At 33.8% G+C, this 72,089-nt stretch overlaps 5 protein-coding genes and 2 pseudogenes across 9 annotated transcripts; 4 read left to right on the top strand and 3 right to left on the bottom strand.

The window, feature by feature from the left end:
• Positions 1-4,156, top strand: part of LOC124820193 (uncharacterized protein At4g06744-like) — a 7,825-nt pseudogene extending 3,669 nt beyond the window's left edge.
• A 19,050-nt stretch (positions 4,157-23,206) lies between these two features.
• Positions 23,207-27,775, top strand: LOC124832884 (proton pump-interactor 1-like). 2 transcript variants are annotated; one of them, XM_047307209.2, is made up of 8 exons: positions 23,207-23,360; positions 24,004-24,411; positions 25,060-25,245; positions 25,354-25,533; positions 25,644-25,838; positions 26,352-26,450; positions 26,575-27,081; positions 27,156-27,775. In XM_047307209.2, exons 2-8 carry the CDS (start codon positions 24,043-24,045, stop codon positions 27,477-27,479), a joined length of 1,860 nt encoding a protein of 619 aa, XP_047163165.1. In that variant the 5' UTR covers positions 23,207-23,360; positions 24,004-24,042; the 3' UTR covers positions 27,480-27,775. The 2 variants fall into 2 exon arrangements, with proteins under 2 accessions (XP_047163165.1, XP_047163164.1); XM_047307208.2 differs by having other exon boundaries at positions 23,228-23,385.
• A 6,806-nt stretch (positions 27,776-34,581) lies between these two features.
• Positions 34,582-41,903, top strand: LOC124832889 (RNA-binding S4 domain-containing protein). Its single transcript, XM_047307213.2, has 10 exons — positions 34,582-34,805; positions 38,801-38,910; positions 39,113-39,244; positions 39,332-39,405; positions 39,501-39,606; positions 40,171-40,239; positions 40,633-40,697; positions 40,775-40,873; positions 41,456-41,555; positions 41,645-41,903. Exons 1-10 carry the CDS (start codon positions 34,652-34,654, stop codon positions 41,705-41,707), a joined length of 972 nt encoding a protein of 323 aa, XP_047163169.1. The 5' UTR covers positions 34,582-34,651; the 3' UTR covers positions 41,708-41,903.
• A 1,904-nt stretch (positions 41,904-43,807) lies between these two features.
• LOC124832883 (large ribosomal subunit protein uL3m-like) lies at positions 43,808-49,706 on the bottom strand. Of its 4 annotated transcripts, none has more exons than XM_088093291.1 (6): positions 49,546-49,706; positions 46,378-46,678; positions 45,528-45,737; positions 45,159-45,263; positions 44,461-44,574; positions 43,808-44,165 (listed from the first exon to the last, which is right to left on the bottom strand). In XM_088093291.1, the coding sequence occupies exons 2-6, from the start codon at positions 46,669-46,671 to the stop codon at positions 43,992-43,994; spliced, it is 897 nt and encodes a 298-aa protein (XP_087949417.1). In that variant the 5' UTR covers positions 46,672-46,678; positions 49,546-49,706; the 3' UTR covers positions 43,808-43,991. The 4 variants fall into 4 exon arrangements, with proteins under 4 accessions (XP_087949417.1, XP_047163163.2, XP_087949418.1 ...); XM_047307207.2 differs by having other exon boundaries at positions 46,378-46,704; positions 49,546-49,704; XM_088093292.1 differs by lacking the exon at positions 49,546-49,706 and adding an exon at positions 47,762-47,891.
• On the top strand, positions 48,143-49,090 carry LOC124832885 (exocyst complex component EXO84A pseudogene; annotated as a pseudogene).
• A 3,736-nt stretch (positions 49,707-53,442) lies between the features above and the next one.
• On the bottom strand, positions 53,443-54,360 carry LOC148196607 (uncharacterized). Its single transcript, XM_088093469.1, has 3 exons — positions 53,917-54,360; positions 53,695-53,843; positions 53,443-53,575 (listed from the first exon to the last, which is right to left on the bottom strand). Exons 1-3 carry the CDS (start codon positions 54,358-54,360, stop codon positions 53,443-53,445), a joined length of 726 nt encoding a protein of 241 aa, XP_087949595.1.
• Positions 54,361-54,438: 78 nt separating this feature from the next.
• LOC148196606 (uncharacterized) lies at positions 54,439-58,373 on the bottom strand. Its single transcript, XM_088093468.1, has 4 exons — positions 57,884-58,373; positions 57,381-57,523; positions 56,937-57,037; positions 54,439-54,892 (listed from the first exon to the last, which is right to left on the bottom strand). The coding sequence occupies exons 1-4, from the start codon at positions 58,371-58,373 to the stop codon at positions 54,439-54,441; spliced, it is 1,188 nt and encodes a 395-aa protein (XP_087949594.1).
• Between the last annotated feature and the right edge of the window lie 13,716 nt (positions 58,374-72,089).

Below are 72,089 nucleotides of genomic sequence, written 5' to 3'. Positions count from 1 at the left end.
GCTTAACTTGTTGATTTAAAGTGAATTTGTGACAATTGGATTTATTGGGTTTGGGAATAAAAAGAGCTTAAAAAGTGATTTTTGATTGCATAAATTATTCTTGGATATATATTCTTATGTTTATTTGTACAGCTGAAATTACAAGTTTATTGGTCCAAAGATGCAAAAATGAGGCCCAAAACCAGATTTTGTTTGGAAAAGAATATACAAATGGGCCAAACAAATAGTTTTTACTACTACATCCCCCTAAATTTCCCTACACCCCCTTTTTCTAAACCAGACCCAACAATCAGATTTTACCCTTGCACCCCCTAAATTTCCCTACCCACACCATGTCACCTCATCCCTTTTGCCACGCAGCCTTGCCTTCTACACACAAAAACCATAATTCTCTTACCCTTGTCGCTGCCACTACTGCACCGTTAGCCGCTGCGAGATAACCCTAATTCACCATGCTGCCGCCGTCAGCCACCTTGTCGTCGTGCCGCAACCATGGCAGCCACCCAAACTGCCACCATTAATTATGATTCCCAGGTCACACAATCCAACCCTAGCCACCATCTTCCTCTTATCTCAAACCAACCACCATCAACCTAGAATCGCATCAGGCTACCGCTTAACCCTAATTTGTGTCGCTATTCATTCTCAAACACCTCAGCTAGAAGCCATCATCCACCACTCCTCTCACTTTTATTTCATCATGTGTTTCACTCCATTCATGGAGGGCTAAGCTTCTAGGGCTATTCCACTATAATTTCATTATGGATTCTGAGGTTAAATTGAATTAATGAATTTGTTTCTTTTTATTATTGATTTGAGTTATTCTTCTTCTATGTCTTTCATCTCTCAATCATATTAAAAGCAATGATTTTTGCATCATAAGGTGTTTGAATCTACATGCATATTAATCATATGAGTTCAAGGGTTTCTAGGAGTGATTGAGAATCTACTTTGATTGAATTTAGGAACTTTCATATGATTAAACGAGTTTTTGCTATCAATTGAGAATGTACTTTGATTGGTGGTAATAATTTCAACTATAACTAATTGAGAATTTACTTTGATTAATTAGCTTTTAATTTGGTTAGGAGACTTAATAATAGACATGATTAAACACAATAGAATTTGTTTGAGAATGTACTTTGGTTGAATTCATTGTAAATAATCTAGAAAGGTCTTGCATTTGATTGAGAATCTACTTTGGTTAACTACATGATTGCCCTCAAATTAATTAAGAATGTACTTTAATTAATTTGAAACTTAAACAATAATCAATTGAACAATGATTCGTGGATAACCGATGATGAATCTATCTTGGAAAAGCAGTGGAATTAACCTATTTCATCATAATTGTTTCTAAGTTTCCTTTTTGTTCTTCAAACATTCTTGAAACATTAATTCCATTAGCATAGTTTCTCACTTTCATTCTTGAGCATTGTATAGCATTCATAAGATTCAAATATTGAAAAGTAATTATTTATTCGTTCGGAGACGACTCAGGGTTACTTTAACCCTATCTACTTTCTTGACTATTGACTTGACAATACATAAGTTGTCTTGAAAAGTAGTATTAATTTGATCGCTTCAACGACAGCGTATCAATCATCATGATCATTTAAGTAAAATTGTATGTTGCACAAACTATGACTTTGGACTTCAAAGACCGGCTTCATGTTGTTGTTTCAATTGACGAGTTAAGGTCTCTGTTTGTTTCCGCATATTCCTCAGGTCAATTTGGAGTTGCCTACTAAGTTTCTCATTTTTGTCCAATAGTTGTTGAATTTGATTTTGGATAGTATTCATGGAATTCAGATCCATCTCTTGTGTTGTTTAAAACATGCCAGGTTTGCTGTTAGGATAAACAAGTAAGGTTGAGGATAACTTTACCAAGACCCCACGATGGGTGTTAGATGTTCTTACCGAGCTTTAATTTTGGGTCTAATGAGACACGTGGTGGAATCCTAAGGATGTCTTTGTCTAACAGGTAAATCTAGACTAGGAAAGATTTTCTTCAAAAGACTCTCTTATTCTTAAGTAAGAGATTTTTTTTTTGGATATATTTAAGATATGAGTGAAAGTACGAGAAATGATTCATTGAGCAGTACTTTCCTTATCAACCTCCTTATATGGAATTAGGTGAATATGGTTGTTATGATTAAGCATCTTAATAATAATTATGAATAATCATCTCATAAAGTAAAAGCTTTTTTGAGTCTGTTTAAATATAACTGAAAGTATGAAAAATAATTTAGTAAGTGATACTTTCCTGATCAAGCTTGTTATATGAAATTAGAAGAATATAATCGTTATAATTAAACATCTTGATAATAATGATGAATAATCATCTCATAAGTATAACCATAACGACTATATGTATCAGATGTCTATTTATTAATAAAAAATGTCGAGTTTTAATTAGGATGAGAAATATTTTCCCCCAATGCCTAATCTAAAATAAAAATGTTCAACACGTTAGCCTTTATATAGTAGAGAGGTTACAATAGAGTGCCTCCATTTTTTAAGGTTATATTTTCTCCCATTTACTTTATTTCTTTTCAATTAGGATCCTTTTGAAAGTGGTCCATTTTTAAAAACCATTTTTAAACGTGCGTGAATGTGCCGTGATCCCGCAACAAACTCTTCCAACGTTAAAAGACTTTGTGATGATTTTGGAAATATACATAAATTTGAATAATCTGGCCATTAAGTCTATTATTTACTTCATATACATCACCATCATGTTTTAAGAGCAAGGGTTCATAAACTAGATGCTAAGCAAGCACACAACAACGATCAGAGGTTGGTCTTTCTGCTTCCAATTTTCTTATAATCTAAATATGCTTAAATGTGCTTGTTTGACATATTTAGATTTATTGAATCTTTAGTATAAACCTGTTTCATTTGGTACTAGAGCATGTTTATCCTCTGCCTTGTCTGGTTCACTTCTCTATGTATTGTGTTTTTTAATCTTATAACAATACAATACAAATATGTGTATATGAAGTTATTACACTATTACAAATATTTTAAATAATCTTATGTTGTCTATCTTTCTTACCTACACCATCATTTACTCATATATAAAATACAAATCACAGTACGCTGGCAATCATAAACAATAAACAAAAATAAGGATAAGCTTACTTATTTTTTATAAAATTCTATTAAACATTTCATCCATAAAATATTTAAACATTTTATAAAATATGCTTTTAGTCCTGAACTATCATGCTATTTTGGGTTTCATCCCTATTCAAAGGTTTGTTCATTTTCTTCCTCATAAGAAACTCATTTTAGTCCTTAAAAAGTAACGACGTTAGATTTTTTGTGAGATAGCTAACGGTGAACCACGTGGATGTCTGCTTCCCTATGTGCCTCGTTCCTTTTTTTTTCTCAACGAAGCAGCTTCCACTGCTTCCGACACAGTCTTAAAGTCTCTACCGCCGTTCATAGCCACCACCAAAGTCAAATGCCAGTTTCCCCTAGACGCCATTAAGTCAAACCAACTAGTCTTCCTCGATCTCCGCTTCAACAAACTCACCGGCCCAATTCCCTTTCAACTCTTCTAGAAGGATCTCGACGTCATCTTCATTAACAATAACCACTTCACACAGTGCCTCCCCCAGAATTTCGGCTCCACGTCGGCCCGCTATCTCACTTTTGCCAACAACAACCTCACCGACCCGATTCCCAAGAGTGTCGGTTACGCACCCAACCTCACCGAAGTTCTCTTCCTCAGGAACCAGTTCGACGACTTCTTGCCCATTGAAATCAGAAGCCTTAAAAAAGTTGTCCTCTTTGATGTGAGTAAGAATTTTCTCACTGGCCCAATCCCTCTATCTTTCGGGTGCTTGAAGAGCATTCAATATCTGAATTTGGCAAACAACAAATTCTACGGTTGTGTTCCCAAAAACGTTTGTCAAATTCCTTTTCTCCGCAACAATGGGAATCTCTTCTTGGCCAACAATTACTTCCATGAGGTTAGCCCCTCCTGTTGGAGTTTGATCAAGTCCAAGGTTTTGGATGTTTCAAAGAATTGCACATCCATGGGCTGCCAAACCAAAGATCACCCACTGAATGCTATTATTTTTACAAGACGAAGAAGACGTGTCCGAATCCGAGTTCTTTCTATACAGTGTCGTGTAAATCCGGGTGAGAGGTTACTTTATGAGTGACGTTGGGTTCTGAAGTCACAACAGAGAAGCTGAGTTCAATTTGTTTTTTACTCCGACGACTATGGTTGCTATGGAGGCTGCCACCAACAGGATGGCGAAAAGGGTGAGGAAAAGTTTCTTTTTGTAGAAAGATTTTTTATTGAGAGAAGTGTGGTTACCGGAATCTGAGATTTCGGTGTAGGGAAGTTTTTGGTTAGTCATGGCTTAGTAGCAAGAAGGAGAAAGATGATGAAGGTTTCCAAAGACTTTAAGATGACAGTGAAGGCGATGTGGTGGTGGTGGCTGCGGACGGCAATGGAGACTTTAAAAGGGTGTCGAAGGTGGTAAACGTTAAAGAGTAGTAAAAGAGAAAAAAAGAGAAAAAAAAAGAGAAACGTGGCACACACTTATCAAGAAAGCTGGCATCTCACATGATTTACCGTTAGCCACCTCACAGAAAATCTAATGTTGTTGCTTTTTAAGCACTAAAAATACGAGTTTTCTAACTAAGAGGACAAAAATAAACAAACCTTTCGAAGAGGAACGAAACCTAAAATAGTATGATAGTTCGGAGACTAAAAGCATATTTAACCATTTGTCTTTCAATCAGATATTCATTATTAAATTCAACATTAATATCAGGCACTAATCAACCATCCAATATACAACATAATATCGTTCAATCCCAAATAACCATTCATTAGTACAGTTACAGAAATAAAAACTAGACTCAATTATGAAATACATGTATATAGTGTTGAATGCGTGCAGTCTTACACTTGTCATGAAATCTCTCTACAGTGGATTCGAGTGACATAAATGATGTGACCTCACTTTGTAAAAATAGTGAATCAAGCAAAATAATCGTTGTGACTCCATTTGGTACACATTTACCATGACAAGAATAATTCATTATAGCATCATCAAAATGGTTATCCTACTATAAGAACTTCTTTCAACTCTCACCACTTAAATTTCATTATCTATGAGTCAATGAATTTAGTAGAATTCAGATTACTTCAAAATTGAGGCTCTCACTCGATACATACCTTAAGATTAAACAATGTGGCAATTCTCATTAAAATAACCACATTCATATAATATACCATTAACCATATTTTTTTAATACAAATTTTAAACTAAAATTAAGAAATCATCTTCATCAACACTAAAAATTCATTTTTTTTAATTTCATTTATACAATTTACATAATAATGTCACTTAATCACATTTCCCAAATAGATTTTTTGCACTCAGGCCAAGCTCTATTCAACATAATATACACCATTACCAAAAGGTTCTCATCTCATCCATTCTCATCAAATCAAGAAAAACTTTCACAAATATATATCCCCATAACTCATGCAATTCACAATATTTATCATTGTTCCTTTTCATGTTTCTCAATATTCAATTATTTAAAAGCACGCTTTGTTTAATCAACACCACAAACATAAATAAAATCTTATGTTTCTATAATAACATCTCATCTAACCATCACATAGTTGCTCAAAGAATTTCTTTCTTGTCAAGCGAGCCATCGTGTAGCAGGGTTCGTCCATCAATAAAACACTTCAGAAAAAACTTTTCAAAATAAGCCTTAATCATATGTTTGGTTCAAGTCGTCAAATTATTTTTTAAATATTTTTAATATTATTTTCTATGGGGAACTATTTTATAACATTCTTCATTTTCTAAGGGGATGGCCAATAGAGAATGCATGTGTAAGAAAGGTATGATAATAAAATAATTTTTAATGGTTCGCTATGAATTAGAATAAATCTAATTCTCTAAAGCCAACAAGTTTAGTTGTTAAATTTATTATCACTATCACTTCTGACTTACAATTAGCACATAAAGTCTCTTTAGACTATTCAAGTACACAACGTCTCTTCTAGTTAAGTACACAAAGTCTAACCAAGCTTCTTGACGGTATAGGCCTCGGTTGTTTTAGAACCGATACCATATAGGGTATATGGCCTCGGTTGTCTGCAGAACCGAGGCCAAAAATCCCTGCAGGACTATAACATTCCACATCTGCACTTTGTTGCATAAAGGATGCAGTCAGACCGTCAGGGATTTGGCCTCGGTTATAAGGGGAACCAAGGTAATATAGTTGAAAAAATATTCAAAAAATTTCAAAATCGTCATTTCATATCAATTTTGAATTTGTTTTAATAGAATAGGCCTTGGTTAGGCAGGGAACCGAGGCCATATCCTTTCGTACGTTTTTTTTTTTATTTTGATTTTTTTTCTAAATGGGTTTAGGCTAAGAACCCTAATAAAAAAACTCTTCATCATTCTCTTCTCTATTCCAGTTAGCATGAGAAACAAACTTCTTCCTCTTTTTCTTCTCGCGGACCACCCAGTCTTGGGGGCGAGAAGTTATGCATCTCGAAGAGAGATAATGACCTCACGACAGCGAGAATGGGGCACTGCGGAAGTGCGACTCAAGCGTGTTCTCGCCTTTGATGGCGGTTCGCGGTGGACTTTCAGGGTCCTTCCTTGCGCTGGTAGACCTTCTCTTTTTCTCTTTCTTTTTTTGGCTCGCGATGTAAGAGTAGGTAGCGCCACTCTCTTCTTCCCCTTTTCCCTCTTTTTCTTTCGTTCTAAATCAAGCGTCACTAGGAGGGTTTTCTTTTCTGGCATCTTAGTAGGCATTCTCGTGGTGGGGGGATCGCAAAAGCTTTCCTCCTTCGAAGCAAAGCGGGTTCAGTTCTGACCGAGCCTAGATGCCAACGGTGTCGCAGATGCGAGAGAAGACAATGGCAATGTGTCGCGAGTGACCTCCGACGACAACGAGGTTGAAGGGCTGAGTATCCGGTGACGACAACGGCAAAAACGACATTATGATTTTTGTGGTGTTGATTCTACGATTTAGGGTTTAGGTTGTTCTTCAATTTTGGGGGTTTCTATTATGATGAAATGACGATCTGATTTCTTCTGTTGAGATGTAGGAATTCATTCAAATTGAATTTGGGGTCTTTCTTGTTATGGTGTTTTAATCTTGTAATTTTGGTTAAGATTGATGGCTGGGATATGGGTTTTGTCTCTTAATTTGAGGTTTCCCGTTCGTTATTTGATTTTGGGTTGTTCTTTGGTTGCGTAGGTGGTGGCGAGGGAGGTGCTAATGGTGGTGGCCATGGGTGTCAAGGTGGTCGGTGTTGACAACTCCGTTTTGGCAGACTTGGTGTGAACCTTTTGGGCCAATAGCCCAACGATGTACTTTTGGCTTGGTTTGGCAGTTTAGAGTGCACGTGATTTAAAATAAAAAAACAAAAGGCTTTGACATCGGTTCTAGCCTGAACCACTGCCATAAGCCCATGTTATTACCTCGGTTTGAACCGAGGCCTAAAGTCCCCCACCTTTTTACCTCGTCGGTATATGCCTCGGTTCGAAACCGAAGCATATTGTCAAAAACAACTGTTTTAGTTTCCCTTCGCTGCACTCCCCTTCCCTAAGCTTAAGCATGGTTACATGAGATCTTTATAAGCAAAGTACATTAAGTTTTTCCTAGTTAGGCAACAATGAAATGTTAATGTTCACACTCTTTAGAGTGAATATGAAATATTATATCTTTAAAATGGATATGAAATAATCACTTGTTGATTTAGAGAATATTACTTCACACACTAGTAAAAAATCATAATTTTAACTCGCACATTACGCTTCAGTTTTTCTGGAACCGAAGCGTATCAAACCACAGTAACAATCTCATAATTTGTAAAACATTATATGCCTCGATTGTTAAGCAACTGATGTCTAAAGAGAATACTGCCTCGATTGGCAGGGTGAACCAAGGCATAAACCTCACATGGCAAAGATACTGCCTCGGTTGGTAGATGGACCGAGGCATATAAGCCTTTCTAATAAGTCTTGGGCTTGGACCGTTGGACCTTAAAGCCAGGAAAACCTAGCCTCTGGGTAGCGAAAGAGGAAACTTTTCCCCAAAAACCTAGCACCTCTCCTCTTCTCCTTTTTCTCGATGATGTGCGATGGCGGTGAGAGCCCGCGACGGTGCGACGAGAGAGCAGCGACGGTGTTGCGATAGCGGCTGTGATGGTGGAAACTCTTTTCTCATGGAGCGGCGAGGACGCAGCGGTGGTGACGTGGTGGCGGTTAGGCGTTGGATCTGCGTTTCTCTTCCTTGGGTTTTTGGTTTTGTTTCTTTGCACGTGGATGGCGAAATGGATAGTGTTTGCGGTTTGGATTCGCCTTTTGAATTGGGGGTTATGCTTCTTTGTTTATTCTGCAGGTTCTGATTGGTCGCTGGGAAAGAAGAGAGAGAAAGAAGGGAGCATCTTGATGCAACAGTGGAGTGGTTGAAGCGTCCCCGGTAAACATTGCTCCAATCTCCGTCAAACATCAACCTCAGCCGCTCGGAGAAGTTGTCGGTGGCCAATCGGATTTCCTTCGCCGTATACTCGCAGAAGGTGTAGCGCGTGTCGGCGAGCCTAGCCATCATTCCAATTGCGTCCTTCTTCTTGTAGAACTTGATCCTTCGGTTAAGCACGTCTCTCTGGCGCCTGAGCTCCTCAATCTCCCTCACCGTCTCCATTTTCTCCCGTACCGCCCTCTCGAGCTACGTCTTCGCCCGCGCCTTGGCCAGCGTCCATATTTGAAGCCTATTGGAAAGCTCCGATTGCACCTCTGTCAGGGAACTGAGCCTCCTCCTCCTCTCTTCCACCTCCATTCTCATCTCCTCCGTTTTCTCTCTCCACTTCCCATTTCCCCCTTCTTAGATTGGAGGAATCATCTGAGTTTGTCAAAAGTAATTTAGCCCCCACTCTTGTAAAAACATGGATGAAATAAAATTGTAGGATAAGCTTGAGATTAAAAAAGAGAGAGAGAAGTTTAAGGCACAAAGAGAAGGAAAAGAGAAAGCAAAAGACCATAGAAAAACAAAACAGAGTGAGGAACCAACAAGTGATCTCGGTTGAGATTAAAAAAATTAAAAACACTTTATTGCCTCGATTGTCTGTGAACCAAGGTAGAATCCGAACTCTTTTGACTCGGTTCAGAACTAAGACAAAAGTCTACCACTTTTTACCTCGCTTATATATGTCTCGGTTGCGGAACCGGTGCCTATAAACAAAAATAACCGTTGTTGTTTTCCTTAACTGCACTAGTAACAACTGTAAATAGTATACAATTAAGACCTGTATGTATATTTTAGTCGTGTAGAAGACTATCTCCATTTCTAGCATTTAAGTTATTAGATTTTTTTTACATGCATACATAGTTGTATGTATTAGAACATCATGGTTGTGCTTTCTTGTATAAATGTCCAAAAAGAACTATTAAAGGTTGTATGATTTAGAGTATCTTTAGCTTTTGAGTATCTTGAATCATAACTTTTTCAAAAATCATGAATTATTACTACCACTCTCGTAATTTATAGAACATAGACCATATAACATCCAAATGATATGTCCAATGCATAACATGTTTCAAATTGCATAATGGCTAATCTTTATGTAAGGATACACATGCACACACATTTGATATTGATTTTTTTTCTTTTAAATATGAAATTAATTGGATATAAAAATAAGGAATGAAGATCTAAAAAATTATAGCTTTTAGTTTTCCAACTCAAATCCAGTGTCTTTGCTTTAATTTTTTTCATATATGTTGTAATATTTTATACGAAAACACACCAAGTTAGTAATGGTATGTTAAAATTATAACTATACATCTAATCTTTCTTACTTTATTATGATTTTCTTTACCTTTTTACGTTATAGTGAATTTTGGACAATTTTTTTTTCTATTTTTTTAAGTTATATAACAAAAAAATATTAAGGATATTCATTATGTTATATTACTTATGACTCAAGTTAACTTTATTCAACCTAATTATATTAGATTAAGTTTTATTTATAATTACGTCAAATTTGACTTAACCAACTTTTGTACGGGTTGAATGATGGGTTTCGTGTGAAACCTAAAACTCAATCCAAAACTTACTCTTAAATTTATCTTATGAACATATTGTGTTATCTTTTTCTTTTCCTATAGCATTTTGAAGTCTTGAACTAATTTTTATAAAAATTGTATTATTTTTTTCATTATGTTGATATTTAAAAATTATAATATCTTTTTAAAATTTCAAAATTTTGACTCAATTTATCCAATTTAATCCAATCCGTATTGGTATGAATTAGATTTAACTTACAAAAAATTAAAAAAATCCAGTCTAATATTATAATAGTAACTTGAATAATGAATTTTGCCCAAAATTTACCCAATCTTACCTGTAGAAAATATGATTAAAACAAATTATTATAATTTTAATTATTTTTCCTTAAGTTTTTCACATAAATAAGTATATGCTCCTGTACTTTATAAAAGAATTTAAAATTTGAAATAACAAGACATACTTAATTTATTATTTATTAACTTAAGACTGCATTATAGTTTTATTTAAAAGGTTAGTTATTTTTTCACTTGACATTAATACACATGGCTATATTATCTTAACCGTATTAAACAAAAACTATACAAAGCCACCATAAATAATGGCTTAAGAAATTTAGCCACGTGACGCTTGTATTCTATCTTTTTCCCGCAATCATCACCTTCATTTTTATTAAACATGCAACCCAACTACTGCCTTCACTAAATATAATAATATTAAACTGTTTGGGTGGCCTTGCCATTTATTATTTTGAAAAACCTTAAAATTCTCACTTTTTAAATTACATATTGCACTTTTTTAACTATATGCAAAAAGATTTATTATGTTCTTTAAACACTTTTTAATCTATTTTTTTATTTAAAAAGTATATATTTTATGACAAACTAAAATTTAACTAAAATGAAGTCTATAATAAATTCTATTAAACTTTGAGCAACAAATTGTATTTGATAAAATTGGTGCAAGCAGTGGTGATATTTTTTTAAATTACAAATTATATATAATTTATTATTTCAGTTCTAAAAAATGATTGAATTTTAAATCTAATGATTTATGTAAAAACAAATTAATTTTAATTAAGCTTTAAGTTATATATTAAAGCATTTTTAATTAAATTTTATCAAAAAAGTAATTCTATTGACCGTTTTCTTATTTATTTGAGTGTTATTTCAATTTTATCGTATTTAACTTATCGATTTTTATTTTTCTTTAATCGTTTTTACTTAAAGACTATTTTTTAAGAGTGAGTTAATTATTAAATTAAATAAAATGAAAGAAAAAATATAAATTCATTGATGAAAAAAATTCACTATATTGTATTGAGAATTTTAAACAGTTGAGGGAAGAAATTTTTTAATATTGAAAAGATAGCTAATTAAGCCAATTAAAAATACGATCAGTGTAAAACTTACAAGGAATATCGACTACCCCCAAGCTCGCTTAACCATGGAATTCTTATGAGTTAGGCTACCGAAAAACAAATGTATTTTTGGTGACATGAGTAGCCAAATCAATCCCTTTAAGCTATCATTCAACTGTATAGTTTCATACCTGTACGGTTTCGAGATCCCTCTCATTCCGGTGTATGTTCGATTCGTCCATATGCCCCTTCCACTGGAAGCCTGCCAGGAGTCGCTCATTGTCAGTGCCCCTTGCACCATGCCTCTTGCACCGACCATTCACTTTCCGCCCTTGTCAGTGCCCGGTGTCACAATCAGCATTTTCTTTAATTAAAAAATATATTTTGACACTATATTTTTTTACATTTATTTGATATTATAATTTATTATTATCTTTTTCTTTTTAAAAAAATTAAAAATTTAATTTCATAGTTATTTTATTTTTATAATATGTACATAAATATTTCTCGCACTACCATTATGTTTTTTAATTTGTCCCTTCTTAGGACATGGTCTGCTTGCCGTTTGGCTTAAGAAAATCACAGAAAACACTGAAGGCTTGAATTTGGCTGCTTTTGTACAGAACTCTTTCCTCAAGGACAAGAACCTGCAACTGTGGCAAGTGAAATTCAGACACAGACAAACCAAAAAGGTAAGGTAAAAAACACGTGTGAACACGTGGAGAAAAATAAGTTGAGGTAGTTGAGGGAAGGTGAGAGGATATTTATGTAAATTAGGTCCCACATCGATTTTAACGCCCACCTTACTTTCTTTTTATGCATTATTTTCAATATACACGTACAAATACAAGTTTTACTGTTTGTATATAATAGGAATTATCAAAATACATAACCGTTCCTTGAAAATTATTTATTCTAAGAGATACTTATAAAATATGGATTATATTCTTGGACGAGAGACTGTAAGATCTCTTTTTTTTTTTTTTATGGTTTATAAGGATAGTTAAAAAAAAGTAAAGAAAGTTATATTTTAGGTTTGATTATATAGACTACAAATTTTACCATTTAACTATTTATCTTTAAAATTCACTTTTTAAATCCATATTATTTTTCATTTCCTATATAATTTATTTTATATATATTTTAATATATTTCTTTTTTAATTGGTAGTTTCTACTATACTAATCATATTTCATTCTAATTTAAATATTATTAATTTTTTTTATTTCATTCTAATTTAAATATTATTAATTTTTTTATGTGACAACATGTAAAATGGGTTAAAAGAGTAAATATGTGTATTATACTAATGAGACCAGATTTTATTTTAATATAAATGGATTTTAAATATATCTTGGTTCATTAGCATAAATACCCAACCTCTCTCTAAAACTCAGAACTCCAAGTTCCTATGCCTTCTCTCTGACCTTCACTCTCACTGACTAAGTGCATGTCCGTTTAGGTGGTGTCCAAGCGTCCACAGCGTAGAGGGCTCTATTTTGAATCGATTACTTCCTTCATTCGAACCGGTAAGTAATTTTCCTCTTTTCCTCCTCTGTTTTGGAACCTAGGGCATGCTATTCTACTAATTTCAAGTAATTAGAAACCTTCTCCTTCAATTTCTTGTCAAAAAATTAGCTCTAAAGAGATGTTCTATCACCCATTGGGTGGTTTGTAGGGTTTGGTTGAGTTCTTGCAGAGTCAAGCACTGTTGAATCAAGTTGTGAGCTTAGTTGTGAAACCCTAAGGTAATGGGAGCTAAATACTGTTTTCAATTTGCTTGCAATATTTGTATGTATGTTAAATTTCTTAATGGGTGTGTTGTTTGGTTTGCTTGTTTAAGCTCTAAAGTAAGTTGGTCATACATGTTGATGCATGTGATGTATGAAATTGTAGTGTGAGGTCTGTAAACTGCATTGGTTGAATCTAGCTTCTGTAATTGGGCGTGTTGGAAGTGCTTTGAGTGATAAATCTGTTATAGCTTGAATGAAATGGAAAGTTAAGTGAAATTTTGGTGTTTTAGGGCAAATTGGGGGAAGTGAGGTAGTAATTTTGGCCATTTGGGGCCTAAAGCGCAATTAGGCTGTTGGGGCAATCTTAGCTAGTGTATTGTGACTTGTTTGAGTCACTAAATTGATCAAAATATGTGCAAAGCAGTAGGATTGGTTTTTAGTTCCCTAAGTTGGGAAAATTGGTGTTTTAGAGTTGAAATTGAGTCTTAATCACTTTAGAATGGTTGTAGGAATGTTTAAAATCATTTAGATAAGTTTAATTAAGTATAAAACAAGAATTAAGGGTGTTAGAAGTTAGTAAAAATGGTTAGAAATGGTCATGTTGGGTTATGTTCGCAATTATGCAGAATTCTGCAGAACGCTACTGTTGACCGTTCGGTCTCCTAAAGAGTGTTCGGTCTTGTACTGGCACTCGGCTTCTTAAAGAGTGTTTGGTCTTGTACTGGCACTCGGTCTCTTAAAGAGTGTTCGGTCTTGTATTGACACTCGGTTTCTTAAAGAGTGTTTGGTCTTGTACTGGCACTCGGTCTCTTAAAGAGTGTCCGGTCTTGTACTGGCACTCGGTTTCTTAAAGAGTGTTCGGTCTTTTACTGGCACTCGGTCTCTTAAAGAGTGTCCGGTCTTGTACTGGCACTCAGTCTCTTAAAGAGTGTTCAGTCTTGTACTGGCACTCAGTTTCTTAAAGAGTGTTCGATCTTTTATTGGCACTCGGTCTCTTAAAGAGTGTTCAGTCTTGTATTGGCACTCGGTTTCTTAAAGAGTGTTCAGTCTTGTACTGGCACTCGGTTTCTTAAAGAGTGTTCGGTCTTGTACTGACACTCGGTCTCTTAATGAATGTTCGGTCTTTTACTGGCACTCGGTCTCAAAGCTCTAAGTGTTTGGCTAAAGCTGTAAGTGTTCGGCCAAAGCTCTAAGTGCTCGGCCAAAGCTCTAAGTGCTCGACCAAAGCTCATAGTGTTAGGCCAAAACTCTAAGTGCTCAACCAAAGCTCCTAGCGTTCGGTTCAAGTTCTTTAGCTATTGTTTTGGGTAAATTAAGTGTGTGTGATGATTTTCGTGTAAAGTATGATTGTTGTAATGTGGTTAAATTGAAAGTATGTGAAGGTATGATGTATTGTTGTGTTGAAAGTGAAAAGTATCAGTATTGGACGTAATTACTTGATCCTCAAGGGAGGGATACATGGTGGTGCCCCTTTTAGTGTGTTTAGAATGATTTACATGGAAGCTCAGTCTTGGGGGTTATCCTGAAACTACAATGGTCAATCATTCTCAAGTAGAGCGGATTGAACCATGTCGTGAGTAGTAGCAGGAGGTCCTAGTCTTGGGTGCTTCCAATATGGCCCAAGGTGAGTGATTGTAACATCCCATAATCTCACACTTGATAATTCATAATTGATATATTGTAGCATTATATTTAAGGTAACATCCCACAATCTCACACTTGATAATTCATAGTTGATATGTATATATGTTTTAAACTCATATTTCAACTACAAACTCATAAATATAACTTGAATTCTTCTAATTTATTCTTCTATCTCTTTCTTCATTGGCACTGAATCAGACGACATTCCTTCATCTGCTCCCGTATAACGAATTATACGATCATCGCACAAACACAAACACAAACAAGTAGGGTGAGCTAACATGCAACAAATCATTTATAAAACATGCACAATTACTTTGATACACTCAACAAACATCATATAATAATTATGTCAGACACCCTCATACCATCATACAACAATCACACCGTAGATACTCATCCCATCATACCACAATCCCTAATAGACACTCATCCCACAATACCCAATAGACACTCATCCCACAATACCTAATAGACACTTATCCCACAATACTCTATAGACACTCATTCCACAATACACAATAGACAATCATTCCACAATACCTAATAGACACTCATTCGAATGATACGTTGATGAGCGGTCACGGGAGGTTATGCACTTGTGATGACTTCTACTTCTTCTTACAAATACACTTCCAAAATACTCCATACCATCCACAAGCTTAGTCCTCAACACTATGTCCAAAACCGGCACATAGACCAGGACCTCCTGTCCCTCTCACCACATAATTCATCCTTCTCTACTTGAGACTGGATGATTATTAGAGTATCATGATAACCTCCAACAACAGGACCCCCAACATCAACATATACACTAATAGTTTAACCGTACTTAATCTGCCCCTCTCACCACATGAATCCATCACATATTGTATATCAATTGAGTATATTGCATAATAGTTTAACAGTACTTAATTTGTTCAATAGGATTTAAGTTAAAAACCTATCGAGTAGACTTCTAAGAAAGAGAGGTGTGTCACCATGGACAACTTAAGTACCAAGTATTTCCTTAGCTAAAATGTTCCTCAACTAGTTTTTAACAAATTTCTTATTTACAGATTCAAAACAACAACATATAATATTAACACAGAAATTCAATACAACAAACACCTATGTTTTTCATTAACACTATTCACACAGAATTTCAAGACATGAATATTAATAAAACAATACTAAATCATAATATAAAAGCTTAGAAAGGTTAGCTCCCCTATCTATATTCCAGACTTAGTTTCTTAATCAGAGGTTGTTCCCGGAAAACTTCCAGAATCTCCGCACTAAAATCCTTCCTTAGATTCTTCATAATATTTCTTTCTTATGTTCTCTCTCTACTTCTTGGTGCAAAATCCCCCTCCCCCTTGCTTGGTATTTATAGGCCAAGATTCTGGTACTATTTTTTTTTATTATTATTATTATATATATATATATATATATATATATATATATATATATATATATATCATTTCAATCACCAAAAGATGTTTTGGTGTTTTGCTATTTCAATCACCGAAAGTTTCTTTGTCCATTTGTTTTCTTTTTCTTTTCTTTTTTTTAAAACAAAAAGGTAGAAAAGAGTTTGAAACCATGTTCTTGAAATCACCATAATTTTCTACCATTTAAAGCTACCAAAATTTCTTATTTAGCTTTCCACATTTTATTTTTACATAAACTTATTAATTATATTTTCCATTCATAAAGAAAAATTTATTACTACTAGTAATAAAATTGTTACTATTAAGGTAAATATTTTTCATAGGTCTTACATTCTCCCCAACAACAAAAAATTTTCGACCTCGAAAATTCTATACTTCAAGAAAATAGTTGAGAGTATAATTGCTTCATTTCTTCTTCCCATGTAGAGTCACCTGTTCTCTTATCCCAAACCACCCTGACTAAATTAATAGTTTTTCCTCTAAGTTCCTTTGTTTTAGTGTCTTCTATACAAACAGGTTGTACTTCCACTGAGAGATCCTCTCGGATTTGAATCTCCTCTATTTCTAAAATGTGAGAAGGATCAGGTACATACTTTCTTAGTTGGGAAACATGAAAAACTGAATGGAGAATGGCCAACTGAGGGGGTAACGCAATCTCGTAAGCGACTGGCCCAATTCGTCTCAAAATTTGGTATGGACCAATGAACTTAGGAGAAAAGTTTCCTCGAGCGAAGGGCTCTTCCAACACCCGTGGTTGAAGTTACTCGCAGGAAAACATGATTCCCAACCGCAAACTCTAACGGTCTCCTCCTTTGATCTGCATATGATTTTTGTCTACTTTGAGAAGCCTTCATTCTTTCCCGTATCAATTTTACTTTATTGGTGGTTTGTTGTAGTAGCTTAGGTCCTATTAAAACGGATTCACCATCCTGATACTAGCACAACAGAGTTTGACATCGTCTGCCATACAAAGCCTCATAAGGTGCCATACTTATGCTTGCTTGGAAACTGTTGTTATAGGTAAATTCCGCAAGAGGAAGTATTTCATCCCAACTACCAAGATTATCTAATACACAAATTCTCAATAGGTCTTCTAATGACTGGATAGTTCTTTCAGATTGTCCATCAGTTTGGGGATGATACACGGAACTCATTCGTAATTTGCTGCCCATAGCTTCCTATAGGGTTTGCTAGAATCTAGAAGTAAATCTTGGGTCTCTATCTGACATAATGCTAGAAGGTACACTGTGCAATCTCACTATTTCTTTTATGTACAATTGTGTCAGCTTAGTCATTGACATTCTCAGATTTATTGCTAAGAAGTGAGCACTTTTTGTCAATCGATCAATGATGACCCAGATGGCATCATTACCTCTCATTGTTTGTGGTAAATGGGTAACAAAATCCATAGCAATGTTATCCCATTTCCACTCTGGTATGTCTAATTGTTGTAACATTCCTCCAGGCCTTTGGTGTTCCACTTTTGCCTTTTGACAAGTCAAACAAGCCGCTACAAACTACGCTACTTCCTTCTTCATTCCAGGCCACCAAAAGGACTCCTTAAGATCTTGATACATTTTAGTCATGCCGGGATGCATACTAAAATGACTCTTGTGTCCTTCTTCAAGGATTAATCTTTTTATCTCTGCATTGTCTGGTACACACACTCTACTTCCAAATTTTAATACATCATCAGGTCCTAACCTAAATTCTTTAGTTGGTTCTGTTTTGATCAATTCTGCTATCTTTTTCAAGTTAGGGTCCACCAATTGTTTCTCCTTGATTAAACTTAGAAAGTCACTAGATATAGTCAGACTACTACATCTAATGAAATCTACTTCATACTCCATTTGTAGCTTCAGATCTCTGAATTTCTCCACCAACTCTAATTCTTTGATCATCATATGGGAAACATGTACCGTCTTCCTACTCAAAGCATCAGCTATTACATTTGCCTTTCCCGGATGATACAAAAGTTCAAAGTCATAATCCTATAAAAATTCCATCCACCGCCTTTGCCTCATAATTAGCTCTTTCTGGTCAAATAAGTACTTCAAACTTTTGTGATCGCTAAATACTTGAAATTGGACACCATAAAGATAGTGTCGCCAAATCTTCAGAGCAAGATATAAGATGTACTTTCTAAGCTTTTATAATATGATTTAGTATTGTTTTATTACTATTCATGTTTTGAAATTATGTGTGAATACTGTTAATGCTTACTGTATATCTATCTATATTGAATTTCAGTGTTAATATTATATGTTGTTGTTTTGAATCTGTAAATAAGAAATTTGTTAAAAACTAGTTGAGGAACACTTTGGCTAAGGAAAGACTTGGTACTTAAGTTGTCCATTGTGACACACCTCTCTTTCCTGCAAGTCAACTCGATATGTTTTTAACTTAAATCTTGTTGTACAAATTGAGTACTGTTAAATTATTACGCAATATATCTCGTTGGAATGAAAATGTCTGATGGAGTCATGTTATTGCAGTAGATATGGAATTATGAATTATAATTGTGATGGTAGGATAGAGGAATCATAAAAACCGGAGTTGGTACATCCCTGATCGTAGAGCAACCCTGGTCAAATCCAGTAAGTTGTGACTAGTCATATGTACTGGCGTTTATGGTGAGTTTGATTCGTCAAACATTTGATTCTTCTCCGGTGACCATTTATAGTGATATTTTATTATTGTTAATTTATTTTGTGATATATTCATTTTGTATGATTTCTGTGATGATTGTGTTTTATTATATTGGATTTGAATTTATGCATCTGAACATGATATGAGTATTATGGGGAGATTTTGTAATGTATAATATGAGTTGAGGAATATGAGCATGATATGAGTCTCGTGGAGAGATTATGTAATGATATGGTATTAGTGTATATGTTGATGTTAAGGGTCCTGTTGTTGGAGGTTATCCTGATACTCTAATAATCATCCAGTCTCAAGTAGAGAAGGATGAACTATGTGGTGAGAGGGGCAGGAGGTCCTGGTCTATGTGCCAGTTTTGGACATAGTGTTGAGGACTAAGCTTGTGGATGGTATGGAGTATTTTGGAAGTGTATTTGTAAGAAGAAGTAGAAGTCATCACAAGTGCATAACCTCCCGTGACCGCTCATCAACGTATCATTCGAATGAGTGTCTATTGGGTATTGTGGAATGAGTGTCTATTGTGTATTGTGGAATGAGTGTCTATTGAGTATTGTGGGATGAGTGTCTATTGGGTATTGTGGGATGAGTGTCTATTGGGTATTGTGGGATGAGTGTCTATTAGGGATTGTGGTATGATGGGATGAGTATCTACAGTGCGATTGTTGTATGATGGTATGAGGGTGTCTGACATAATTATTATATGATGTTTGTTGAGTGTATCAAAGTAATTATGCATGTTTTATAAATGATTTGTTGCATGTTAGCTCACCCTACTTGTTTGTGTTTGTGTTTGTGCGATGATTGTATAATTCGTTATACGGGAGCAGATGAAGGAATGTCGTCTAATTCAGTGTTAATGAAGAAAGAGATAGAAGAATAAATTAGAAGAATTCGAGTTATATTTATGAGTTTGTAGTTGAAATCTGAGTTTAAAACATATATACATATCAACTATGAATTATCAAGTGTGAGATTATGGGATGTTACCTTAAATGTAATGCTACAATATATCAATTATGAATTATCAAGTGTGAGATTACGGGATGTTACATTAATGGTATCAGAGCCTAGCCTCTCCCAGTACGGTGTGGTTCGAGGACGAATCAAGCGAAAGCTGGTGGCATGTGACACCCGGGGCACTAACGAGGGCGGGGAGTGATCGTCGGTGCAAAAGGCACGAAGTGAAAGGGGCACAAACAAAGTGCGGCTCCTGGCAGGCTTCCTGTGGAAGTGACACATGGATGAATCGAACATACACCGGAATGAGAGGGATCTAGAGACTATATAGGTATGGGACTATATAGTTGAAGGATAGGTAAAAGGGATTGATTTGGCTACTTTTTGGCTACTCATCACTAAAATGCATTTGCTTTTCGGTAGCGATACACTCCTTTTTGTCTGAAACTCTTATTCAAGAGTTGAACCTACCCATGAAAGAGCTGCAGTATGATCTTATAGTATCTACACCGGCCTCTAAATTGATAAAAACATCTAGGATGTGTCCTCAATGTCCAATAGTTATAGAAGGACGTAGGTTCAAAGTACATCTTATATCTTTATCTCTACAAGGTTTAGATGTAATCTTAGGAATTGATTGATTATCTGCCAATTGTATCCTTATAGACTGTAACAAGAAGGAGTTGATTTTCCCTGATCCTGAAGAATCAGAGTTGTTGTCATTATAACAAGTGTTAAAAGAAGTAAAAGAAGGATCTTCGTGTTTCATTATCTTGACTCATGTGGAAGTTGAGAAAAATGAACAAAATCTTGATATTCCCATAGTTAATGAGTTTAGTGATTTGTTCCCAGAAGAAGTACCAGGATTGTCACCTCAACGAGAAGTATAATTCTCCATCGATTTAATACCTGGAGCTGGACCAGTATTGATAGCTCCATATCGAATGGCCCTAGCAAAGTTGGCAGTGCTAAAGAAGCAAATTGAAGAGCTGTTAGAAAAACAATTCATCCGACCAAGCGTATCACCATGGGGGGCACCACTACTGCTGGCGAAGAAGAAAGATGGTAGCTCTAGATTGTGTGTCGACTACAAGCAGTTGAACAAGCTAACCATCAAGAACAAGTACCATTTGCCTAGGATTGATGATTTGATGGATCATTTGCATGGAGCTCAAGTATGTTCAAAGATAGATCTAAGGTTTGGATATCATCAAATTTTGGTTAAAGCTGAAGATGTACAGAAGACTGCTTTTAGATCGAGATACGGGCATTGCGAGTATGTAGTTATGCCGTTCGAGGTAACTAATGCTCCAGGTTTGTTCATGGATTACATGAACAAAATCTTTCGACCCTTCTTAGATAAGTTTGTCGTAGTCTGTATAGATGACATACTCATTTATTCCAAAAGTTGAGAAGAACATGGTGGGCATTTAAGAATTATGCTTGGGATCTTGAGAGAAAAGAAACTATATGCAAAGTTGTCAAAGTGTGAGTTCTGGATACAGAAGGTGCAATTCTTGGCACATGTTATATCAGCTCAAGGCATAGCGGTGGATCCAACCAAAGTGGAAGTAGTGCTACGGTGGGAGAGACCAAAGACTATAACGGAAATACGGAGCTTTGTGGGCTTAGCTGGATACTATAGAAGATTTATAGAAGGTTTTTCTAAAATAGTTGCGCCTTTAACACAGCTAACTCGCAAAGATCAACCGTTTGTTTGGACGGATAAGTGTGAGAAAAACTTCCTGGAATTGAAGCAAAGGTTGACAAGTGCACCAATATTGATTATCCCAAATCCAAGTAAGTCTTTTGAGATTTATTGTGATGCTTCACACCAGGGGTTAGGTTGTGTGCTCATGCAAGAAAAGAAGGTAGTGGCTTATGCTTCAAGACAATTAAAGGTTCATGAGAATTAGCTCCCCTACCTCTATTCCAGACTTCTCTTGCTCTGAATTTGTTTTTCCCGAAAACCCTCCAGAGGCTCTACTCTTCTTGCAACTAAAAATTTCTTCCTAACTCTTTCTTGTCTATTTCTCAAGGTTTCTCACTTGATTCTTCCTCTCTTTGTGAAAAATAGCCTCCCCCTTATGGCTATTTATAATCAAAAAAATTTACTATTCATCAATTTTTTTAATATTATTTATTATTTTAATATTATTTTATTATATTAATTTCTTAATCACCACTTACATAATGGATTCATAATGGATTCCTCAATAATGCCTTCAAATCTGAATGCTTTCTCCATTATCAATATTTTAAATTTTATTTTACTTTTTCGATTTTTTTTACATAAAAGGTAGAAAAGAGTTTGAACCCATCACCAAAATTTTCTACCAATAAGCTACCAAAATTTCTTATTTAACTTTCCACATTTTATATTATAAACTTATTATATTTTCCATTAACAAAGAAATATATTTTTACTAGTAATAAAATTGTAAATATTTTTCATGGGTCTTACATGCTCTGTGCGAATGGCTATGGGGTTTGCTCTTTGTTTGATGATTCGCACAACGAATCATTTAGCTGAGCGACTGGAGGGGGTCTAGGGTCACTGCCAAATTAATTCGAATAGCGAAAGGTGGCGCATAGCGAGTGTTTAGGGGTTTGGGCCACTGTCTAAACTTTCGTATAGCGAGTTGGGGCGTTATATGAAGGGGGTTGAGGTCTGGTACTACTGGAAGTTTATTCGAACAACGAGTTGGGTCATTATGCGAGAAACCTCTGGATTCGCTCTACGATTATAAAAAAAATTAATCTTGTTTTTAAATTAAGTTTGTTTAGTTTTCAATAATTTATAACAAGTATGAAAAAAAATCTCAAATTTTATTTATCATATTATATACTATTTTCGTTTATACAATATAGTGGCTAGCTCCTTAGATTTTGCCACAAATAATGATCAAAGACTTATTTTTAATTGACCAAATTATCTTTAGAACAAAGTACAAGGATAATAATCATATAATCATGCCGAATCTTATTCTTAACAACGTCCAAATTATAAATTAATATCTTACATTACAACATAACTTATTTTTAATCTGAATTTACATGTCACCAAATGTAACTAAAATAACGCATATACTTATCTTTTAGATTCTGATTTGGGTTAAGAGAATTTTATCTTTTAAATTTAGATATACATATTCAATAAAGTGCAATGAAGAAAGTTTTTAGGTAAAGAAATAAAAATTGCAAAACCCCTAAAAGTCTAGAAAAGGAAAATAAAATCCTACTTAAAATAACAGCGTCAAGATACACCGTAGTCCTACATTTTACTAGAAGAAAATATAGGTGCGAAATCCGCACATGAAAAAAAAAATCTAGGCTTTTGTTTATATAAATAAAAACTGTTAATTCTTATTTCTCTCAGAAACTGGGTTTGTTTTAAGTCATCGCAGCAAGGAGGGGCTATAGGTTCGGGTCGGAGAACTCGAGATCTGATTCATAATTTGGAGACCCTTTTGAAAGAGGAGGACTTCCTTTGCTGTAATTCTCTTCGTTCTCCATTTGGGTATTCTCTAATTCATTGTTTGTGCTGTTTTTAGTTTGTTGGAATGGTTTTTAGATTCAAAGATTTTGTCTTTCCCGATGCATCTATGGTAGGTTGATCGTTCTATTTATTCAGATCATACCCTTTTGGAATTTTGTTTTAACGTCTTTTCTCCACTCTGGGATTCGGATTTGTACATTGGGTTTAGTCAAATAAGAAGGTGGATTTTTGTCTGGAAAATAATGTTTTTTGTTAAATCGTGGTTTGTAGCTTTGTTGGTGGTGGATTGTTTCGTTTGCATGTTGGAGATGAAGGTGTTAATCTTTAGATCCCTTTGTTCATTTAACGTGATTGGTAATAGAATTGATGAAATTTATGTATTTACTGAGCGGACATGTGGAGTTGATGTCTTTAGTTTTCTTGTGCTTTCGTTTAGCATATATGTCTTTGTTTATGTGTATTTGGTTGTTATTCCATAATAATAACATGATAATAATAATGATACACGGTTAATGTTTCTTAATATTTTCTGTTTGATTTGTGATTTAGCATTTGTTTACCTGCTTATTGAGCCTGTGGATCAAAATAATGAACTGTATATGCTCATGAATCTTCCCTTTATTGCTTTGGAATTATTAGGTTCCTTGGATTTTGTGAGGCTGTCTTGCAGTTGGAACCATGGCGGTCGAGGTTGCGGGATTTGAGATGGTTCAAGGACCAGTGGAGAATGGTGCTGAAGGAGGAAAACCTGTTTTACATGAGAAGGAGAATGGGAAGCTGGAAAAAGATGTAGGAGCTGTGGAGGCCATCAAATTTGGGTCACATGGAGATGAATCGGCAAAAGGGAATGATGTTTCTGAGGTGAATGTGCCGAGAGATGCTGCCGAAGAGTGGCCTGCACCTAAGCAGATTCATTCTTATTATTTTGTCAGGTGGCGACCTTATGAGGATCCAACCATAAAGTCTAAAATTGATGTGCTTGACAAAGAGATTACCAAGAAAAATCAAGCTCGCTTTCAGATCACTGAAGCACTGAAGGCAAAGCGGGTGAGTTGAGAAGAATTCATTTTGGTTGCTTGTTGAAAAGTATCATTATGTAATGGTGTTGTAAAAAAACTAATTGTTAATCTTTGAGACTCTAAGCAGCAAACAATTGTTTTCAAAATTATATCCAACCTTTATGCATAAAAAATTAAATAATTTATTTTCTGATTACATGTTTCTTTCGTGAACCTTCATATGGATTTTGATGCACCTTGGCTCAAGGTGATGGGAGACCTAGTTTCTCAAGGGTGATTTTTTGCCTTTGATTACATTGGGATCACACTCTCCTTCATCCTACTTTCTAAACTGTCACTATTGAGCGAAGCCTTTATATGTTTGTATGTTTGGCAGGCAGCATCTCTTACATTCGTGTAGAAAGTTATTTAATTTGATACTTATTGTTGCAGTGCTTATCTGTATTATTTGACTATAACTGTGTAATTTAAACATTTATTGAGCCCATTGATAGTAGTGCATTTGGTGCCAGCAACCATAGGAAATAGTTTTGGAACAAAGTTCACTGGAAAAATTATAAGAAAAAATTATGGGGCTTGCATCCTTTTCATGAGAGTTAATTTTTGCAGAATGAAATGACTTGATATGATGATTCTTTCTCATCGAGCATCTAACATAATTATATATTCATTGCAGTCAGGACGAGCCGAGTTGATTTCTCAAATCAAGTCTCTAAGAGGTGACAGTAGGCAATTTCAGAGTATTGTGGATGAGAAAATAAAAGAGATCGAACCTTTGCAGCAAGCACTGGGCAAGCTGCGCAATACAAATAATGTGGGCCGGGGTGGTTTGTGTTCATCTGAGGAGGAACTTAACAGTGTTGTATGTTATGAGTCTGAGTTCTTTCTAGTTCAGAGTTCATCAATTTGTCTAGTTATCCCAATATCTATTCTCCATTACTCACTACTCTTGTGTGATTGATGGTCGCAGATATATAGTTTGCAGTACCGCATACAGCATGAGAGCATTCCATTGACTGAAGAAAAACAACTCCTCCGAGAAATCAAACAGCTTGAGGGGACAAGGGAGAAGGTTATTGCCAATGCTGCAATGAGAACCAAGTTACAGGAGTCTATGGGGCAGAAAGAAGCCATTCAAGATCAGGTCAAGGTAAGATGGTTTTATTTGTTTATGCTAATGAATTTCCACCTATCAAGACTATTTTGAATAAATGAGTATTATTATTCAAAAGGTTTTTGAGAAATTAACTTCCATTGCAGCTTATAGGTGGGGATTTGGATGGAGTAAAGAAAGAGAGAGAAGCAATTCGGTCCAAAATCAAGCAAATCGATGATGCCCTGAAAGCCATTGACAAGGATATTCAGTCTCTACAGGAGGAACTGACAGCCATATCTCAGAAAAGGGACAAATCTTTTGAGAGCATGCAGCAGCTTAAAAAACAGCGTGAGGAGGGGGTATGTTTCACTTTAAAATATGAGCACTCTAATGTGATTTCTTTAGGATGTGCTTGGTAAACTGGGTAGAAAATGAAAAAGAAGAATATATGGATGCGAAAGAGGAAGAAATGTTTTTTAATTTCATCTGGTGTTTAGGTAGAGAAGGTGGAGAATGGGGTGTTAGAAATAATTTTGTTGGACCTTATTTTTCTGTTTCCATCTCATTTAATATTGATAGATTTTTGAAGATGGAAAGAAACATGTGGTTATTTGCATATAACTTGCTGTTTTAGCAACCCAGTTGACACATTATTGAAACTGGAATCTTGGAGTTCTGCCAAATTAGCAATTATTTAGCATATCTATTTACTTTAGCACTGTAAAGTAGAATTTTGTTCTTGATATAAGTTTCATGAAAGCATGCCCGAAGTTGTTTATTTTTGAATCTATTTTTAAACTAATTTGTTTATTTCAGTGCTATGTAGCACAGTGGAATAATATCTGAATTCGCAATAATATTTTCTTGTTCAGAATTCCTATTTCTATCAAAGTCGAGCAGTTTTGAACAAAGCACGGGATCTGGCTGCAAAGAAAGATATCAATGCTCTTGATGAAGTTTCACAGACAGAGGTTTGTCCTCATAATATTGGTTCATACTAACTATTCAATATTTAGTGATGCATTGCACACTTTTTTCCTGCTTTTTTCACTGATGGTTATGATATTGAATCTTACATTTCCCCCCTGATTCCAGGTTGAGAAATTTATGGCACTCTGGAACAGTGACAAAGCATTCAGGAATGATTATGAAAAAAGAATTTTGGCCTCATTGGATATGCGTCAGTTAAGTCGGGATGGACGGATGAGGAACCCGGATGAAAAGCCCTTACTGGAAGAACCAAAACTTGCTGAAGCTGAAGCAATAGCAAAAACTGTTCCAAAACAGCCAAAGGAGGAGCCTAAGCCTTCTCCACAAGAAACTTTGCCTGCTCAGAAAGAATCCAAAAGCAAAGGGAAAGATTTGAAATCCAAACCAGACATTAAGGATTCAGCAGTAACTGATGAATATGAATTTGAAAATCCCAAAAAGGTGACCCCTGCCAAGGAGCCTGAAATTGATCCTGCAAAGCTGAAAGAGATGAAGCGTGAGGAGGAAATTTTGAAAGCAAAGCAGGCCCTGGAAAGAAAGAAGAAGTTAGCTGACAAAGCTGCAGCCAAAGCAGCAATCAGAGCACAAAAGGAAGCTGAGAAGAAGCTTAAGGTGATTTGATTCTTCATTTCTATTTGACATTCTGTAGTTATACCTTGTCGAAAACCTGAAACCAGTTTTTATAGGACCGTGAGAAGAAAGCAAAGAAGAAAGCTTCAGGTGCTGCTGGAGTTGTTGCTAACCCTGAGGATGAACCAAAAGATGAAGTTGCTGAGACTACTGAAGCAGAAAAGGTTGACGATGACATTCAAGCCCCTGCTCCTGTGAAGGAAAAGGTCCAAAAGGAGATTGGTATCAGGTCCAGGAACCGAGCAAGAGGCCCAGATTCTGTTCCAAAAGTCATTCTTAAGCGTAAGAAGTCTAACAATTACTGGGTGTGGGGTGCAGCTGCAGTTGCTGCTTTGTTAGTCCTCCTTTTGGCAGTGCTTGGATACATCTATCTTTTCTGAGATGTTTAGATGTAGAAGGCGGGGTGGCTAGGTTTGTGAAGTAGCATAAGTTATATTCATGTTCTATACACCCTCTTGAGAGAAATAGATCAAACACTTTGTTGTGCTTAGCTCCTGCGTTGGGGAGAAGTTGCATGAATACTACTTTTTAGCTTGACTTTGTACTTTTCAAATTTTGTTCAGTTTTCATGAGATGTTACCGGAAGCTTTAATTTGTTTTTATAGTTAATTGTTGACAAGAACGTAGTGTGATATACTGAACTTTATGATCAAAGATTTTACATATTGGTTGAACATGACTTGAGATGTGATGGTACAATGAGCATGAATGTCTTTATTAAGGTACAAAAGGTACCAATATGAAATAATCATTGGCTTAAGAACACCCAAGTAGAAGTTCAAAAGTGTAGGCACAAATAGCAAAGTGTTAAAGGCTAAAAGTTTTAGGTAAATTACACTTTGTCCACTGGTGCGTTTCTTGAAATTGCATAAATTTGTCAGCAAAGTGCATGTTTGAAATTGCATAACTTTGTCAGCAAAGTGCATGTTTGGATAAGAGTTGAAGTATACTTAGTGCTAAAAGTACTTTAGGGTAAAAATAATCTTTGTATCTTTTAGTAGGGAAGTACTTTTGAAAATGAGATTAGTCGATGTCCAAACATGCTCAAAGTAGTCTCTTTCAACCTTTAGTCAGGGTTGGAGGTTTTTCTCAAATTGTTTTGTCCAATCATAGTCAATTATTGAACACTTGGGAATTTCTTTGGACATCTCTAGAAGAATGATTATAGATACGATTGCACAAATTTATCTCAAACTTTAGTTTTTATACAAATTTTATGGTAAAAACTTAACATATAATTTCTTTAATTTTTTTATTTTATTTGTGCATATAATTTTTCTATTTTTTTTATCTCAATATATACATAAACGAAGTTATAAATAAATTTCTTCATAGCATCTATGCTTAACATGAACTTCTAATTACTCAGAAGTTATAAATAAATTTAATTTGATTAGTTATTTTCTTTTACAGAAACTTTTAAACTTAAAGGAAATAGGTTTTGAATTAAGAAAATAAGTTCAACATATGAATGTAGGAGTTTTTTTACTGCCATTTGATAAATTTGTATTTCTTTGATTATTTCACCTTAGAGATACAAACAAGTTTTCAAGTATATTCCAATTTCATTTTCATGTTTCTGTCTCTTTGTCTCTTTGATATTGTGTCTACAAAAGACATTATTTAAGTTAGTGTAATATGTTAAAATAGTAATAATTATTCTAATAATAAAACATTCTTATGTAATGTGTTATTTGTATTGTATTTATGATGAATTTAATCTATATGATTAGTTATCTTAATTTATTTGTACAATATTTTGTTAATGTATTTTATCTGTGATTTTAATTTAATTTTGAGTGTTGTTTCCTTCACCACCATCAAAGTCTTCTTACACTATCACATACCTAATTTGTCCTTCCAATAAAACGAATGTCAATATCAATGAATGTTGATATTCGTCAACAGATATGACCACATCCGTGAACTAAAAAGAAAGAAAACCTTAACAAATGTCGTCACATCTGTTAACAGATGTCGTCACATCTGTTAACAGATGTGTCACATCTGTTAACAGATGTGTCACATCTGTTAACAGATGTGTCACATCTGTTAACAGATGTGTCACATCCATTTATCTATTAATATATAATATATTATAATAATTAATTAAATAATAACATATAAATTAATTTAGTAATAATTATTTTATTAAACAAAATAAAACTAATTTATATATAATTATGTAAATAAATTTTAAAAAATTAAATAATATTTATATATTAATTTAAATTATAATATATTAATAAACTTAAAAAAAAACCTTAACGGATGTCGTTAACGAATGTGGCACGTCCGTTTAACTATTAATATATAATATTATAATAATTAATTAAATAATAATATATAAATTAATTTAATAATAATTATTTTATTAAATAAAATAAATTTAATTTATATGTAATTATGTAATAAATTTAAAATAAAATAAAATATTCTTTATAAATTAATTTAAATTATAATATGTTAATAAACTTAAAAAAAAGCTTTAACCGATGACACTTCCGTTTAACTATTAATATATAAGATATTAAAATAATTAATTAAATAATAATATATAAATTAATTTAATAATAATTATTTTAGTAAATAAAATAAAATTAATTTATATATAATTATATAATAAATTTAAAATAAAATTAAATATTCTTTATAAATTAATTTAAATTATAATATATTAATAAACTTAAAAAAAACTTAACGGATGTCACCACATCTGTTAAGATGTGGCACATCCGTTAAGATGTGGCACATCCGTTAAGATGTGGCACATCCGTTAAGATGTGACACATCCGTTTAACTATTAATATATAATATATTATAAGAATTAATTAAATAATAATATATAAATTAATTTAATAATAATTATTTTATTATAAAATAAAATTAATTTATATATAATTATATAATAAATTTAAAAAATTAAATAATATTTATATATTAATTTAAATTATAATATATTAATAAACTAAAAACTAAAATGAAAAGAAAAACTATAATGGATGTGGTACATCCGTTTAACTAATTATATTAAATTAATAAACTAAAAGAAACCTTAAACGGATGTAGCCACATCTGTTAACGGATGTGACATATCCGTTGAAGTATGTTTTCTTCAACGAATGTCGATGTCCGTTGAAGAAAAAATGTGGGCGTGTATGATATTTTAAAATATAAAGGATAGTTTTGAAATTTTTAAAAAATGTGGTGGTGTAGGAAACATTTAGGGGTGGTGTAGAGAGTAACCCTCTAATTTTGATATTGTTATGTTTTAAGCACATGGTATCGTGTTATTCGAACATATGTAGGTTAAGATCTCTTAGGTCGGTTGATTGAGATGATGTTTGCTTTAGGGTTTATATAATATATATTCTATAATATAAATTAAAATATTAAGAATTGTATAAAGTTAAGTTCGATAAATTTCTTGGAAAAATAAAAAAATGTATATAATTGTAAGATTAAATTTTGTATAATTAAAATTTTTACAATTAAATTTTGTACGAAATTCATTTTGTATAATCACATAATTATTTCTATAACTTGTGAAAACCTTAGTAATTATAAAATTATAGAAGGTTTAATAAAATGATATATGTATATTTTATTAATAAAATGCTAAACTATAAATAGGTTTTATTAATAAAATGCTAAACTATAAATAGGTTTTATTACAAAGAGTTCATATAAAATTCTTTGTTATTTTTTTCTAAAAACTTTTATCGCAATCTCCTCTACTTCTCTTTAAACTTTTTCACTCATCTCTTGTCTATTTTTTAATTTGAGACCACCATGATGGAGAATTTTATTCATCCACCTGATTTGGATACTTTTTATGGTAAGTTCTCTCTTCATCCTTTTTTAGAAATGTGATTGGTTCTGTCCATGATTTAAGCTAGGCAAGCCGCATGCAACCCTTCTTCTTCAATTTGAGTCTATGTGTATTTGTGATCTTGTAGTGGGTTATATTAACTGAGATAAGCTTGTTTTGTGTTGGTAGAGCTGCTAGACTAGGGATCATGAAGGAATAATTATAGAGCTTTAGATGTTTAATTAATGAAGGTAAGGAAAGCTAGAATTTATAGCAAATTGTATCGTGCTATAGTAATATAGCGTATTTGAGTGTATTATATCTAATAAAGTGTTAATATGGAGATTTATGAACATGTAGTTGTATTGAATGAGAATAATTGTGAAATTTGTTAGAATACATTTGATATATGGTATATGGTGTGTATTGTTTTTTGTACATTGTGATATTCAAAGATGTCTTAATTTAATGTTGTCAAAATGGGTCATCTGATTCAACCGACCATTGACACTTAGTGAGTTAACCTAACTTGAGTTACTTATTAGCAAACTGATAAATTTTGAATCTGGCTCGGTCTACCATGAGTTGGTAAGTTAAATAGGTTGACTCACTAGCTCACTTCAATAAAAGTTTTTTTTTTCAATTAAGAAAAATTATTATTTTTTTCTAATGCAAATCTAAATAATTTTTCGTCCAAAATGATGTTAAACTCTAGAGACAATTAAAAAAAATACAATATAATCCAAAATCATCTTAAACTCCAAATACAATATAAAAGCAAGCACAAAAAGCAAATCATTTAACATTGATAATTTTTGTGTCACTAATATATCTATAAAGTCTTGAATGGATAAATCCATAATTTTTTTTTCTCTTGAAGCATCTTTTTCTTTATTTTCATCCACAATACAATAGAAAAAGTATTGACTAATAATATTGAAACACAAAGTAATATATAATTAGGTAGGTTGGTGAGTCAACACAGTTTGCCACGGGTTCAACCTAGGTGAGCTAGGCTCAAAATTCATCCTATCGAAATTTCAATTTTTTTTCATCCTAGTCCTGCTTGAACCTTCATGGGTCGGGTTGGTTCACGAATTTTGACTCGTTTTGACAACATTATATAAATTAGATTATTTAAACTATAAATTGTAATTGATATAGAGATAAAACAAATGGGCAATTTGAATTGAGCAACATGTGGAAAAATCAAGTTAGTGAATCTGTTGAGGTAGCTTTGGTTGTTGCATTTTTGCCGTCGAGTACTGTCTTGTGTTAATAAATATATCTTAATTATGTTGAAATTGTATGAATTATCTCGACTATATGATTTTTTGAGCAAGAATTTGAAATTTTCTCAAGGTAGAGAAGTAATGTATGATTGATGTGTTTAAATGTATTTATGAAATGACTTGATTAGATTATCCTAACTCTACTAAGTTTTGGATTCACATAGCGAAAAATTTGTAGAGTGAGAACTTAAAGAGGTTATCATGGATAGTTTTAGTTTCATGGCTAAAAACTACTTATAAATGATGTATCACATGTTATACATGTGTTATTGAGATATGATCATGGATGACAATGAATATCTTTGGAAGATAGGGTTAAGTATAACAAGTGTGTAGTCTTAGAGTCTAATTAATACTTTAAATTCTATGGAGTTTCATTGTGATATGTTTGGATGAATAAGTATAAAATGTTGTGATATTTGATAAATGATTAAGTCAACGTGTAATAAAGAAAAGATATACTACCATGTGATAGACTCTTTATTATGGCCATAATGTTCAAGTTTTCTTTACAGGTTATAACTTAAATCCTTTATTATGAACATAATATCTAAAACTATAGTATAATTTTTTAGAATACCAGTTTACTATCGTTTATGTTTTTTAGTGTATGGTTTACTCTTTTGTTATCATCGTGTTACCAAAGAAATAGGAAGGAATGCATGAATGGATCAAGAACATCAATTAGTATGCTTATATATATATATATATATATATATATATATATATATATATATATATATATATATATATATATATATATATATATATAAAGAAAATGAATGGTTACATTCATTCAGCTTAATAAAAAAATTGAAAAAAACCTATAAGTTGGATTACATCTTATTTTTTACTGTTTTTTTAACTCAATCTAACAATTAAATTTAGTTAATCAATTATAACTACTAATTTTGAACAAAAAAATGTCGTTAAATTTTTTAATTTTTTAAATTGTTTCTGTAAAATATTCTAAAACACTTTTTTAGAAATAATAAATATAATGGGTATAAGTAAAGTTAAAAAGTTACAAATATTAAAACTAAAACAAATCTAAAATAAAAAATAAAAAATTGTAATTATAGGTTGGATTTCAAGCTAAACCTACATAATCCAAATCATAAATAAATCTCATATATTTATATTGAATTATATAATCAATTATCTTATCTAATACGCAAATATATATATATATATATATATATATATATATATATATATATATATATATATATGGGGTTTGCTAACGCGCGTACGTCTGTTTTTCAGTTGGTACATTTTAGCAATGTGTACCGGGTTTTAGTAGACAAAAATATCCTTATATACCATGGATTCTAAGTTCTAAGGTTAAGGGTATTTTAATAATTTTCATTCTCAAAACAAAAAAAAAAAGAACCCCCAAACCCTTACTCACCTCTCTCATGTAAACCCTTTCTCTTTCATCTTTCTCACTCCAATCTTTTCTCTGTCATCCCTACTGTAGCCCCAATTGAAAAAAATCAGAAACACCCTACTATAGCCCCAATTTAAACAATCTTACAAAAAAATGATTTTATAATGAGTTTTGATCTTATAATTTTTGTCTTATTTAATTTTATTCAATTTTCACAAGCATAAAGGAATTGGTAATTGACCTGAAAAAAATCAGAAATACTTGTTGTTAAACAATTTCTTACAAAAAATGACTTAATAATGAGTTTTTATTTTATAATTTTTGTCTTATCTAATTTTCACAAGCATAATGACATCCGAAAGAATTGGTAATTGGCCTGGAGGGTTGTTTTAGAGATGATGATTCAACATATGCAGATGATGAAATTAGAGAAATTAGTGAAGATGGTGAAATTGAAGAAATCTTGAATGAACATTTGCCTCAAGGTGAATATGTGAATGACTCAACTCTTTAGAAAGACAAATTGTTTAAAGGCAAGTGTTTCTGATTTTTTCAATTGGGGCTACAGTAGGGATGACAGAGAAAAGGTTGGAGTGAAAGAGATGAAAGAGAAAGGATTGAGAGGAATGAGAGATGTGAGTAAGGGTTTGGGGGGTTTCTTTTTTTTTTTTTAAGTTTTGAGAATGAAAATTATTAAAATACCCTTAACCTTAAAACTTAGAATTCATGATATATAATGATATATAAAGGTATTTTTGTCTACTAAAATTCGGTACACATTGCTAAAATGTACCAACTGAAAAATAGGCATACGCGCGTTAGTAAACTCCTATATATATATATATATATATAATTTGATATTTAGGATAAACTTTAAAAGTGGACTAATGATAATAGTATAATGGTAAAACAAAGAATAAAAGTCATGATGAAAATATAATTACAAGTTATTTTCAATCTTAATCACAAAATGGAAAAATAAAAAGAAAAATAAGAGACAACATAACTCTTCGGTGGTGTTGGTGAGTTCGAGGTCATCCCAACAAAGGTGGAACCACCATGGCTGCAGCCACAAGCTTTGGAACTGCATGTATTCTAAGAAGAGCAGCTCAGGCATTTGCAGTATCACATTCTCATATCATCAACAGCAATGCCACCTTCTCTTTTCAAAGGAAACTTTCCTCTCATATTCTATCCGTTTCTACTAGTTCAGGTTTATACTTACTTCTTCCGGTTTGAATTTTCCTTTATTTATTGATGCTACCTGTATGTAATCTGATCCTTTTTTACCTTCGCTTGCGCATTATGTTTACCCTCTTAAAAGCTGCAATCTTTATGATATAAGAAATTGTGGGTGTGTGGTTTGACAGAGTGGAGAATTCTAATAATACCCCTTAATGAAGATAAAGATAAAAGAAAGGGGTTTATCGATTGCAGCCACAACAAAGTTAATAACTGTCGTGTTCTGAAAATTTGAAATACCAAATTCTAACAATAAGAAACAATAATTTTTTATTCAATCATTGAAGACACATACTAACTCCCATCTTATTGTGTCTGAAATTGGTAAACCTCTCGTAATCTTATCTTAATCTTCATTACCTGTTGTTTTAATTTTGTGGTACATTATGTTTATAACTCACGTGTATATGAATTTATATTGCTTAATGGACAAAGGGGTTTCATGAATTTTTTGTATGCATGCCGTTTGTAATTTGGCAAGGGTGTTCCTCTTGTTTCACTGATTATATTGAACTTGATATACTGTACGCCTGCTATAGTGAAGGGGCTTTGGTATTGTGTTACAATAGTAGCCAGGGAGCGTTTTAGAGGGGGGAGTGTTTTTTGGCTAGAGACAAGGGGAACCTCTTTGGTGTTTCTAGAGGAGCCTAGCTCTGAGTTGTAGGATTTGTTATCCTTCTGTTTTTCCTTTAACTTGCAAATCATACAGAATGTCAGTGTTTACTTATATTTTCTGCTTTCTTCTTAATTTTGAGGTGTGGATCTGTAACAGGAACTAAGAGAAACATTATCAATGTTGTTGAGGACTGATGTGTTATAAATGAAACTCATAGAATAGTATTGATTAAAGTGCTTGACAGGTCAGTTAACCAAATCAACTAGAGCTGTGATCGGCGTTTTGAAGAAGTGACCTAAAAGGTTTTAGCTGTGATGTTTTTGGCTATCGGGGGGAATATGTACTTGGATGAAAGTTGACGGTTTTGATCGGGCTCAACCTAGTGACGAGTGATAAAAGATTTCTGGAAATGAGTGCTAACGTACATGACTTTGTTGGCTTTTAAAAGTAGGTTTTTTCTTGGTGATGAGAAAACAGTGTAGTGTAGGTTGGTTTGGTGAAGACTGAAGAATGCCAAAACGTGGGTAGGCATGTTGATCTTAGAAAAATACGCTTTCTGTGCTCATGAAAATATTAACTATTGATTACCAGGAAAAGGAGATACGCTGTCGTTGAGGCTATCAAATTAATACTACTTTTCAAGGCAACTTCAGTATTGCCAAGTAGTATTTAAGAAAGTAGATAGGGTTAACGTAACCCTGAGTCGTCTCCCAACGAACACGGAATTGCTTTCGAATATCTGACTCTTATGAATGTTATGCAATGCTTATGAATAAAAATAATGTTTGGAGAATGTTTAAAGAACAAATAAGAAACTTAAAAACAGTTACGATGAAATAGGCTAATTCCACTGTTTTTCCAATATAGATTCATCATCGGTTATTCACGGATAATTGTTCAATTGATTATTGTTTAAGTTTCAAATTAATTAAAGTACATTCTTAATTAATTCGAGGGCGATCATGCATTTAACCAAAGTAAATTCTCAATCAAATGCAAAACATTTCTAGATTATTCACAATAAATTCAACCAAAGTACATTCTCAATCAAATTCTATTGTGTTTAATCATGTCTATTCTTAAATCTCCTAACCAAATTAAAAGCTAATCAATCAAAGTAAATTCTCAATTGATTATAGTTGAAGTTATTACTAATCAATCAAAGTACATTCTCAATTGATAGTAAAAACCATTTAATCATATGAAAGTTCCTAAATTAAATCAAAGTAGATTCTCAATTTAAACCTAGAAACCCTAAAACTCATATAATCAATATGCATGTAGATTCAAACACATTATGATGCAAAAATCTTTGCTTTTAACAAGATAGAGAGATGAAAGACATAGAGAGAACAACTTAAATCAATAATCAAAGTAAACAATTGCATTAACTGAATGTAACCTCAGAATCCGTCATGGAATTACAACAGAATAGTCCTAGATGCTTACCTCTCCATGAATATAATCAATATAATCAATATGCATGTAGATTCAAACACATTATGATGCAAAAATCTTTGCTTTTAACAAGATAGAGAGATGAAAGACATAGAGAGAACAACTTAAATCAATAATCAAAGTAAACAATTGCATTAACTGAATGTAACCTCGGAATCCGTCATGGAATTACAACAGAATAGCCCTAGATGCTTACCTCTCCATGAATGGAGTTGAATACAAGATGAAAGAAAAGTGAGAGGAGTATGAGAGAATGAATGAATTAAGTGAAGTCCCCTTTTTCTGCCTCCCTTGGGTCTCTTTATATAGGCTTGATTGGGCTTGGACTTTGAATAGTTTGTTGATAAGATATTTTCTGTTGATATATTATATCTTTCAAATATTCATTAGATTAAATCAGTTTTAAAGAATATTTGATAGATATTATCTCAATTATCTTATATCCTATATCTTCCAAATAACTAAAAGATTTAGATAATGATAAAATTATTTGGAAGATATTTTCTGTTGATATTCCCAAATTAAATTCAACAACTGAATTTTATCTTTTAGATTTTCTGACTTTCCAAAATTGCACAAATACCCTAAAATTTCCTCTATCTGCACTTTAGCCCCTTCTGATTTTTCCAAATAAAATCTGATTTTGGGTCTTGAATTGCCATTTGGACCAATAAAACTTATATTCTCAGCTGCACAAATAAACATTAGAACATCCAAGAATAATTTATGCACTAAAACTCACTTTTTACGTCTCTTTATTTCCCAAACCCAATAATTCCAATCATCACAAATTCACTTAAAATCAACCATTTAAGCACAATTATCCCATCAAAAATTTGAATTTTAAAGCATAAATGTGGACATAAATATGCACTCATCAAAAGGCTTCGGGACAAGGAGTGTTAAGTACTTGCGTTTAGTTTAAGGGGAAATTGTTGAGAATTAAATTGTCACAGGAATGTGGGTTTGAGTGGACTAGTGAAGTAGTTCTTGTGTGGATATTAATGAACCAGGTAAGGAGTGTATAATCTGGAAGGACTTTTGAACATAATGCCTAAAACTTTTGAATTGAGACAAAGTGATGGTCCATGGCAGTGTTTTCAATGTTATGTCCACTGAAATATATATCCCACTTGTTTTTGATTCCAACTTCTGGCTCAACATTGTAGCAATCTCCATATGTTGCTACCGATGATCTGATTCTTTTCTTGAGAAACTGCGGCAATTTGGTATAAGGTTGTTTGTTCTAACTAATGTCATCTAGAGTACTTATTGGTGTCAGTGGTAATGTACATGTCAGATATTCTAGTAATGGTTTTGACTAGATAACGTGCATTATTAAATCCTGTAAATGCCCCTACTCTTAAGTACTAACCAATTTTAAGGTATGATTATTGATTGATTAGTGCTTAGAAAATAGGTGTACAGGGTGATAACAAAGAAATATTCATGACTTTTGTTGGAAGTCCCACGTCGACTAGAGATAAGGTCAATTTAGAATATATAAGTGGGTGCAAACCTTACCTTACAAGCCGGTTTTGTGGGGTTGAGTTAAGCTTAAAGTCCACTTCTTAACATGGTATCAGAGCTAGGTTAGAACCTATCCTAACGATATTTTGTTGTTTGTTGGGCATATTGTTCCGCCTATTATCGGGCCATTATCAGACATCAATGTCTAGTCTCACGCTCGAGATGTATATACCTCGCGTGAGAGGGTGTGTTGGAAGTTCCACATCGACTAGAGATAAGACCAATTTAAAATATATAAGTTGATGCAAACCTCATTTTACAACTTCTTTTGCTACTTTTGAGCTGCTGGTTTAGTAAAGTATGCATTATGTGGGCTCTCAATCTTGATCCAGTTTCCATTTTTAATGTTTTTTGAATTGCAGCTTCAGGTGTAAGTCAAGCAGTTCAAGCTTTAAAGGGAGAAGTTGACGTGCTAATCAAGGGAGTAGGAGAAAGAAATGTAGCAAAAGAAGTAAAACATATTCTTGAGATGGTACTTTCTTGTTTTTTCCTGGTCTCTAGTCCATAAGCATCATTACGTCACACAATGACTTTGGTACTCCTTTTTACCAGCATGGAAGGTTGATGCTGATTGTCTGTAAAAAATACATGCCCTTGGACTATGGCATGTCTAAAAATCCTACCCTATATATCATTATTTAACCCCTGACTTGGTTGTTATGCATTTGTTGTAGGCTAGACGAGCATCATCGAAGCGGGAGACTCTCCATACAGATTTTCTAACACCTCCAGTGCTAAAGGAATCTATGCAAATTTTGGAAAAATTAGCAGACGTGAAAGCAATTGCTCAAGGAGGTTATCCTCAGGTAAATATTCAGATAAATGCTTTCCAGTCCCTCCATACTAAAGTTATTTGAATTTTTGTGTAGATGTATCACTTGTATTCTCTATAGGCTGAACGCTGTCGGATTTCAGTTGGACATCCAGAAGAACTGACTAGTGATCCAGATGTTATTTCAGCATTAAGGTAAATCTTCTAATTTCATTACTAAAAGTTTTCAAGCTCATTAGATCCAATAATGTTTCTAGAAGTGTGCTAATAGTTACATAAAATTACTTCAGCATTAAAGGGAACTTCCAGTTTGAACCTTGCTCACATGGTGACTTCCTTGGCTCAATTCTTGGTACAGGAATTGTCAGGGAGAAACTTGGGGATATTATATTGCAGGTATTTCTTCAATTAAATTTATTTCAGGAAGGTTCTGTTTAAAACCTTGCTATGTTCACATGAGTGCTAAGGTTGTTGTGTAGACATTTTTAGCTTCTAATGGACTTGCTGTTCATAGTACGTCATAATCTGGAATTTGTTACGTTACTTTTTCGTCTTATGGTTTTTATACTTGCTGATTTTGTTCTAATTTCCCTGTTTTCTCTTGTCCTGTACATACTAAAAGATTTTTTTGTCTAATCTGCTCTTATCTCTAAGTTGATGACTTCTCTTTGTTGTTTGATGAGTCAATATTTTTATTATCTTTCTACTTGTATCAATAGAGTGCATTTAATAGGAAGATTATTCTTACGATGGATCCAAACTGAATCAAATCAGTGTCCAAAAAGAAAAGAGTCAAATCTGTCAAGAAAACAATATTAAGAAGTGTGACATTTGTAGCTCTTGTTTGCTTTCATTTTGAGTTTTATTTTACCATTTTGTTCTGTTTGACTTTACAGTGTGCATGTACAGCAGCCTATACATATTTTAGGAAACTTAGACTTTGTTATCTTTGTTATCCAGGGAGAACAGGGTGCGCAAATTATTGTTGTGCCAGAACTGGTTGAATTTCTTATGTCAACCTTGGTTAAGGTAGCTTTTTACAGTTTACTTTTCTAGTTAAAAATCTAATTCTCAGAAGGAATAGTTGTGATTGTAATAGTTAATATTTGATTGCCATTGATGTGGATATGAACGTTGTTTCCAAAAATCTATGATAGTAGTATGGCAGAATGTTAAAAAATGAAATATTACAGAATTATTTATATTCATATAGATAATATTTCTTAAGTTCATTTATAAGAATAATATATATCCATTCCAAAAATATCTAGGCTAACAAGTTGAAATATTTTGGTGTGTTTCAGGGCCAATTTTTATGTTTGTTTTTGTTTTAGGTTCTAATCCAATACAACTTAGAAATAATAACTAAAAAGATATTAGAGAAATCTTAAATAGCATTCTGACTGCTTTCTTGTTATTCAGGTTCGTAATGTTCCTGTAACTTGCACCAAGATACCATTAATTTCTCTTGATTATGAACCACCAAGGTGCAGTATTAAACTGAGCTCAACTTCACTTGACATTTGTGTCAGTTAGACTCTTACTGAATTTGTTTATTGTGCAGAACAAAATCATTCAAAACTATAGAAGCATCGCTAAGAGTTGATGCACTTGCTAGTGCCGGATTTAAGATATCACGCTCAAAGCTAGTTGAGATGATAAGGTTGGTAATCTCGGACTTAACTTAAGTAATATCTCATCTGTCAATTATCTGTAATTTGTTGGTTGCCTACAATACACTTATGAACATTGCAAAGATTTATGCATGGCTTCCTCTTCCCCTTTCTTTCAATGTTGCCATTATCCACAAATGTACTCATGTTCTTGCAACTAAAACTGCTTGAACTTTAGCAGCTATTTTGGCATATAATCTGATGAGAAATCAATAAAGACCATTCTGATATTTATTTTTTTTTTTGGGAAAGGATATTGACATCACACTAAGAAAGAGAGAATATGAGTGATAAGTCATGAAATTAATCATTACAGGTTACCCTCATAAGATTAAATTTGACTTCTTATAACTTAGAATTCCAAAAAGCTTATCATAAAGAGAAATCTCATTTTCTGTCAAAAAGGATAGTATCAGAACCTATGTGTATAGTCTATATAGTTTAGCACTCCACTTGAAACAAATCATATTAATCAAATATGGACATTTTGAGAAATGAACATTTAGCATGGCTTGCTCTTGATGACAAGACCTTGGTTAGATACAATAACTGTGTTCTAAATATGCTTGTAGCAATGGTGATGTGCGTGTCAACTGGATCCCTGTTACTACCAAAGGAAACACACTGAAGAGTGGAGATATTGTATCAGTCAGTGGAAAGGGAAGATTAAAGGTAACTTGCCAAAACTTAAAATAATTATTGGATTATCTGAATGATTTTGGCTATATTAGTTGGTAATGTTTCACTTCATCTGGGACCAGATAGGAGAAATAAACTCTACAAAGAAAGGAAAATTTGCAGTGGAGCTCATTCGGTATTTGTAGAAGTTCTGAAGACATTTCTGTAGGAAGCTTTAGCCTCATGTAAGTAAAACTGGAGAGAGGCAAAAGTTGTACAGAGTAATATTATTATTCCCTCCATTTCAAGATTATTGATGTTCATCTTAAACCAAGAGCTGTGATTTGTATCTGATAGTGATCTTATTCAGTAATATCAGCCCAAACGATTTCTTGTTCTGAATTGAGACCATGTAGCATAGAGGGATATGCCATTTGCTGATAAACTACAATATTTTATAGAGAAATTAAAATCATTTATGACAAAATATTTTATTTGGATAAGAAGTTTTAAGTCAAATATAAATTTTAGAATTTTATACTAGTAATTGTATTATTTAATATTAATATTTGGACAACAATCTTTGACTGAAAAAATAACATAACAAAGATAATTAATATTAATTTTTTTAATTATTAACAATAGTTTAATACTTAAATATTTTTACACGTACCTGGAATACTTTGTTTAAATAAGTAAATTAAAATTCAATAAATTTGAATTATTTCACCAAACTAAATATTTTGAAAATAAATAATTCCAAATAAAATATTTAAAAAATCCAACGATATGAAAAACTGAAAACAGTGTAAGGTTGAGAATGTAAACCTTTCCTTGCAGGTCTAGTAGCTTAAATGATGGCACTCAAATCGTGTCCCCTCTTCACAGTCATTTTCTATTACTTCTTCGTTATCATCAACACATTCATAAGAAAAACAATTATAAAAGTAGAGAAGAAAAAAAATTAGTAAATTCATTAGAAAACAAATTGTTGTAAATTAAAAATTAAACCATTAAAAAACTTCGTTGATCTTTGTATTTGTTGAAAAAGTCTTAACTTTTCCCATATTTTGATTAGTCTCAATTAAATTTATATTTTTTAAAATGTGTAATAATTAAATCATTTTCATTGATATTATATTAACAGTCAAAAATATGTGTCACTTCATAAGTTTTTTTTTAATTTTACTTTGTTTTAGTCTTTTTAATTATTATTATTACGTTATTTTTAAAAAATTATTTTATCACGAATCAATATTAAGTCATGTGTGTCAAGTCAATCATAATAGTTTATATATTTATTATTTTAATTTTATTCATAATGGTTTATATATTTGTTATTTTGATTTTATTCATCCTCATTTTTTTTTAATTTTCAATTTCATCTCTTTTCAAATTAAGTAAAATTGGACTTTTATGTAAATGTTATAAAGATAATTTTATTAAATATTTTTAATAATATTAAATTTATTTAAATTTATATTTCACATTAAATTTTATTTAAAATTTGTTAAAATTTTTAAATATATTTATTTCAAATTGTTATAAAATTATTTTAAAATTTTACATTTAAATTTATAAAATTATTATTTTTAAACTATTTATAACATTTGTATAGAAATTATTAATATGTAATATTATACAAATATTTAAAATATAAATTTAATAAACTTCAATGTAAAATATAAATTTAAATAAACTTAATCTTATTTAAAATATTTAATAAACATATCTTCAAAATATTTATACTAAAGTTAAATTTGATCTTTTAAAGGTAAAATTGTTCACATAAAACCATAAATGAAATTGAATTGAATCAAAATAATAATTATAATACTAATTTGAAATGTGAAAAAAAAAATAGAAGTAGATTAAAAATTAAAAATTAAAAAGAAAATAAAAGAATCACAACTGACACATAACCCATATTTAATAGCACCTACATTTACCATTGATAGTATAATACTAGCAGAAAAACTTAATTATTACATATTTTCAAAAATAGAAATTCAATTAAGACAATAAAAATATAAAGACTTAAAAATTTTCAAAACAACTATAACTAACAGACTGTTTAACCCAAGAAAATCTTAAAGGTGAGATAATTTCATAATTCTCCAAATTCTAACTAGGCCCATGATATAAATTGTATACAATAGATTGTACAAAGTGCATAATCAATCACCTATAAACTCTGGGCTCTTAGGTACATTCAATCTTTTCATCAAATGTATTGATCATGGAGCTAGGAGAAAATGAGTAGGGAATTTACCATCAAGTAGACTACATTTAAATCTAGAAAAACGGAAAAGGAAACGATTCAATTATATTACCTAAAAAAGGAAACGATTCAATTAGAATAAATGGTATGATACATTAATTCCAAAACTCCACACTTATTTGTAGCATTGCCGTAAAAGAGAGGTAAAAAGGTTCCTCAAAAATCTCATTTTACCATCTATACTCAGAAAACATGAAAACCAGCTCTTTTTAATCAGTAACGATAAATGGATCCACATCCCCTAGCTCCGCAACCAATGGTTTCAAATTATCAGTATCTTCGTCTTCTGGGCCAAAGTAAGTTGGGAAAGGAAGCAGAGATATGTCAGGTTTTTTGTATACAGCATCTTTTATAAAAACAAAGTTCCCTGTAGCTCCTGGGACCTGTTGTGCACATCATACAAAGAGAAATAAGTCATCGCTAATGAAGCCAAAATCCAATTTTTTTAGTGACTTAATAGACAACTGTGAACCATAAAGCTGCAAATCACCACAAAATTTGCGCAAGTAATATGGATAAACATCAAATTAAAATTTCTGTATCAGTATTGCTATGTGAATTGATTCTATTTGAATTTTCAGGAAAACATTTATAGCATCAACGCCATGTCTGATGTTCAGATATTTTTTACCCTTAGGCTCTAATATGAATGTCATAAATATAGAAAAAAGAATTTACCTGGCCTTTCACCCACATCAAATTCCTTGCTGGATCAACTTTATAGACCCATACACTTTTAACAGTTCTTTGTTCTCCACCCATTCGCCCAGCCATCTTTTTACCTTTAAAAACCTGAAGGGTAATATAAAGCGTGTTTAAATCAATCATCGAGCAAAAATTATTGTAACCGAATTACTAACTTAAGATTAAAAACAAAGAAATATATTTTCAAGGGCTTTAAGAGACTCCTCTCATAATCTTCTATTTATAATCAAAAACTGATTCAATAGTACATGAAAGATTAAGGGACTGTATTAGACACTTAGGTACAGAACTAGGTACGGCTATTATAAGTACAATTAAAAACTAGGTTTAAAAACCTGAAGGGTAATATAAAGCATGTTTAAATCAATCTTCGAGCAAAAATTATTGTAACCGAATTACTAACTCAAGATTAAAAACAGAGAAATATATTTTCAAGGGCTTTAAGAGATTCCTCTCATAATCTTCTATTTATAATGAAAAACTGATCAATAGTACATAGAAGATTAAGGGACTGTACTAGACACTCAAGTGCAGAATTAGGTACGGCTATAAGTAAAATTAATAGATTGTCTAACACACTACACCCTACTTAGGCTTAATGATGATAATTATTCTAACAAATTTATTCAAGGAACTAAACAAACATATTGATCTAAAAGAGCACAACTTACCCTTCCCGGACCAGTTATATGACCAACAGAACCAGCGCTTCGATGGGACAATGAAGCACCATGGGATGCTGGACCTCCCTTAAATCCATGCCGCTTCATCACACCCTGGAAACAAAAATGATATTTAAAATTGACACTTACGATTTGAAGAGATCCACAAAACTGGAGGACCATTTTAGTGCCTTTTTTACTCACATTGAAGGATTCTCCGCAAGTACACAGAAAATATAAATAAAAGGAAAACAGCATGATAATATACAGAAACACAGCGCAGATACATCTATAAACATCCATACATGCACAAAGTAATATACTTCTAAAGAAAAAAAGATAAAAACAATATTTAACATGAAGGAAAGGGAAAAACACCTGAAAACCTTTTCCTTTGGTTATTCCGGTGACATCAACATACTGGCCGGGAACAAAATGGCGAACATTAAGTGATGTTCCAACAGGAAGAAGTGCATCCTCTGTCACTGGAAACTCCTTAAGCTTTCTCTTCATTGGAACTCCTTGCGCCCTAAAATGACCAACTTCAGGCTTAGTCAAATGTTTTTCCTTCTTATGTCCACAACCAATCTAACTAGAAACAAAACAGCAAAAAAAGTCTATAATTAGATACATTCAAACGCTTAAAAACATCACTGTAAAAACCATGGCATAGCTAAATGGACCACACCACAAAATATTCAAACTGTTTAAACAGTTTAATAACCCAAACCCGTTTTCTTAAACCAGTTCATTATATTGACCCAGCTTTCAATCCAATTTGTTTATTTGGTTCTAAGCTGCAAACAGACCCAAAACAATCTAACGATCTTTAATGAACAGTAGCACAACTGTCAGTAATGACTGCACCAACTTGAATATTGGCTTATTTTAATTATCATTTCTGTCCTTCCTAGTGCATTAAACTGCAGTTGTTCATGTACATCTATTCATAGAACTCCACCAAGAATGTACACTATCTAAAAAATTGAGACTTAGACTGGCTATTAATTTTCCTATCATTTCTTTGAGATTATAAGGCACCACAAGTCCATAAAGTTGTTGCTTATGTAAATCCGGGGAAAAGTGAACCACAGACATATGGTTGTTACCATTCTGTACAAACTTAATGTTACGCAGGTGAACCTTAAATTCCAAGTACAGACAACAAATACACTAGAAGAAAAAAACAGGTTTTAGAATGAATAACTAGAAGGGAAGAGAGGTGTACCTGGAGAGAACAAAAACCTTCTTTCTCTGGGGTCTTAACCTGAGACACAATGTTATCATCCACCCAAAGCACAGTGATTGGGATTCTAGCACCCCATTTATCCCAAAGCGCACTCATTCCACATTTCACCGCTATAAGCCCAGTTCGCTTGGAATCAGGGGTCATCAAACCAGGTTTTGGATCAATAATCCGAGTCTGAATCTCTGCATCAGAACTAAGAAATCGGAGCGGTGAGGGTGAATTGACGGCAAAGCGCTGCAAACGGGAAACAAAGCCTCTCGAAAATGCAAGCATGGCAGAGCTACAGAAACAGAAAGAGAAACAGATCTGCGTAAAACAAAGTGAATCAACATGCTAAGAACACATGTTATTAATCTTGTCACCACCACTTGTTGATGTATAGAAATTACATGTGAAGTACATTCAATCATCGCAAACATATCCATGGATAGAAATTACACTGAGGAAAACAGAAGTAAAAGGAGATAATTTACTCTCTTTACCCCTGCACTGTTTAACATAACTGTATCCCTTCTGCGTGTAGTAAAGAAAATATTTGGTCAAGGAAACTGTATATGACATTATACAACTCAAAATGTATCCAGGGGGTGTAGGAAATGACTCTGATCAGATACACCAAAAACTGAAGTCTAAACAGGACACTACTTCCCTTTCAAAGTTACCAAACCACTCCCAACTTACAACATAGTGTTATCTTACATATTCGATGAACAAACTTTGTCAAGTAGAAGGTCAGGTGTTCACTTATGCACATATAAACCCCAAAGCAAGATGCATTAATTCTCAGCTTAATGGAAACTTCATAACGTGGGACTGTATTGGGTGGTTTATTGTCCAAGTCCTAGAATAGCCCGACCCTATTTAAATTCTCGTTTGAATTCAATTTCTGATTTTTAACCCATTCTGATCAAAATTATAATATCTCAAGCCATCGTATATAGCCCGCACTGATGGACGAAGCTCCCAGAAGAGGACCGAACGAAATAGTGCAAACGCGAATAAGGCTCCTTGAAGCTTCCTCGACGAGTAAGAGCGCAGCGGAAAGAACTAAAACTTGAAATTGAGAGAGAAATCGAAGACGAAGAAGAAACAGACCGCGGACCTTATGAGAATCCCTAAGTTCAAAGGAAGCGCGGAATCGAGAATGAAAGCACCAAAACAGAGACCGGACTCTCAGAAACCCTAGGAAAGGGGAGAAACTCAAAATGAACTGATTAATCAGTTCAAACGCAAGATTAAACGATGGAAGGTTTAATCGGTGCAAATGAGGCTTTCATCAGTCATATTTGAAGAACAAAGGATGGAAAGGTGTTTAAACAGAAGAAATCGAAGATTGAACAATGTAAATGGTGGAAGAAAATACCTAAAGGATGAAGGAACCCTAGAATGAAGATGTTCGGTGGAAAATCTTGAATGAAGAGGAATGAGGTGCAGTTTGCAGAGATGCTAGGGTTTGGAGATGTGGATGACTCGTGAAGCAGAGGAAATGAGATATGTGGCTTGCATTGAAGATGGGTATTTATAGTGACCCCTACTTCATCCAAGCTAAAATAAACGTACACAATAAAGCATAAAAATACAACTAGAGGACATTGAGCATGCATCTTCGTAAGTTGCATTACATGTATCAATCTGATTACATTTTCTGCACTTTCATTTCTTAATCCTCCATTGCCATTTCGATTCAACCTTCTGCTCCGGAATTGCATGCATGCAACATAGATAAACACAACAACAACTTACAATGGATCAATCACCATGCACGAGAGGATCTTTGTCATCTAGCATTGGGGACGCTTCAGAGCTTGAGGCCAATCTCACACTCAGTGATAGGATCAAGGTTTTCAAAAGCTCCTCCTTTGATCCCAATAGCCATGTCGCCTCCAAATCCCACACCATGAACGAAAAGGAGAAAAGACACTTGTGCTCTTATCTTATTGACCTGAAGAAGGCTTCAGCAGAAGAAATGCGTAAAAGTGTTCTTGCTAACTACTTAGCCTTCATACGTACGTCCAAAGGGATATCTGATCTTGAGGGAGAGTTGGTTTCCATGAGAAATCTTCTATCCACCCAGGCTGCTTTGGTTCATGGTTTAGCAGATGGGTGCGAACTTAGTCCCATGATTAGTGGAAATGAAGATTTAGACATGGATGATATACTAGATGAAAAAACCGAACTATCCAACACAGAAAAATGGCTAATAGGATATTTAGAAACCCTTGAGGTTCTATTAGCGGAGAAAAGGGTGGATGAAGCAATGACTGCTTTGGAAGAAGGAGAAAAAATGGTACAAGAAATTACTGAAGTGGGAACTTTAAGTCCAAATTTATTTGAGGCATTGCAAGATGCTATTGCTGAACACAGAAAAAAACTAGCAGATCAACTAGCAGAGACTATCTGCCAGCCATCAACTAGCAGTGCAGAGACTCGATCAACAGCGTTGTCATTGAAAAAACTTGGGGATGGTTCTCGTGCTCACACATTACTACTAAGTTCTCGCCAAGGAACATTACAACGTTCCATGAAAATCCTTCAATCCAGCAATTATGGTGGGGTTGGGTCATTTACTGCTTCCCTTTCACAGCTTGTTTGTTCCACCATTTCACAAGTAGCATCAGATTCTCTGTCAGTGTTTTCTGAAGAACTTGGCTCTGCTCGGACAGTATTCCATCAAGCACGTATCTTCTACTGAGAAGGAGTGCTAAGAAATCCTGAACATTTTGAAAGGGTTCTCTGTTCTTTTATAAATAAAATAGCTTTTAAAAGTAACCATCGAGTCCAATGACGTTTCATTGAACATGAAAGAGTAATGGAGCACCCAACCGGTCAAAGCGGGAGAAGTAGAATTAGGTTGGGGAGGGAAGGGGTTAAAAAGAGAGAGAGCAGCGAAGGTGACGGTGCAGTGAGGAAGTGCATGGTTGGGGCATTTCGTCGAACAGTTACTTGGCGAAATAGGAGGGCCTTTAAGAACAGTCCTCCTAATTCTCCTAATAAAACACATTCAACACAATAATATTGGCTTAAAACAAACAACACAACACCTTAGAAAATACGAACAAACCTCACGACACCTACCAAAAAGAGAAAGAAAACAAGTGATTTCATACAACCATAACAACAATTCATACAAAAGTTAACTCCTCTTACCTTACAACCAAGCGAAAGAATCCTTGTTTTACTCTACCTTCACCCACAAACCTTAGCTTTGGCAAACCTTGAATCTCTTCCTCTCAAACCACTCTTCACAGCAGCGAACCTATTGTTTATACCCTTAGAAGAGGCTTAAACCCCTCTGCATCACGAAAATAAAAATTACATTCACTCACCATTTTGGGCTTTTAATAAAATTAGAGAAAAGAGAAAGAAAGAAAGAAAAAAACTTATTTTTTATGGTTTTGGACCACTGCCTCACCAGACTACCCAAACTGGGTCACAACTAGCCCATCCCAAGTGACGAACAACATAAGGCCCAATAACGTTAATTAAGGGTGTTTCATCCTGGGTGTTACTCCTTCACCACCACATTTTCTTCCTCCACCTCCCCAATTCTATTACATATTTTTTGAATTATAAAATTAATCTTTTATAATTACAAAAATAACCTTTATACTTTTTAATCCTAATTATTTACTTTAACCCTAAAATCTATCTTTTTATCCCTTCTCACCCACCTCCCAACCTTCTCATATTCTCACCCAAACTCCATCATTCTCATCTTCCATTTTTCCTCCATATCAGTTTTCTTCCTCCTTCAGTGGTGGGCGGTGTGCGGCGCGACAGTGCAACGGTGCGGCGGTGTAGCGCGGCGGTGCGACGGTGGTGCGACAGTGAAGTGTGGCGGTGCGTTCTCCCACAAGGTTAGTGATGATATTTTTAAATGCAATGCATATATCTTTGTTGTGTGCTGGGCTGCTCTGCGTTTTTTTGCTGTGTGTGCGTGTGTTGGGAGAAAGGAAGAAGATAACCAGAAAAAACGGAGGTCGGGTATCCGTTTTGATCTGAAACGGATGTCGAGATCCGTCGACGGATGTCGACATCCGTTTCAGATCCAAACGGATACCCGACATCCGTTTTTTGCCTGTAGTTTTTTAAACTTTTAAAGTTTATTATTAGTTTTTATTTTAATTTTTTATTTTCAATTAATTTGTTACGTAATTATTATATTTTTATCTTTTTTACTTTATTAATTTATTATATTTTAAATTAATTTATAGAATATTTAAATTTAGTGTTTTTTTCTAATTTTTTATTTATTTATATCTAAATTTAAATTATTTTATTTAATGAAATAATTATTATTAAATTAATAAAAAAATAGTATTAATTAATGAAATAATTATTAATTTAATTAAAAATATTTTTGTCAGAAATGGTAAGAACACGAGGTTCATCTTTTAGTTCTCGTGGAGAGAGTTCTAGAGGAGAAAGTTCTCGAGGAGAGAGTTTTGCACAGGGTGAAGGTAGGAGACGACCTACAGCTTCAGCTCGGAGAAGACTTGCAGCTACAATTCAGGATGACCTATAGTCGAGGACCGAACGTTTGAGGAGGAGGCATATCAGGCCTATGAGGGTCCTGTTCACGAGGAGGCATTTGAGGCTCCTCATGACGATAATGAGGAGGAGGAACATGTCGATGTTCCTGACATACAGGAGGAGGATGTCGGTGGATTTCCTGGAAGTCCACGTGATGCTTCATTGCTGACACACTATGTTCAGCATGTTGCATACGGCATTTCGCAGGGCCGGGTGAGTGCATAACTTAAATTTTAATTATTAAGTTTTTTTCGAATACAATTGATATTACATATTGTTGTGTAGGATCGAGGGGAGATACTGAAGTTGATCTCCCATGGTAAAAAAATTAATAAGTTAGGACTGTGCGCCGAAGGAATTCAACACATTGTGTTGAATTCCGCTTTGATGCCTCTCACAGATATTTGCTATGATTACGTTGATAAGGGCTTGTTGCTCGGTTTCATAGAGAGATGACACTTTGAGACGAGTAGTTTCCATCTCCCTATAGGGGAGATGTCGATCACTCTTGACGATGTCTCTAGTTTACTTCACCTTCCGGTACTGGAACAATTATGTGATTTGGAGGAGTTGGAGTTTGAGGAGGCTCGTACAACCCTTGTAGAACTGCTCGGCGTTGATGGTGGCGCAGCTGGTGCTGAGATGGAGGATGCACGTGGTCCGAAAGTCAGACTCAGCTGGCTAAGAGAGATATATGTTCAGAGGTGTTAGTCGCAGCAGTGGGACTATGCTGCCAGAGCATATTTGTTGCATCTAGTAGGATGCACGATTTTCGCAAATAAAAGTGCCACTTCTATACGTGTTTCTTACCTTCTATTATTTAGAGATGTACACGCGTGTGGTAGATATGCTTGGGGTGTTGCTGCACTCGCCCATTTGTACGACCAGCTCAGGGATGCGAGTTTGGCTTCCACGAAGCAGACGGCTGGATTTCTGACTTTGTGTCAGGTACAGACATATACTCTTCACATTTATTTGATGTACTTATTTCGATGTTCAAAGAAGAAAGATATTTAATTGAATAATTGCATTTTTAGAGTTGGATATACGAGCATTTCCCTACGATGGGAAGGAGGCGGTTGGTGTCTTCTTATGATGAGACCACACCATGTGCGGCTAGGTGGCAGAGCCCTCGGCAGAGTTCGACTCTTGCAGAGATTCGGTCGCAGTTGGATGGCCTGACATACAGTGGAGTTGTATGGAATCCATATGAGGGACATCGGAGCATTCATCCATTCTTTGGCATTTGTATGTATTCTAGATGGATTTGGATTGGTGACACCCTTTCCCGTCATTTGCCTGAGCGTGTGATGAGGCGTTTTGGGTTATACCAGGAGATTCCACGACCACCCACTGCTGTTGCAGATGCAGATGTAGTCGCTGTTGATTATGCGTGTTTGCAGTTCATGTATCACGTTATTATGAATGTGAGACAAGCATCATACCCTTATGAATTTGTCGATGGATACATACAGTGGTTTAGGAGGGTTTCACATCCCTATATTATTCTTGCTCCACCTGATGCGAGACCGACTCTTGCGCCTACACAGTGTCCCAATGTTCCACAGGAGGCACGGCCCCATCGTAGATCCTCTCCACCTTCACCATCTGGCGTCGTGGTATGCTATTTTTCATTGCTTATGTTATTAAATTTTCTTAACCATGTTTATTTATTTGTTGGATATAATTATAATGCAGGCTAGATTTAGGCGAATGGCGAGAATGTTACAATCGTTGATATCGTGTCGTCATGCGACCGAGGGTACTGTTGCACATCAGGTGTCGGTGGACCTGTTTCAGATTGCTAATGAGGGCATCGACGAATATTCTCCAACTAGGAGAGGGCAGAGGCATGTGCGTAGTAGACGGTCGACGTCTAACTGATAGGGTTTTGTATTTCATTTTTTTAACAAACTATGACTCACGAGATTGTGTTATTTTGGATACGCTAATGTTTACCTTAAATGTTCGTTAAATAATTTTATTTTCCAAATTTTGGCCTGAAGTATATTATGTCATTGACCCTATTTTCATTTAATATGATTTTCGTTTAATAAATATGGTGTACAGGTTTATTTCAACTAATGACTTAGAGTTGTAATTTAATTTTTATAAAACTTACATTGTTAAATGAATGTGGTACAGTACTAGAATTTTCTACAAAGATTATATTATTCGTTTTTATTTTGTATTAATCTAAATATACACCATTAATAATACTTTATATGGAATCCTTGCATGTAGTACTTATTTCAAGATAAATATATGTATATATAAATATATAATATATTATATTAGGTGTTATATATATATATATATATATATATATATATATAATATTTTATTAGGAGTTACGTAAAGGAAAAGAAGGGAGAGATATACATCTAGGAAACACTTTAACAAAAAGTAAATGTTTAGTATTTTAGTTGAATGAATTGTGTGGGTCCATCAAAAAGCTTAAAATACACCTATAAAAAAGTAATAGAGTATTTTTACATATCTTTATAAATATCATGAATCACTCAAGTCAACATAAGATGTCGTTACTAGTATACATAGATGACCACGCTCGTGCCTCAGGATAACAGTGGGTTGAGGAGATGATATTGACCATGGGCAAAGGACAATCTTCTTGTAACTTAACCTGCCACAATACAAATTACAATAGTTAATTGAGTTATAAGTAATTTTAAAATGAAATCACAAAATAATACAATTACCTGCACGAAATGACATCCATGAACATGTCCTATACAAATTAACCGATGTTGATTTATATCAGAAGGTGGTGTGGAACGTAGTGGGAAGATACTATAATTTTGAGATGATGACATACACACTAATATGACATTATATCGATTAGCAATTGCATAACCAATGTCTGGTAATGTCATCCACTTATTCATGTTAACCTGTTATGAATAAAACAAGTTGTTAGATAAAATAATTATAATAAATAAAATACATAAAACAGGAAACACTTACCGTCGACTGTGACTTCATAATCAACAAAGAGTTCCTCAGTTCTTCTAGTCTATCATACCCTCCTACTAGGCTTGCGTATTCATCACGCCATTGACTGATTTCTTTGTACAAATCATTTCTGATAACGGGCCATGAATCTTCTCCGAGTCCCAACGAGACAGCAATGCATCTATATCCATAGTGACCATCAGCCACAACATCAACAACGTCCACAATGAATGGGTGAGTAATAGAATGAAACTGGTCTATCATTGGAACTTTCTTTTTCTTCACTACATTTGGCTTTGATTGTAATTTACTTTTCACAGTTGAAGATTCTATGGTTGAATGAAAGGCATCGACATACTTAAAATATGATGGATCCCTCGTAGTAAACCTTTCTCTTCGTTGAACTTTACTTTTTTTAGCACCCTTTGTCTTGACTTTATGTAATGGAGGGACCATTGATGTCAATGTAGGACAAGTAATTTCAAGTAACTTTTGCTTGATGGTGATTTTACCTCCAATGTCAACCTCATTGAATCATTCTTGTACTTGTTTCAACTCATCTTTAATGGATAACTCGGGCTCAGTTTCATTTAATTCAACATTTGAGAAATGCAATCGTCGCCACATGATATGAAATTCACCCAGAGGGATCAATCCAACATCATACCGTGCTAATTCACATGCACATGGGACACCAAATGTACGTCTCAATACACATCCACACTTTGATGAGTCCAATCCTATTTGCTGCACTCTTTCCAATTCCTTAGCAATAAGATCTAATGCATATTGAGAGACATGCCCAATAAGTTTTTTATATTTGTATCCTTTAAAAGGGTCACTCTTGAGCAACATACTTCTTTCAAATGACGCCTTAATCTTGTTGTGTTGTAGGATAACAACGTTATGAATACTATCCCAACAAGAACACAAATCACCCATACTATTGCCCAAAACTTTCTTCAGACTCCAATGAGCAGACTCAATCCTGAAATAAAAAAAAAAACATCAACAAGTGCAAATAAATATTTATCTACAAAACAAATAAATAAAATAACATTACAACATACCTATTTATGGTTGTGTTCCCTAAATGCATTACTTTGTTCGTCCAAAACTTTACAAAGTATGTACTGTACGGAATAATCCAAGTTTGATTCACATATTCAAAGAACAAAGGCCATGATCTGCTCGCGTATTGAAAACCATTCACATACTCAGCAAACAAGCTCTCATCATTACAATCCATCACATTTTGCCATGCATCCATCAACACACCCCAAACCTCAGTAGAATGAACTAACATTTTGCATTTAGCTTTAACATTTTTAAGGATGTGGAACTCACATAACATCTTTGTTAAACTCGCTTTTAGTCGCATCAAAGTCAACAAACTCAGTTCCCCACTAATGTAGTAGAGGGATAACCAAGGATCAATCCAAGGACTCAACTTTGATTAAGTTTCATAATGTAGAGTTTAGTCTTGTATATTTACTACCTAATTATTAACTACTAATGCAAGGCGGGGGAAAGAAATTAAATTGAAACAATGAAATTTAAAAAGAAAAGAATAAAGCAATCAAATCTGTATAAAAGAAAAAAAAATAAAATGCAAGGAAGAAATAAAAAAATAGAACCTAAGGTATGGAAAAGATAAAATCTAACTAAGCATACAGTAACTAAAACTAATTTATACATGCTATGATTTAATGAAGCAAGAAACTAAAAGTAAAACTGAATAATAAAACTAAAGATGCATAAAAGAAGTGGTATATACATGTATCAAAACCAAAAGAGTGGACATTAAATTGAATGAAAGAGTCTCAATTCCTCTTCAGAAAGACATTCCGAGAAATGTAAGCCCTCCTTGGGGTCTTTTGAGTTCATATTTCAGAACTTAAAATGGAAATTCTCACTCAATTATTCAATCAATGCACACTTTCACAAGAACAGGATTACAACACTAAGATTGGACTTAGTTTGTTAACTATGAAGCTTAACATCTCTCAAGAAGACATCTTGAAAAGCTAGGCCCATCTCCGGGTCCTATTACATCCAGAACAGATGTAGAAATGTGGATGTTTTCCTTCACAATTCTCAAACACGGTTCAATTACAGAATTGCAATCACACATACCAGAATTAACAGAAAGAAACAGAATAGAAACACAAATTCAGATGAATCTTTATACATTGGACTTTTCTCTGTCTCGAGAAGACATCTCGATGAAGAATGTTCACTACGGAGACATTTAATTCCAAAAGAAATCATAAAATTGCAGAGAATCAGAGTCCAATTCATTTTCAATGAAACAACACAAAAAACACAGAAACATTGAAGAAGAACAATCAAAACACAAACGAGAATAGAAAAAGAACTTTATTAATATGAAAAGAAAATTACAACTATACCGAAAGTCACCACGATTCGCGCGGTTGTCACTCTCGCAATTGTCTCGGCGAAATCCAGAAGCAAATTTAAACCCTAATCTATGAAAGCGATAAACCTAGAACTACTTTCTATTCTACTCAGAAACTAAATCTGTAAAAGCTTTGTGAAAGTAAAGTGTAGAGAAGTTCTAAAAAGATTCTATTTACATGGCTGAAAACCCCTTTATATAGGGTTGAAGAAAGAAAATTAGAAAAGGAAGGGGGAAAGAAAATGGAAGAGGGGAACCTTGCTGTGACGCTTTGAGCTTCTGATCGCACGACCAACCTTCTTTGTCTAGGTTGATCAGAACCCTCCGATCATCTCTTCATTTCTTTGCCGAACAAGCTCCGGTCACGTACGCGCTTTGGGTCTCCTCTTCTCGTGCAAGGAGCCTTAGCTTTTGTCTTACTCCCTTGGCTCATGTGTTCTACTGCCTCCAAATGAAATGATGGAGTGAAGACCCCCAAAGGAACTGCAGCTGCTAGCCTCCAAAACGGTGCGTTTCATTTAATTGAAACCCATACATAGCTGCCCCAAATCCAGTGCACCAGCGTTGGACTATTTACTTCCAATCAACAGACCAATAGGCCCAATTTCATTACCAATCCAGCATCTTCAGCGGCCCAATTGTTGCTCCCTGCTCTCCAATAGATTCAGCCACAAAACAGGCCAAAAAGGGATCAGGGCCCAGTGTTTCTGCTGGCTGTTCAAGCCCAAACCAGATCCAATCTAAAAAAAATGAATAAAAGAATTAGAATGCAAATAAGAAGAAATATTATGAGATTAAAACCTAATTAAAACCAAACATTTTTTTATTAAAAGAATTTCAAAAAAATACTAATTTCCTAATTATTAACAAAGATTAAAAATTACATCTAAAAACCTATTTTTAACTAAAATTTTACAATTCTAAAGAATTAAGAGAAAAACATAAAACTAGCCTAATTCTAAGAAATTAAAAACTAAAGAAATCTAAGAAATGATTTTTAACAGAGAAAAATATGTATATCTAGAGTGTTATCAATCTTATATGACTCAGGGAATACATTTGCAATGGCATTCATCAAAGCCAAGTCTCGGTCAGTGACAATGACTTTAGGACCACCCTCAGATGTTAAAAATAAACATTTCAGCTTTTCCAAAGCCCATGTGAAATTACTCTGTCGTTCAGTAGACAAGAAAGCAAATGCTGCAGAGAAGTTTAATCTTGTAAACGTCATGCCCACAATCTCATGCAATGGAAATCTATATCTATTTGTTTTATATGTGGAATCCATAAAAAATACAACATTAAATGAGTTTAATAATTTCACCACTTCAGGATGTGTCCAAAACAGGTCAGTAACAACCTTTGAATCGTCGGCACACCTACTCCAATGAATGTACTTATCCCGATCCAACAACATCATAAGTTGTTGTAGTTCAGTTCTGGACCCTCTCAATGATCGTTTATATGTTTGTCTTGCGTTGTAGATTTGTTTAATCGTTGTGACATTTCGATCATTATTTTGTTTGAGGGTTAATAAAATATTTGAAGGTGTAACTTTACTCTTTGTCATATCAACCAGTAATGACTGCTCACTCATATTTAACCTGTCAGCATAAGGATGTCCAACTAAAGTTTCAGTCAAATCATGGTTGTGATGTCCACACATCACCTTCAACACCCATCCATCACCGTCTAAACCTGGTTTACCCTTTAATTTAAACGGACACTCACATTTACGAGTCCCGTATACACTAGGCACCGCATGGGCTTTGTATTTCCGATATTTTCCTCCTCTTTCACATCCAAGTATAATGAACGTTTTTCTTCCCTGTACACCAGTAGCTATATCAGATCTTACTATTACCACAATAAATCCTAAATCATAAGCGATCTCTCTTACCCATGCAATTAAGTGCTCCCGTGAACGAAATATTTCATTTGTGGTAAATTTATTTGTCAAATCTCCCTCTCCAACTTTGCCAATGAATGAAGAGAAATCAGATATCAAACTAGAACCAACTTGAGAATCCATATGAATATATTCATCCATTTTAAACAATAATCACCTATAAAATTATAATAAATCTTATTAATATAATTAATAATTAATCAAACAAATATAAAAATAATAACATAATAAAATTATATATTTCATATAATTAAACTAATAAATAACTTTTTATATAATTATAAAATTATTCAAGAATACAAAAAGTCATATATAAAAATATATATTATACAAAAACCCTAACTATATATAACGTGCAAAATAAAAAAATCTAAATATATACTAATAAGAATAAAGATCCTCAAAAATACATTATTAAAATACATCAACATATATTCAAAAATAATATATCAAAAAATATAAGTTATATTATTTAAATATCTTCAAAATCAATATAAAAAAAACTGTAAAATATAAATTGTAATCTTTAAACGGATGTGAGCATCCGTCGACGAATGTCAACATCCGTTTAAAGATTATACGGTTTATATTTTAGGGTTTTATTACGCACCTTCACGCCTCTGAACTTCTCACGCCTCTGAACCAGCCCCTTGAAGCACCACCACACTCACGGCTGAAGATGAATTGCTTTCCCCACTTTCAATCTTACTAAACACAAAGTCCACCACACTCTCACGTCACAATTCTATAAAAGAGAAGAAGAAGTGGAACATGAGAGACAACCCAAGGATAGTGGAACGTAAGAGACAACATGAGAAAAATAATAAAGAGAAAGAGGGAAGAATGATAAAGAGAATGAATGTTCACGTGAGATTTTAAATAATATTAACCCTAAAATTTTAATAAGGGTAAAATAGGAATAAAAAATAAAGAAAATGGTAAAAGGGGAATGGGGTGGTGGAGGAAGCAAGTTGTGGTGGTGGAGGGAGTAACACCCTTCATCCTGCACCTTCTTTTACCATTGGGCCAGAACGCCTAAATTAACGGTGTTTCACCTTGGAGCTCCTCACACCTTCAAAAATTCTATTTTTAATTTTTATTAATATTTCTTTAATTTTTTTCTTTTTTATTAAAGTTACTCTATACATTTTAATAGATTTTGAAATATGTACAAATTTTAAATTTCCATTAATAATTTTTTTAAATTTCATTTTTAAACTTAAAATTTAATAATAATCAAATTCAATTTATTTTTATTTAATTTATTTAATATACATTTATATTTTAATAATTATTAAAATATAATTTCTACTACTATAATAATTATATTAAAAAAATTAAATAAAAATAATTAAAATAAAAATAGCAATAAAAAAAATAAAAAAGAATTGTTTAAAAATATTATAAATAATATTAGAATTTTAAATTAAAATAAAATATTTATTACATTTTAAATAAAAAACAAAATTTAAAAATAAATTGTTTCGAAATCCATTAACATATTTTAACGGATTTTGATATCCGATAAACAAGATTTTTTAAAATTTAGTTTTGGGTGTTGCTCCCTCCACCACCACCCCTTGCTCCATTCACCTCTCCTTTTTGTCCTTTAGTAAAATTTTATTTTTAGGGTTATTATTTTTGAATTTTTACACACTCCCAACCCATTCCACTAATGACCTATTACTAGTCCCAGTAAGAAACTTTTCTTTCATTTTAACGTTAGACTTCTCCCTCTCTTTCTTTCGTTGTGAGAATATACGTTTGTTCCGTGGTATACTTAGTGAGAAGTTGCAAAGGTTGGTGGTGGTCGAAAGAATTGATCAAGCGGTGTCGTCTCTTAGTGGTGCAGTGGTGCTTCCTCCAGGTGCGTAATCGAATAAACCCTAAAATAAAAAAAGGTAAACTTTAAAGGGAGGTGAGCATCCTTCAGCGGATGTCAAGATCCGTTTAGGGTGAAATGGATGGATGTTCACATCCATTTAAAGTTTATATTTTTATTTATTTTAGGTTTTGTTTTATTAGTTTATTCTTTTATATTAATTTTGGAGATATTTTAATAATTTAATTTAAATGTTTTGATTTATTATTTTTGAATATATTTTTGATGTATTTTAATAATGTATATTTATATTAGTTTATATTTATATTTTTGTATTTTAGACGTTATATATAATTAGTTTTTAAATGTAATGATTTTTTAAAATATATATATTTTATATATGATTTTTGTATCTTTAATTCTTTAACAATTTTATAATTATATAAAAAATTACTTATTACTTTATTTATATGAAATATATAATTTAATTATATTAATATTTTTATATTTGTTTGATTAATTATTAATTATGTTAATAAGACTCATTATAATTTTATAGGTGATTATTATTTAAAATGGATGAATATCTTCATATGGATTCTCAAATTGGTTGTAGTTTGAAATCCGATTTCTCTTCATCAATTATCAAAGTTGTAGAGGGAGATTTAACAAATAAATTTATCACAAATGAAATATTTGGTTCACGGGAGCACTTAATTCAATGGGTAAGAGGGATGGCTTATGCTTTAGGATTTGTTGTGGTAATAGTAAGATCTGACACAGCTACTGGTGTACGTGAAGAAAAACGTTCGTCATACTTGGATATGAAAGAGGGAGAAAATATCAGAAATACAAAGCTGATGCGGTGGCTAGTGTATACGGCACTCGTAAATGTGAGTGTCCGTTTAGATTAAAGGGTAAACCATGTTCAGATGGGGCCGGATGACTGTTGAAGGTGATGTGTGGACATCACAACCATGAGTTGGTTGAAACTTTAGTTGGTCACCCTTATACTGGCAAGTTAAATACGAGTGAGTAGTCATTACTGGTTGATATGACAAAGAGTAAAGTTACACCTGCAAATATTTTATTAACACTCAAACAAAATAATGATCGAAATGTCACAACGATTAAACAAATCTACAACGCAAGGCAAGCGTATAAGCAATCATTAAGAGGGTCCAGAACTGAACTACAACAGCTTATGATGTTGTTGGATCGGGATAAGTACATTCACTGGAGTAGGTATGCTGATGATTCAGAGGATGTTACTGACTTGTTTTGGACACATCTTGATGCGGTCAAATTGTTAAACTCATTTAATGTTGTATTTTTTTATGGATTCCACATATAAAACAAATAGATATAGACTTCCGTTGCTTAAGATTGTGGGTATGACGTCTACAGGGTTAACCTTCTCAGCATCATTTGTTTCTTGTCTACTGAAAGGCAGAGTAATTTTACATGGGCTTTGGAAACTGAAAGGTTTATTTTTAACATCTGAGGGTGGTCCTAAAGTCAATGTCACTGACCGAGACTTGGCTTTGATGAATGTCATTGCAAATGTATTCCCTAAGTCATATCAGATGTTATGTCGGTTCCACATCCTTAAAAATTTTAAAGCTAAATGCAAAATGTTAGTTCATTCTACTGAGGTTTGGGATGTGTTGATGAATGCATGGGAAAATGTGATGGATTATGCTAATGAAAGCTTGTTTGTTGAGTATGTGAATGGTCTTCAATACGCAAGTAGCTCATGGCCTTTGTTCTTTGAATATGTGAATCAGACTTGGATTATTCCGTACAGTACATACTTTGTAAAGTTTTGGACGAATAGAGTAATGCATTTAGGGAACATAACCACAAATAGGTATGTTGTAATGTTATTTTATTTATTTGTTTTGTAGATAAATATTTATTTGCACTTGTTGATGGTTCTTTTTTTGTTTCAGGGCTGAATCTGCTCATTGGAGCTTGAAGAAAGTTTTGGGCAATAGTATGGGTGATTTGTGTTCTTGTTGGAATAATATTCATAACGTCATTATCCTACAACACAACAAGATTAAGGCGTCATTTGAAAGTAGTATGTTGCTCACGAGTGACCATTTTAAAGGCTACAGATATAGAGAACTTATTGGGCATGTCTCTCGATATGCATTGGATCTCATTGCTAAGGAATTGGAAATAGTGCAGTAGATAGGATTGAACTCCTCAAAGTGTGGATGCGTATTGAGACGTACATTTGGTGTCCCCTGTGCATGTGAATTAGCACGGTATGATCCCTGTGGGTCAATTTCATATCATGTGGCGAAGATTGCATTTCTCAAATGTTGAATTAAATGAAACTGAGCCCCAATTATCCATTAAAGATGAGTTGGAACAAGTAGAAGAACGATTCAATGAGGTTGACATTAGCGGTAAAGTCACCATTAAGCAGAAGTTACTTGACATTGTTTGTCCTACAATGACATCAATGGTCCCTCCATTACATAAAGTCAAGACAAAGGGTGAACAAAAAAGTAAAGTTCAACGAAGAGAAAGGTCTACTACGCGGGATCCATTATATTTTGAGCATGTGGACGCCTTTCATTCAACCATAGAATCTCATCTATGAGAAGTAAATTACAATCAAAGCCAAAAACAGTGAAGAAAAGGAGAGTTCCAATGATAGACCAGTTTCATTCTACTACTCACCCCTTCATTGTGCACGTTGTTGATTTTGTGGTTGATGGTCACTGTGGGTATAGATGCATTGTTGCGTTGTTGGGCTCGGAGAAGATTCATGGCCCGTTATCAGGAATGAGTTGTACAAAGAACTCAGTGAATGAATACGCAAGCCTAGTAGGAGACTATGATAGACTAGAAGAACTGAGGAACTCTTTGTTGGTGCAATCACTGTCGGCGGTAAGTGTTTCCTGTTTTATGTATTTTATTTATTACATTTTGTTTTTTCTAACAACTTGTTTTATTCATAATAGGCTAACAGGAGCAAGTGGATGACATTACCAGACATTGGTTATGCAATTGCTAACCGATATAACGTTATCTTAGTGTGTATGTCATACTCTCAAAATTATACTATCTTCCCACTACGTTCCACACCACCTTCTGATATAACTCAACATCACTTAATTTGTATAAGACATGTTCATGGATGTCATTTTGTGTAGGTAAGTGTATTTTTTTATGATTTCATTTTAAAATTACTTATCACTCAATTAATTATTGTAATTTGTATAATGCAGGTTAAGCTACAAGAAGGTTGTCCATTGCCCATGGTGAATATCATGTCCTCAACCCACTGTTATCTTGAGGCACGAGCGTGCTCATCTATTTATACTAATAGGATACAAGCATTTGCACAGTTGATGGGCGTAACAACATCTTATGTTGACTTAGGTGATTCGTGATATTTATATTATATATGAAGACATGTAAAAATAAACTATTATATTTTGTTATTTAAGTACTTATTCTCAGTATTTGTGATATTTATATTATTATTATTCGTGATATTTATGTATTATTTATTTATGAATGAAGATATTTATATTTTCAATATTCGTAATATTTATATTAGTTGTTGTTAATTAAGTACTTATTTTTTCCACTTAAACATATAAATATTTGATTATCTATATAACCAATATAAAAGAACATGTAACTCAAAATGAAAACATTAAAATTATAAGAAATTATAAATGTCGAATACAAATACAAACGAAATATAAAGTCAAATAATACATAATGAGAAAAAGGAAATATAAAGTCTTGTAGTACATAATGAAAAAATGAAATACAAAGTCCTATCAATTAGACGTCGAACGTCTACCACGCACATGCCTCTATCCTCTCCTAATCGGGGAATATTCGTCGATGCCCTCATTAGCAATATGAAGCAGGTCTACTAACACCTACTGTGCAACAATACCCTCGGTCACATGACGACACAATATCAAGGACGGTAACATTCTTGCAAGTCGCCTAAATCTAGCCTGCATTATAATTATATCAAACAATTAAATAAACAAGGTGAAGAAAATTTAATAATATAAGCAATGAAGTCACCAACCGCCTCCTTCCCATGCTAGAGAAATGTTCGTATATCCAACTCTAAAAAAATAATTATTCAATTAAATTTCATCCATCTTCGAACATGGAAATAAACACATGAAATAAATGTCAAAGTTATAACTGTACTTGAAATAGAGTCAAATATCCTGTCATCTGCTTCGTGGAGGCGAGACTCGCATCCCCGAGCTGCTCATTGATGACAAATTTATGAACACCGAAATACGACGCCACAAACTTGTTGAACAATCGGCAAGTATGACCGAATCGTTTCAAGTAATAAACTCGGTAAGACCAAGTATCGTTCTCCCAAAGGACTCACGGCCTAGTTTAGTTATGTGATTTGTTGATTATTTAAGACTTAAGAACAAAATAAGTGAAGTTTAATATGCAAAACAGAAAATAAACATGTATGCATGATTGTGATCAATGGCTAAAACAAAATACAAACACTTCAATGGAATATATGGATGAGTATGTTGTTGGGGTTATCAATTTCATCTTATCCACTCTCATATACTTTAGGAATTCAACATTCTTTTCATCATTGTTAATGCCACTCTCTAAATTACCTTGCAAGAAGGCCTATCCCTAATTACGAGTTCATACAATTCCTAGCATTCCTAATAATTAGTTCTTTTAGTGCAGGAGCTTAACGGCAACCAATATACTATTGGGAGAAATTCCCCGGATCTAGACTTCCCCGTACGTTCCCGTATCGACAAAATCAATAATCATGCATTGAATGAGTTAAACAAAGCAAGCATTGAGCAAAGAGGAAAAACCCTAACTAATGATGAAAGAAAGCATGTATCTCAAATAAGATGTTTAAACACTAATTCCATATATGAGAGTTTCACAAGACTATATTGATTCCCCAACAACAATACAAGGTTTAGTTCACCATATTCATGGTGAAACTAGATGAATAATAATGAAAGAATGAAAGATAAAACCCTAGAAAGGTGAAGAGGTAGCCTGAGCATCCAAGATCCTCCTTCAAAGGGGTGGAAGAGAGAGTGTTTGCTTCGTTTCTGCCAGAGATACAAACCCTAGGACGTCCTAAAGCTTATATACTATTCTAAAATTATAGAAAATTTAGGCCCAAGCCCATAAGTGTGCCGCTCAGCGGTAAAGTACCGCTCAGCGGTAAGTGCGTGAGTTGGTTTCTTCCCCTCAGCGGCCATTTTGCCCCTCAGCGGATCCCACGTGAGCTTCTGAGTGCCGCTCAGCGGTAAACTGCCGCTGAGCGGCAGTTGCGGCTTCTTCTTTTGCACTTTTTGATGTCTTTTCTGATTTCATCTCTCTCCTTCTTCACTTCTTTCACCAAATTCACCTTAAAACCTGCACAAAAACACTAAATCAAGCATAAACCTGTCTAGCTCTCTTATTTATGAAAATATGAATAAAAGCATGATTTCAAGCTAGTTTCTACGTGTTAAAGGTTGCTTTTAGTATCAATTTCAAGCATGAAAATAACAGTTTTTCAACTGTTATCACTCATACAAATGGGCGAGTACAACAACGCCCCAAGCATATCTGCCACATGTGTGTACATCTCTAAATAAAATAAGTAAGACACACGTATAGAACTGACACTCTTATTTGCAAAAATTGTGCATCCTACTAGATGCAACAAATATGCTCTAGCAGCATATTCCCAATGCTACAACTCACACCTCTGAACATATATCTCTCTAAGCCAGCTGAGTCTGACTTTCGGACCACGTTCGTCCTCCATCTCAGCACCAGTTGTGCCACCATCAACGCTGACAGCTGCCACAAGGGTTGTACGAGCCTCCTCAAACTCCAACTCCTCCAAATCACACATTTGTCCCATCACGGGCAGGTGAAGTAATGTCGAGACGTCATCAAGAGTAATCGACATCTCCCCTATAGGGAGATGGAAACTACTGGTCTCGAAATGCCACCTCTCTATGAATCTGAGGTGTAAGCCCTTATCAACGTAATCATAACAAATCTTTGTGAGAGACATCAAACTGGAATTCAACACATTGTGTTGAATTCCCTTGTGGCATGGTCCTAACTTATTTACTTTTTTTTCGTGGGAGATCAACTTCAGTTTGTCCCCTCAATCCTACACATCAATATTTAATTAAATTTCTATTAAAAATAATAATAAAATAAATTTTATTTTGGCACTCACCCGGCCTTGTTAAATAGCATAAGCTACATGTTGAACATAGTGCGTCAGCAATGAACCATCACGTGGACCTCCACGAAATCCATCGACATCCTCTTGTATGTCATGAACATCCGCATTCTCCTCCTCATCGTCATCGTCGTCAGGGGCCTCAAATGCATCCTCCTAACCATGAGTCTCATACGCCTCATATGTATGCTCCTCAAAGGCTCGCTCCTCAGCTATAGGGTTATCCTGGATAGGAGCTGCACAACTTCTACGAGCAAAAACGGTAAGTCTTCTCCGAGCTTCGCCCCGCGCCGAACTCTTTCCTCGATAACTCTCACCTTGAGAACTAAAAGGTGCACCACGTGTTCTTGCCATTTCTAACAAAAATTTATTTGTTTCATTTCAAAAGTTAAAAAAATTATTGTTTTAAATATCATTAATAAATTATAAAAAAATACAATTCAAAATAAATTAAACTAATAATAATTAATTTATTAACTACAACAAAATTAATTAAAATAAACAATTAGCTAATTAATTCAAAAAAAATATTTAAATACATTTCCATTTAATTATTAGTAAATTAATTATTATTACAAATACAAATTTACTATAAATAAATTAAATACAAATACAAATTTACTAACATTAAATAGAATTAAATTAATAATATTTATTTCAACAAATAAAAATAATTTAAATATATAAAAAGTTACGTATCTAATTCAAACTTAATCAATTCATTTAAAAACTACAAATAGAAAAATTTATAAAATATTAAAATAATAATCTAAAAAGTGAAAGAAAATCTAAAAATCTAAAAGTGTATCAAATAAATAAATAAATAATATATATATATATATATATATATATATATGAAATATTACTGTTTAAAAAGAATTAAGAAAAAATATATCAAATATATATTTTCCAATTATAAATTCTAAAAAAAATTAAAATATTAAAGATAAAAAATACAGCACCCCGAGAGCCAAAACGGATGATGGATATTTGATTGGCCTTCAAGGGATATCCCACATCCGTCGACGGAAGTCGGACATCCGTGGAAGGCCAAACGGATATCCCACATCTGTTCTGGCCTTTCGCGGGCACTGTTCAGGCGAACAATCAAGCGACACAGCGACACAACAATCAAGCACATATTCAAAATAAACCCTAAATTAAACTACAAAAATGGTGAGTGGAGAACCAACCTGGACAACCGCAGATCCACGCCAGATGAACGACCTCCTACACACCAGAGATGAACGAGCTCCTCCACACCAGTGATGAACGACAATGGAAACTTTAAAACCCAAAAGGAAAATGTAGAAGAAAGGAATGGAGGAGGAGAAGTGAAACGGAGAAGACAACTAGGTTGCAGAGTAAAACGGAAATGGGAGAGATGGAAAGATTGGGTGCACAGAAAGTAAAGTAGGAAAACTAGGTTTCAAATAAATTAAAATAGTAAAATAGTAAAAGTAAAAAACTTTAATCTAAGGATACAGTTGGAATTAAAGAAAAATGAGGAGGTGGAGGGAGAAGGGAGTGGTGGTGGAGGGAGCAACACTTTTTAGTTTTTTATTTAAAATTTAGTAATTATTTAATTTATTTTAATATTTTAATATAATTTAATATATTTAAATATATTAAATCAAATTTTATATAATTATTTTTTATTTTAATTATTACTACTATTATTTATTTATTTTATTTTTAATTTTTTAATATAATTATTATTATAATATATGTAACATTCCAAATTATATAGAAGCATATAATATAGTAAGTCCACATTTTAATATAAGAGAACAGTTGCAAGAACCTTAAAATTTGGAATTTAAAAGAGGGAATTAGTATATTAGACTAATAGAACCAGGTTTTTATTTCAGTATAAAATATATTTTTGGACAAATGTGATTCATTATCCTACTTCTACTCTCTCTCTAAGAACTCAAGTTCTTCCAAGTTCTCCTCCTTCTCTCTACCAAATCTCTTCTTTGAACCATTCGATTTTCAATTAAGTGGTGCCCAAGCATCCACAACGTAGAAACCTTCAAAACCAACCGATTAGTTTCGGGTCTTAGTCGGGTAAGTGACTCTATCCAGTTCTTCTTTGTTCTTGAACTGGAACATGCAACCTTTGCTGGTTGCATACGTCTTGTGTTTTCCCTTTTCTGTTCTCTGCTAAATTTTGAGCTCTAAGAGTTGTTTCCATCACCATTTCAGTGGTTGTAGGGCACTGTTTAGGTTCTTCACCGAGTAGGGTACTGTGGAAGCAGTGTTGTGAGCTGGGCTGTTCAACTCCAAGGTAAGGGGAGCTAGAAATATTCTTTATAATTAGTTCATGTATGTGTATATACTGAGTTATGTATAATTTCTGCTGCTTGGTTTGCATGTTAAGTTTTGAGTAGATGGAATGATATGTATTGCATGTGCTGAAGTGTTGAATCTGTGAATCTGTGAGGTGATGTTAATAAACTGTATTGGATGCGTTTGACTGCTGGAATGGTTCATGTTAGAAGTATTTCGAGTAGAAGGTTGTTGTAACCTGGTTTTGGCAGAAGCATAGTGAAATATTAGTGTTTTGAAACTATTGAAAGGAAGTGAGATAATGATTTTGAGCTTTGGATGTCCAGAGTGTATTTGGGCTATTGGGGCAGTTTTAGCAAGTGTATTATGACTTGTTTGAGTCACTAAAGTGGTCCAAATATGTGCAAAGAGTTAGATTTGGGTTTGGGATCTTCAAGTTGTGGAAATTGATGTTGAGGAGTAAAAGTTGAGTAGTAATCCCTTTAGAAATGTAGTAGGAACGTTTAGGATCAATTAGGAACGTTAAGTATAAAACACGAATTAGGGGTGTTATAAGTTGGGGAAAATGACTAGAAATGGTAAAGAGTGTGTGAGTTGCATAATTCTGTAGAATTTGCGTTCTGTAGATTATGCAAACTCGCTGAGCGAATAGTTTCGCACAGCGAGTCACCCTGGCGAGATGCTCTCTGTTAGGGCATTCACAGAGCGAGTTGGTGCGCTATGCGAATGGCTAGAGAGGGTTTCTCCCTATTTGGTGATTCGCATAGCGAATTTGGGCGCTGTGCAACTGGTGGTTGCCTGGAAAATGCTAGTTTAATTCGAATAGCGAATTTGGGGCGCAATGCGAGGGTTTAGGGCTGATAATGTGTATCAGAATTTTCAATTTAGCATAGCGCACAGACTTGGTGCACTATGCGAATGGAGTTTAGCATAGCGCACAGGCTTGGTGCGCTGAGCGAATGTGAGTGAGTAAAACCCACTGTTTTTTTTATTCGCACAACGAGTTTGGTGCACTGAGCGACTTGCCCAGAACCTGTTTTTATTCTTTTTATTCCTGTTTTATGATAACCTTGAACTATGTTTTGATTATTAGAATGGTGTAAAAGTATCCATGATATTGTATGATCGGTGAGATTATATGTTTGGATTAAATGTGATAATATTATGGTATTTGGTTGTTCATGTCTTGAGTTAAGTTTCAAAGTGACAGTATGGTTGTTGGACGTAATTCCATGGATCTCAAAGGGAGGTCACATGGTGGTGCCCTATGTTATGGACGTGATTCCATGGATCTCATAGGGAGGTTACATGGTGGTGCCCTATGTTATGGATGTAATTCCATGAACCTCACAGGGAGGTTACATGGTGGTGCCTTATGTTGTGATCAACAATGAATTCTCTTGTTGAGATTCAAGTATGTTTAGAATGATTTGCATGGAAGCTCAGTCTTGGGGGTTATCCTGAAACTACAATGGTCAATCATTCTCAAGTAGAGAGGATTGAACCATGTCGTGAGTAGTAGCAGGAGGTCCTAGTCTTGGGTGCTTCCAGTATGGCCCAATGTGAGTGATAACAGACTAACCTCGTGAGTATGGCAGGGTGAAACCCATTGGTAATGGCTTTGCAAAGCAATAGAGGCCACCACGAGTGCATAACCCGCCACAGCTCGACAAAGCCTGGCATCTTGGCCCAACATGTCTGGCCGCTAAAGTCGGTGAAGAGAGGGGCGAGTGACTCCAGTCCGACAAGATCTGGTCAGGGCGGATCCGCGTCATATCTCGTCGGGACCGTTGCGAGATCCGCCTTGAAGATTCGAACTCCGGTGACCTCTTCGTTGCGTCACATTCTCGAAGTTGACCATTGCAAGGACCAACCCCGTCATTGGAATCACAGTCTCGAAGTCTTCGAGTTCAATTCTGTTCCCTTCGTTTAGAGTCTACGTGGCAGGTGGCGGATTGTGGGGTCAACGCTGGTGGAATTCGCTGTGAGACTGACGGTGTGGACACCCAATGAGAATGTGTACATTGGAGAAACTCTATATTGGGTAACCTCGACCAGAGCGTACAGTGTTGTGGGATATGATGTTGGGAGAAATGGGTGGAGGGAATTGGGTGTGCCCATGGCTGAAAAGGGTTGGCTGGAAGTGGTTGCTTGGTTCTAGCATAGTGGCTTGTAGAAGGGTTTGCTGGAAATGGGTATTGGGGAGAGAAAAAGAGAGAGAGAAAGAGAAAAAGAGAGAGAAAAAGATAAAGCAACAACAGAGGAAAGAGAAAAAAAGTGCAGCTAGGTCAGCACGGAGTTAACTCCGTTTATGCTAATTTAACGAAGGGGACTTCATTTATACAATTCTTACAATTTTGGGACTCAATACATTCACTTTTAAAACCGGGTATTAAACAGAAGATCACCTCTTAACATGGAGACGAAGTAAGCATTTAAGCCTAAATTTTAAATAAAAAACAAATTTAAAAAAAAAAATTGTTTATCAATCTATTAACATATTTTAACGATAAACAAAGTTTTTTTAAATTTAGTTTTTTATTTAAAAAATAATAATTATTTAATTTAATTTAATATTTTAATATAATTTAATATATTTAAATATAGTAAATCCAATTTTATACTATTATTATTATTATTTTATTTTTTGGATATCTAATTAATGTAAGAGCCTGAAAATAATAAGGCTATTGGGCCTTATATTGAGGCAGTCAGCCCATAAGCTAAGGACCCATGACCTCAGGAAGGGGTTTTCTAAAAATCAGAATTCCTTCATTTGCCAACTTTCTTTCTCTCTCTAAAACCCTTGCCCTAAAATTCTCTCTGCCTTCTCTCTAGATTTTCTCTTCACTGAACCGATCAAATTTTGATTTGAAGGTGTTTCCGCGCTCGCTGCACTAAGGGCTTCAGTTTGAACCGAACGTTTTTCCATTCCGACCGGTAAGCGTTGTTTTTTCCTTTTATTCAACCGTTCTTGAACCTAAGCCATGCAACTTCTTGGTTGCCTGTTACTGGTAGCTTTTCCTTTAGTTTCTCTGTCCCTTCCAACTCTAAGAAATGTGCTCTGCACCAATTTTTGGTGGCTTATAGGTGTTGTCAAACTCGCCTCTGTGAGGAGGTACTGCTAGGGTGTTCCTAGGAATGGTACGGTTAAGCTTTCCAAGTAAGGGGAGCTAATTATTTTTGTATGAATTTATTTTATAAAAATATATCTATATGAATGTTGAACTGGTGTGCTCTTGTGAAACTGTTTTATGACTTTTATTGTATTGGGTGTTATAATTGAAACTATGAAATTGTGCATGTTGTGATGTGATGAATTTAATTTGTTTTGAATGAGTTTGTTGGCTGAAATTGATCTTGTTGGAAGGTCGGGAGTAAGGGTTCTGTAATAGCATGTATATGGGTATTAAATAGATGTACACGTAATGTTTGAGATTGCTGTGAGAGGAAGTGAAAATATTAAAATTAGGCATTTCAGATTTAAAGCATAAGAAAA

This window comes from Vigna umbellata, chromosome 6 (assembly GCF_029865625.1).
Source record: "Vigna umbellata cultivar VRB3 chromosome 6, Vumbellata_1.0, whole genome shotgun sequence".
In the NCBI taxonomy this organism is placed as follows: domain Eukaryota; kingdom Viridiplantae; phylum Streptophyta; class Magnoliopsida; order Fabales; family Fabaceae; genus Vigna; species Vigna umbellata.
This window is presented reverse-complemented; position numbering and strand designations above follow the sequence as displayed.

Bases quoted from the DNA above. Each gene is read 5' to 3' on its own strand.
- LOC124832889 (XM_047307213.2), top strand. From the start codon at position 34,652: ATGGCTGCAGCCACAAGCTTTGGAACTGCATGTATTCTAAGAAGAGCA. The intron at 39,245-39,331 runs GTAAATATTCAG...TATTCTCTATAG, and splicing joins CTCAAGGAGGTTATCCTCAG to GCTGAACGCTGTCGGATTTC. The intron at 40,698-40,774 runs GTGCAGTATTAA...TTTATTGTGCAG, and splicing joins CTTGATTATGAACCACCAAG to AACAAAATCATTCAAAACTA.
- LOC148196607 (XM_088093469.1), bottom strand. From the start codon at position 54,360: ATGGTCCCTCCATTACATAAAGTCAAGACAAAGGGTGCTAAAAAAAGT. The intron at 53,844-53,916 runs GTAAGTGTTTCC...TATTCATAACAG, and splicing joins TTATGAAGTCACAGTCGACG to GTTAACATGAATAAGTGGAT. The intron at 53,576-53,694 runs GTTAATTTGTAT...GTATTGTGGCAG, and splicing joins TCTGATATAAATCAACATCG to GTTAAGTTACAAGAAGATTG.
- LOC148196606 (XM_088093468.1), bottom strand. From the start codon at position 58,373: ATGGATGAATATATTCATATGGATTCTCAAGTTGGTTCTAGTTTGATA. The intron at 57,524-57,883 runs GTAAAGTTACAC...ACTTCTCTGCAG, and splicing joins ACTGGTTGATATGACAAAGA to CATTTGCTTTCTTGTCTACT. The intron at 57,038-57,380 runs GTATTCCCTGAG...GGGCTTGAACAG, and splicing joins TGATGAATGCCATTGCAAAT to CCAGCAGAAACACTGGGCCC.
- LOC124832883 (XM_088093291.1), bottom strand. From the start codon at position 46,671: ATGCTTGCATTTTCGAGAGGCTTTGTTTCCCGTTTGCAGCGCTTTGCC. The intron at 44,575-45,158 runs GTAAGTTGTGCT...ATTACCCTTCAG, and splicing joins ATATAACTGGTCCGGGAAGG to GTTTTTAAAGGTAAAAAGAT. The intron at 44,166-44,460 runs GTAAATTCTTTT...TGTGCACAACAG, and splicing joins TGATGTGGGTGAAAGGCCAG to GTCCCAGGAGCTACAGGGAA.
- LOC124832884 (XM_047307209.2), top strand. From the start codon at position 24,043: ATGGCGGTCGAGGTTGCGGGATTTGAGATGGTTCAAGGACCAGTGGAG. The intron at 24,412-25,059 runs GTGAGTTGAGAA...TATTCATTGCAG, and splicing joins AAGCACTGAAGGCAAAGCGG to TCAGGACGAGCCGAGTTGAT. The intron at 26,451-26,574 runs GTTTGTCCTCAT...CCCTGATTCCAG, and splicing joins ATGAAGTTTCACAGACAGAG to GTTGAGAAATTTATGGCACT.